This window comes from Natrix helvetica (genome assembly GCF_964273705.1).
Source record: "Natrix helvetica genome assembly, chromosome: 2".
Lineage (NCBI taxonomy): Eukaryota > Metazoa > Chordata > Lepidosauria > Squamata > Natricidae > Natrix > Natrix helvetica.
Window position 1 is genome coordinate 126,233,004 of NC_138552.1, and position 72,089 is coordinate 126,305,092.

At 39.6% G+C, this 72,089-nt stretch overlaps 1 protein-coding gene across 1 annotated transcript; it reads right to left on the reverse strand.

The window, feature by feature from the left end:
• Nucleotides 1-252: 252 nt before the first annotated feature.
• Nucleotides 253-43,934, reverse strand: TFAP2D (transcription factor AP-2 delta; the record flags this gene model as incomplete). The annotated part of the gene is made up of 8 exons (XM_081944886.1): nt 253-4,126; nt 11,665-11,778; nt 13,935-14,076; nt 21,319-21,437; nt 22,043-22,208; nt 39,089-39,149; nt 42,397-42,894; nt 43,896-43,934. 8 exons carry the CDS (start codon nt 43,932-43,934, stop codon nt 3,907-3,909), a joined length of 1,359 nt encoding a protein of 452 aa, XP_081801012.1. The 3' UTR covers nt 253-3,906.
• Between the last annotated feature and the right edge of the window lie 28,155 nt (nt 43,935-72,089).

Genomic DNA, 72,089 nt, shown 5'->3' on the forward strand with positions numbered 1-72,089 from the left:
AAAGTAATTGAATTCACATGTCTTGCTAAGTTATATTGAAATAAATCACATATCAGTTTAATAAATATGAACTGCATGGCCTTACATTGCTTGCATTCTCACAACTTGCTAAACCAACCAAAATGTGTGTCCCCCCCCCTCTTTGTTGTATCACTGTGGTTTTCAAACACTGATTTACAATGTTTGGCAAATTGTGCTTAGATGATTTCACAAACCCTGGTTTCATATGTTGTGTGAACACAGCCATTATATAAAAGGTAGCAATTTAACCTGGCAGGCAGATTGATTGATTGGTTGAACACAATTCTACCTGCATTTCTCTTACCCAGAAAGATGGTGGTAAAGGCAGCACTTCTGCCATTCACATGTTATTCCTGCTTAGAAATTATTTCCAAGTACATAAATCAGCATTGATTTTATTGCTGTGAAATGTTCACTTAAATGTGGTCATATTTTCTTAGGGTCATGTCTAATAGACAAGTCATATAAGAAACAGAAAAAGAACTATGCATTTCATTGCCAAATTATAAAGGATCCCATCAGATCCTTTATCTGGAGGAGAAATCACGAAGTCTTGCTTGTGTCCATGTGCTCACTCACATTTAAATACAAGTACAATGATTGCTATACAGAGTCCATCATACAAAAGGAAAGCCATGGGTTCAAATTACAATCATTTTAAATTGGAACTGAAATCAGACCTTTATCTGATGTAGGAAGACCATCTGCTCTTCTCAGCCTCTTGATCTGCAGTCCAGCCAGGAGAAAAATGATTTGGAAATCACCTCTCAGAGCATTGCTATTGGCCTGAAATCTCTTGCTGCCAATTTCTCTTGCCCATTTATAAGTGTTGGGGCATGATCTCTTTGAAGATCAGTTGATGGAGAACAATCCTCATCCCTTTCTGGTGGATTAGTGTCCAGAGCAAAGAGGGGTTTCCCCCTTTTCTTTTATTAAAATCACCAAGAGTAGAGAAGAATACAAGTAAAAAAAAACCAAAACAAAACAGGATGCCATCAGATTAGTGCTTCTACAAAATAATCATGCTTGTGAGGAAATCTTGAAAGCAGGGTATGATAAGGATGTCATATATACACAGAGGTTTGAGCGAGATCATTCACTAGATCCCTTTGTGTTTGATAGATCATCAGGTTATAGGTGAAACAATCATACTACACATCAGACAGCAACAAATATTTTTTTCTTTGATATGAAACCTCAGGCTATATTATATTCAGCTGCAGCTTACCTTCTAGTCTCAGGCAAGTGGTTTCCACACACTATTTGTTTTTTAGATATGCATTTTATAAACATGTATTAGGTGAAGGATGTATGGTTGCATGTCAGACAGAGAAAAGAGATCTTTGGATACTGAGCTTACTTATTAATCAACAACAGCAGAAAAAAAACCAAATTGGTCATTAAAGACCAAGTGAGATATTTAAATATGAACTGAACAAGGAAAGGACTGAAAAGCGGCAATAAAGTTTTTACCACAATTAGAAAAAAGGCCTTGATTGTTGCCATCTAAAATAGGCAATCTTTTAACAACAAATAGACTCCTGAATGTTGAATATACAATCTCAAGAGACCTACACTGTACCCATTCTGATTGAAAACCTCTTCTCATTCTTGAATGTAGAATAACATTTCTTAGTAAAAGCAGTTGTTGACAGATGTTATTATCATTGTTTGTTGGTTGCTGCCAGAAACTGACAAGTGACAGATCAGACTAGAGACTAGTGCCTCTTACCCATATCAGAGACATGAAATTCTGCCTAAGAAAGTTAAGCTTATTCATTTCATTTTTGAATCCAAAGGTATGAATAATACATTCATATGGCCTACCGGACATGACTGCAATACTTAAACAATCATATGCTTAGCCATATTTTAGTGGAATTACAATTATTGCCTAGTGTGTAGATTCTACTATAGCATCGACTTTGATGGAACTACATTTGTACCTTTTTAATTTTGATTGTGTGGTTGCTTTTTTTGGAGGGGGAGGACAAATGTCTCCTTTTGAAATGATATGTTCACTATATGGCAGCATATTGGTCCCATAATTGCTTTGTATAAGAGGGCAGTAATATGCTTAGGCAGATCAAAGTCTTTGAGTGAACTATGCCAGGATACTAGATGAGATTTCAATGCAGGTAGTCCTTGTTTAATTGCTGCCTTGTTCAGCAACCATTCATAGTTATGGCAGTGATGGAAAAGTAACTTTACAATCAATCCTTGCATTTGTGACCTTCACAAATCTATAAAGCAAAGGAAAACTGAAGTAAGAACTTAAGCACAGTAGCAGTTTCACATAGTGACTGCTTTGCTTAATTATTGAGTTGCTGATCCCAATTGTGTCTGCTAAATGAGGATTGCCTATACTGCTAATTTGTGACTCAGTCCTGACAAGTAAATCTAACCAATCTTAGCTGATCTCAAAAAGTTAATGGGATTAGGTTAGGTTAGGTAGGAAACCCCAGGCCTTTAGACTAGACTAAATTAGATAGTTATAAGCTGCCACAAACAGGAAGCTGGGCATTAATTTCCTGGTAAATATAATATTAAAAAACCTTGGAAAATGGCAATGGCAACTGAGTTTTATATTATTATCATATAAATTTCATGGGTGATTTGAATGGGCAGATTTTACTTTTGAAGTTTTACTTCCCTCCTGGATTAAAAAGACCTCTTCACTGCTTTTGTAAGCATATCACTCATATCACCATGATAGTATGAGAGGCAGGAACCCGTACATGAGTATCTCTTCTAAGGATGGTCACCTTAGTTTATTTTTAGTACATCCTTAGTTTGTCTATTGCAAGACAACATCTGCAGCAATGGGCACTCTTTAGGCAGACTGTGCTAGGAGAATCTTGCCTGTTCAACGATGCCCAGAGCCTACCTACTTACAACAACTCAACATATGCTGTTATTCTTTCAGGCATTCCTGGAGATATGTCCCAGAGAACTAGGAAGAATAACCTGGGCCTGTTGTCTACCGCCACTTGGAGAACATCTGGCGTTGAATCAGAGCTGTTACGAAAAAATATCAAAATAATACAATAATCCTCTCCACTCCCTTCTTTTGAACCAGAGGAATACGTGACTGTATATCATTTCTTGCTGAGATGAAAATGGGCTATAAGTGGAAACGCAAATTTAAAAAAAGACTCATTGAATGTACAATTTGACTTCTACTAAGCAAAGATAAAAAGGTGATAGATTAAAGTCCAGGCTCATTCATTCTAATCTGTGATGTCATCCTGAGGCTGATCCTTGAATGAGAAGGACTTGACCTTAGTGGACTTTGACATAGCTTTGATGAGGATTATTTATGAATTCCCAGGCCTCAAATCAGCAGTCCTGGCAATGCGATGGCTTACTCTTAAGAGTTCTGAGTTTTTCGTTTTTCAGTCAGGGGTCTTTCATATGATGTTAGAAGTGAAAAGAGGTGTTCTTGTGTGTTTCATCCATCAGATGGGTGGTGCAGTACAATTTTCCCCACTAGCACAAGTGAATCCCATGATCATGTATTTTAGTGATCCTGAATGGCATTCTTGAGTCTGGAAATGCCAAGAAAATGTGTATTGATGTAATGTTTGGAATGATTGAATGAATGTGTGTACACGCACATGCGTACACACACACACAGACACACACAGAGCAGTTTCAAGAGCAACACTTAAAAAATGGGTAGTCTCATTACATGGTTGTTGTCCGTAGAGTTGTTCGTGTTGATAGATTTTTACAACTCCCCCCACCTTCAGTTTGGTCCACAGGAGCGAGATCACCTTCAAGGAGATATACAGGCATATATAGATATAGTTAGATAGATATATGTTTTCTTAAAAAAAAATAACAGCAGCAAAATTCTCTGGAAATAGATTCTGTCTGATGCTGCTAGTCTGTCTTTTCTGTTTTTCCCTCTTTCACTGCTGCCTCTGACGTTTTCCTCAGTGGGACTTTCTCTGAGTTGCTGTGTCCTTGGCCGGATTCTGCTGCTCCACCATTTTTGTGTGCTGTGTGTTTTTCCAAGTAGTTCAGCATTTCACTTAGAACAGTTTGGAAAGTGCTTAGGGCAGCACAAATCGCAGGAGTTCCAAAGCCATGAGTAATCAAACTGTAAAGCAGGCAAAAAAGAGACAAATATTGAAGAGTTTACTATATGTCTATGTATGTGCGTGTTTCATATATACATATATGTGCATGTTACCAAAATATTTATTATATTTATTTATTTACTATTTATAAATATTTATTACTTTTGATAGAAAGAAGATTGCCACCACCATCCCCAACAAGCACATCTAGGTAGATACGATATCAAAGGTGCATTTTTCTAAATGGAGGTGCTGTGAACCCCCCTGGATGCACATCTGCATAAATGCATGCTCTCTAAGAAATTCAACCTAAATTGCATATGGTTACCAATTGGACTTGCCTCCTTGGGTGATAAAGGGTACGTTTCCATGAAATAAATAATCCCCACCCTCAAAGTGAATGTATTTCATTTATTTTAGACATAAAGGGTGCAAGGGGTAAGTATTTGTGAAATGTGTATTGGCCACAGCAGGGGCACAATCTTCAGGCAGGGGCTGTGAGTCCAAGAGAAGTCCCAGCTGTGCACCAACTCTGATTTGGGGGAGTATAATCTCAGTCAGAGTTAAAGATGGCAAAGCACTAGAGCCGAGGTGGCGCAGTGCTTAGAGTGCAGTACCGCAGGCTACTTCAGCTGACTGCTAGCTGCAGTTCAGCAACTCAAATCTCACTGGCTCAAGGTTGACTCAGTCTTCCATCCTTCCAAGGTGGGTAAACTGAGGACCCAGATTGTTGGGGGCAATATTCTTAGAGAGGGCTGTAAAAGCACTATGAAGTGGTATAAAAGTCTAAGTGCTAATGTTAGTGCTAGTACAGGGGGTAGAGATAGGGCTCCTACTACCCAGAGCCAGTCAATCTTCTCAGGGTGGGGTGTGGGGGCGTGGCAATCTTCTTTAAACCAAAGCTTCTTCTTCCCTGTTCACCTTCCAGGTACTGGGAAAGCATTTTCACATAGTCAAACACTGAGTTGTAATCATTTAGCCATCATCAGCATAGTGATGATACTTGATTCCAAGCAAATGGATAAAGGTATAAATGGTTTACAATTTTGTACCATATTTTCTGTTGCACCACCTTAGCCTTATGGAATAACTTCCTCTTAGAAGGGAAGTTTGCCCCTTCTCTTACAACATTCTAGAACTTAGTTAAGACTAAGATTAGTTGCTGCCATCAATTAATTAGTTACTTTGGTTTACAAGCTGTTTCAAATGTAGGCAGGGACCACATGGTGGTGGTGGTACAATTAAGAGCTTCTTCCAGACGGACTAATTCTGCTTAGAGAATGGAGTCCAGCAAATACATAGGCATCGCACCATATAGGCTTTCATATGTCAAAATGAGCTTGTTGGACTGCACCAGAAATTTAGTGTAAACAATGGGAAGCCCATAACATCATAGGCTCTTTGCAGGGAGCACCTGCTAACAAATGGGCTGCTTCATGCAGAATGCACTGCAGTAGTCCAGTCACGTAATGAAGTTTCTCCATTTAACCATAAAGTAATGTTTGTAAGCCACCCAGAATTACCTCTAGACAACATGGGCAGCAAATCAAACCAATCAATCAATCAATCAAATAAATAAATAAAAGAGGTCTTTTCTGAGATCTTTTTGCCCCAGGTATGACTATTGGCACAAACTGGCACCTGGCCATAGCCTCCACCTTTCTATCCAGTGGTAGGTCTGATTCCAAGAGAACCCGAAGTAATTGATCTAATCCCTCAGTGAATCTGAACCCCTTCAGGCAGGAGCTGATTGAGAATCTTGATGAACAAAGAGTAGCTCCACCTTACCTGGGCCCAATTTCAGCCAATTTTGTCTTATACAGAACAGTTACAGCCTCCAGGCAAAATTCCCATAACATCAACCATAAGGCCCAGAGTGGTGATGCTATTAGTGCTATTAGTACAGTGATAATATTGAACTGATGGATGACTTCCCTCATTGGTTTTATGTAAATGTTAAACAGTAGGATGAAAAGAGTAAATGTTTTGTCACTCTACAAGTGAGGCACACAATGCATCACAGTGATGCACAAAATAGTCATAATGGCCAGGTGAGATATCTGCCTATTTATTTCTCCTTGAGAAAGAGCTGACAACCCTATTGGCTGCATCCCAGCCTATGTGTCTGCATTGCCATCTACAGGGAATGGATTGAAGGTACCTCAAATGTTGCAGTTTCCCAAGAGTCTTTTCAATTGTGATGGAGTAGAAATATGTTAAATAATAAATCACATTCTGCTTAAATTTTGCAGGGAGAATATATGGAACATTTTTGTAGTATTCAATGGCTATTACCTTAAAGATTTGTGGCCACTTTTTTAGGAAATCAGCTGACAAAGCCAACAAAAAGCCTATGGTCTACAACCATACATGACTCTGCATTGCAGCCAGTCCTTTGTGGATGAATCTAGGAAAAACTTTCTAGACTGGAATTCTTAAGACTACTAGATCAGAGCTACAAACTGCCAGGTGGCCATTTGCACTTAGTAAGAATTTGTGTTTTCCACATCTCCAATGATGATCCATATTCATGTAACCAAAATCTGGGAGCCCTAGGCTTTCTCCATTCAGAATTGTTTTGGAAATTGCTGCCAGAATTTTTTGAAATTGTCTGTGTTGATGGGCCCTATTGGCTGATATACTATAAGATCCAGTAAGCCCAGATCACACTGGGCTAATATCAGAGGTGGTATTCAGCAGGTTCTAAGCAGTTCTGGAGAACCGGTAGCGGAAAGTTTGAGTAGTTTGGAGAACCGGTAAATACCACCTCTGACTGGCCCCGCTCCCATCTATTCTCTGCCTCCCTAGCCCCAGCTAATCTAGAGGAAATGGGAATTTTGCAGAAACCTTCTCCTGCCGTGCCCACCAGGCCATGCCCACCAAGCCATGCCACACCCACCAAGCCATGCCCACAGAACCGGTAGTAAAAAAAATTGAATCCCACCACTGGCCAATATCATTCCTTTGCTAGAAATAGCAAACTGATCATCACCTGATTTACTATAACATTTCAATTATTTGGCTATACTGAAAGGGTTCAATGAACCTGGCAAGTTCTCAGCATAGGTTAGAAGTCTACTCTTCCTCTTGGATAAAACTGAGATTAATTATAGAGAAGGTCCTGAACATCATGAACTCAGTTTGTTCACATTTGCCGAGAATTTTCAGAGATCTTAAAAGAGGAAGGGAGGGGTTGTCAGCTTTACTGCTAGTCTTTTCTAGTCATTATGCAGTTTTCTCAGAGCTTGATGGAAGGGATGCCTCAGTTATGTTTTAATGATATTCTTTCAATGCATGTCAAAGCAGCCAAAGTGCCCTCAAGACTTGGACTCTTCTTTGACAGCATCCACAAGGTACCTCACATCCTACCCGACCCTTCCACCCCCCACCCCTCAAGGCTGACACAATTTAGTCTTTCTGCAAAGGAAATACTTTCATTTTCCACCGAGAAGGGGGAGAGGAAGAGGAGAATGCCATCTGTCTATCTCCAGTTTCCAACAATGGCCAAGTCTGGGTATCGTTAGCAGCAGAAGTTGCTATCAAATATTTACAACATACTGTGGCTGGTGGATGATACTCAAAGAAAGTCACTTTTTTTTTTTGCTATGCCTTGCTCATGTGAAAAACATCTGGCCCCAGGGATGGAACATGTGATTTCAACAGAGTCTACCTGCACACCATAGAATATCTTAAAAGATAATTGTAGCGTTTTATCTCAGGCCTCAACTTCAGAGAAACGACCAGCTTTCCATGGAGTTGATAAAATGGTGACCTGCAGTAAACCACTCCATTCCCTACAGTAATCCACACCTTCAGATTTTTTAAAAAAATTACAAATGCCTTTTTAACCAGCCTGCTTATGCATGGCCATCATTGTTTCACTCATCACATAATAGTCCTCAGTTTAGTCCTTGTGATTAATTACAATTAAACCAACATAAAATTTATTATATCTAGTCGATAGATATAGCATAGACACAAAAAAAGGGCAACCTAAATGATCAAGCGGCTTGAACGGCTCGTCCTTGCTTAGACAAATGATGGGTAAAAAGAGAGATGATACAGGTACATGAAATCATGCACGAATTACCAGGGGCTAAAAGTAAGAAAAATAATGTAATATAGAAGGAATTAAGTTTTAATCCTACAAAGTTTAGGGGTTTCCTCTGAAATTAAAGGCAGGCAATTTCAATATTGAAAAAAGGAAGTCAGCATGTAAACAATATGCTTTAAAAATATGAAAACTGATTCCAATCCCTGGAAATGGCTATTAATTAGGATGATTTCAAAAGGGGGAACTATAAAATATAATGGAGGAATTTCAGAGAGCATACCTTTAATATAAGCTGCTAGGAAACCAAAGCAGAGAAGGGCTACCATCCCTTCATCAATGCTTATCAGCTCCTTGAAAACATTTAATGGGCCATGGTGTGATGCAGAATGACCAATAACTTGACCTAGTTGGGTTCTACTTTGGTTTTTAGGTTAGATAGTCTGGTGTTTATAGCAGGCAACATAGACCTTTGAGGAAACATTAGCTACTGTGAAAGCCTATGTGTTTAGAGAACAAAGGATAGGCATTTTTTTTTTCAGGCATTTACCCTGATGTTGGAAGTAAAGTCACAGTAAACTGTGTAACCCGGTCATGTGACTATTAATGGGAATCCTTTCCTCTTGACATTCTCTTTGGCAGAAGTCATACAAAATTCTTTAATTAATTGTTTATTTAGTGCTTTTGTGTCAGTCTTGATTTTTGCAACTACATGGACTAGCCTATGAAATTTCTCAGCAGCATTTTGGAACAAATTTACTAATGCCTCCCTCCTAGGCTGAGAGAGTGACTGGCCCAAGGTCACCCAGCAAACTTTGTGCTGAAGGTAGGAGTAGAACTCAAATGTCTTAACCATTAGACAAAACCAGCTCTGAAGACAAAAAGAGAGCTACTTTAACCCCAAATACTGTTCTGGGGGTTATATGGATGTTGACCTGACCCAATGCATAAACATTACACATTTTAATAGTGTCACTATTACAAACATGATATTAGAAGGATGAAGAAATTACTAGGAAGATTTGGCAATTGGAGTTCATAACTACCATATTTTTCAGAGTATAAGACACACCAGAGTATAAGATGCACCAAGGTTTTGAAGAGACCATTTTTTTAAAAAAGTAGGTAGTAGATAGAGGGATAGACAGGGAAAGAAAAAGAGAGAAATACAATAGATAAGTAGGGAGAGAGAGAGAAGTTAGGTAGGTAGGTAGATAAAGGGAAAAAGAGAGAGAGAGAAGGAGAAAGAGAGAGTGAGTGAGTGTAGGTAGGTAGAGGGATATAGAGAGAAAAATAGAGAGAGAAATACAGTAGGTCGGTAAGGAGAGAGAGAGAGTAGTTAGTTAGTTAGTTAGGTAGGTAGGTAGGTAGGTAGATAAAGGGATATATATAGAGAGAAATATAGAGACATAGAGAAATACAGTAGGTAGGTAGGAAGAGAGAGAGAGTGTGTGTGTAGGTAGGTAGAGGGATAGAGAGAAATAGTGATAGCGAAAAATACAGTAGATCGGTAGGGAGGGAGAGAGAGAGTAGTTAGATAGGTAGGTAGATAAAGGGATAGAGAGAGAGAGAGAAATACAGTAGGTAGGTAGGGAGAGTGAGTGAGTGTGTAGGTAGGTAGGTAGGTACATAGAGGGATAGAGAGAGAGAAATTTATATAGAGAGAGAAATACAGTAGGTAGGCAGGTGTTTCTGCTGGCACAGCACTTGATCAATGTAATTCTCATCAATCAGTTAAAGAGTTTTCCAAAAGAAAAAAAAAGTTTTTGCGCTGTGCAAACCTCCACAAAACGGCCCATTTTTCACAAAAACGGGCCCATTTCCCTCCCCCCAAAGGCATGAATAGCCTTGGGAGGGCTTGCAGAGTGCTCCGGGGGGGCGCAAAAATGAGCAAGAAACAGCCCATTTTTCACAAAAACGGGCCTGCTTTTTGTCAAACAAATTGCATGCATAGCCTTAGGGAGGCTTATAGAGTGCTGCTGGGGGCTTGGGGGCAAAAACGGCCTGTTATATGCTCATTTCTGCCCTCCCCAGCCCCCAGGAGCTCTCTGAAAGCTTCCATAAGGGTATGCATGGCCATTTTGGTGACAGGGGCGGGGCATCGGGAGGGAAAAAATGCTGTATTCGGAGTATAAGACGCACCCAAATTTTAGCCTCTTTTTTGAGGAAAAAACATGCAACTTATACTCCGAAAAAATACAGTATTCTTATAGTACCGCACGTGATCTTAGCCAAAAATCCTGTTGGCTGTTATTAGAATAAACACATGAAATTCAATTAAATCAAGAAAAAATATGGGTGTTGTAAGGGTAGTGCTTATATTTCTATTTGTTTTGAAGACAACATAGTACATAATAATTGGGGGAAAACTTACATGCTATTATAGGATAGGGAGACCATCTGTTAAAAATTGTACGAGTTCTAGAATTTATAAAATAATTGTTAGAAAAAATCAAGCCCATTTTTGCATTATAGAAATAAGATAATGTTTCACATGTATTTGTTCCAACCATGGTACCATTCCACCATATTTATATAACTGATACCTGGGGAAAAACTAAGCAATTTTCTTCACTTAGATAAAAATGGAACTGTATTTGAAATAGAATACTCTTTTAGAGGCAACAGTGAAAGCGTAAGTTAATATTCCTTCCCTTCATGCTTCCTTAGGATGTGACACCAACTCTACTTCCTTTGAGCAAGAAACATTTAGTTCTTTCAAGGATCACTAGAGGGCACCTGACCTCTTATTTATAGCAAAACTGCAGTCTGGGATTAAATGAATAATATGAACAATCTGTTCTGTTGCTGTAGCTTTCCTCAGTTGTGTGGTCTTCAGATGTGCCATAATCTCATGCATTTTTGGGTGCTTCATCTTTGAGTGTACCAGCTGGAGGAAAGCTTCTCTATGGAGTCCTAGCCTATGTGAGTTGAGTGGAAAGTTCCCTGGCTGTGGGCTTTGTGTTCTCTGACAAACGAAACCCTGTGTACTCAGCTAGACACTTTTTCATCAAAAATCCATGCAAATTATATAAAAATACATATTGATTACTCAGTTGAGATAAATGAAGAATCAATTTCTTTTGATTGACTGACAATACTAATTTAAGAGAAATATAACAGAATGACTTGACACATAAACACAATCTTATTATTAAGCCAAAAAAGTATCTTCCAGCAGTAACAGCAGATCACCAGAGGAGTTTAAAAAGCATTCAGTGTCCCAACCATTGTAAACCAAAAGATTTGCTATAAGATGTTGGAGAGGTCCCGAACAATATTAGCTTTCCCCTGGATCGCTAGTCTCTGGAGTATTCTGACATTTGCTCATCTTTGTCTTGGAAAAGGATATGTGCAAGAAGGGCCAAAACATCAGTTTTGGGCAAGACCTCCATATATAACACATTAAATACTTCTGCACAGAGGAAGTACTTAACACTTCAGAACTGGGTTTTTTTTTTTAAAAAAAATAAACTTATTCCATTCCATAGATTTTGGACGTCATACCTGAAATGTGTTAAATGTCTCTGAATATCCAGATCTAATATTGGAGTAGGTCTTGAGGAACCCAAAGGTGACCTGTCTTGGCTTAGGAGATCCTGGAATTCTTTACATATTTGCCTAGAATCAAAATAGATGCATACTCATTAAGGTTACTTACCATATTCATTGAATAAATGCTTTATTCATACCACACATGCTTCCCTCATCACAATTATATCAATATAATATATAATTAACACCACTTTACATACATTTCTACTAGAAGAATGGATTGCACTAGAGGCAAATGAATGCTGTTTGCATAGCAGAATAGCTGACTATCTTCCTTTGTCAGTGGTCAATAGACAAAAAAAACATTTAGGATGACCTAAATGTTAAGATTATGAAGAACAAATATGCATCCTTAAAATTTTTGGCAGATCCCTCTGAACCCTTCCAAAAGTGGCCACTAGGTTTGTCAGTTTTTTAATGTGCCAGAAGGCAGACATTATGAAAGAGGTGGGAAGGAATCATATCAATTGTGTAAATCTAAAGAAAAAAGTTAATTCATGTTATAGCATTGCTCATTCCTTATCATGGTTCCATTCACTTTTCAGTATGCATTCGTCTTCTCCTCTCCTCTCCAACCCCCCACTCCCTGCTTCTGAACCTGCTATGTGAAAGCCACATAGTGGGACTCTTGTCTTGAGAAACATCATTCATACATTATAAGTTACTGGGTAGGATGCACCAGAAAAGATTATCTAACTATCACCATGCACACCCACACCATCAAATGGAAATATTAATCAGTCAGAAGCCATGAAGACCTCTTGGCCCCCTTCTCCTGGACACATTTGGATGGCATCCTTGTTTTTTTCATTACTACCTTTTATCTATATATTAAAATTTCAAATTAAATAGACCTGGTACTATTTTAAAATGAAAGTAGAATGCACGTAAGTTGTATTATTTGAACTGTACAGCCTGGAAAGCTGTAATGAAAACCACTAGAGTGAGTGAGCTTCCTTCGAAGGTAGCAGATTAAGCAAAAGCTATGGATCTCTTGGCAGAAAAGTCTCCCTTTGAAAGGGTAGGCTGCCACATATGCAGATGCACCAATTGGCTTGCTTTTGTCTTAGTAAATGTTTTAAGATTCTGTTTGGTCACGGCAGCATAATTGTTTTTTATGGTTCCTTTGGGAAGCTACAGAGCCCTTTATAATAAGGCCAGCTTGCCTCTGGTATGTTTGTGCATTTTAGAACTTCTGATTGTAATGCCTGCGTGTGGCCTAATAAAAGGGGAGGCTTGTTTTCTGCCACTTTAAGTCAGTTTGGTGATTTTTTTGGATCGTGGCATGCTGATATAGCCAAAGGGGATTCTTTGAAGAGGGGTTACACATCAAGTAGGAAAGAGGTTTCCCTTTCAAAGGAAACAGGAAGCTTGCTACTTTTATGAAACCCTTTGATACTGTATGTATTCTTTTCAGTAACCTCCTTCTTCTCACCAGGTTTCAAGTCGTGGCCATAGAGAAATACAAAGACACACCTTAGTGGACATGGCTGTCCTTGGCTATAAGCACATGCTTAGAACTTGTGCAATATAATGTGGGCAGTCTGATTGATAAACACATTTGGATGGATTCTTAAGACCACTTAAATCTGGTTTATGTCATATACCTTGAATGGTTTGTGGATCAGATTATAATCCTACACTGAACCACAGAGTTCTAAAGAAGCCATTTTAAAGTCCTGCTGCAGTCAATGGAACTACCTGAGTTCCATTGTTTATATGCCAACAGCATGTCTTTATTCAATACAACCAATATACTTTGTCCATTGTGCTATAAAAATGATGAATTAGGGGATCAAATACACCTTACTATGTTCCATGAGTTAGTACAAATTTGAAAGAAAAAAATAATATGAAGCAGACCTGGGCATATTTGTTTGAGTAAGTTCTCACTGAACAATTTGATAATCTCTAGAATTGGCCTGAGAATTATCAGTAGAATTTACTTGTGAATCAGACTACATTCAAATCTATGAGTGATTTGATTGATTATTATATTACTACAGAAAGTATGTATGAATGCTTTTTCCCCAAGAATGTGTCTTCTTAAATCCATAACACCTGTGCACAGTTTATCAGTATTTCTTAAACTGTTTGACAAATGGTTAATTTACATAATAAAATAAGAATTCCATAGATAAAGAATAATTGATTTCTATGTTTCATTGCCGTAGTTAGCTTTTAGACTCACGTGTAAACAAGGTAGCATTTAAACAACTTACTTCGTTGCTAGGATCATTTTTTTCCTTGCTGTCTGTTCCTTCTGTTCCATGTGTTGCCTGGCAAGATGTTCTCCAACTGCCTTGGCTGGGAATTCAGTTTCACATGTATAGCCAAAGTCCCTGGCCAAGTGCAAAGCTTCTCCTGTGACCAGACAAAATACCAGTTAATTATACAAGCAGTGTTTTTTTTAAAAAAAGTGGGCTCTTTTAAAGTCTTGGTTAGTTAAAAAGACTCTTGTTTTTTTGCCAGAGATGAATCATTCAGGAATATCACTGCCCATGAGAAGACAACACCACCATATCCTTTTAAAATCCATAAACAGCAAGGAGGAAAACCAGCAGCAGTTTTTAACATTAGGAGATTTCACTTGAATAGAAAGAAATGGAATTAAATTCTCAGCTGAATTATTGCTGCCATTCCAGCTCTTCCAGTGCTATCGTTGGATGGAATGAAAGCTGCTAGCTAAAAGCTAAGAGCGAGATCTAATGGAAGTTGCCCAAAGAGGGGAGTGAACCTCCCTCAATCCCTCCCAAATAGAATATGATTTGTAATGCTTGTTTAGTACCCTCCAACTAGAGAATTAGAAACAATTACCTCCTCCCCAGGTCTCACCATATTTCTACAGGATTTTCCTACTACTTTCTATTACTTTTCAGCACTTACAAGCACTTTGTGAGTCTGTGTATTTTGTCACTGTTTTGTTTCCTTTGGATCTTTCATGTATTATTTATTTGAAGGGTCTCTACACTGCGCCATAGGCCAACAGGACTGAGATGCTGGATTGTTTGCTCAAGGTTGTGCCTGTGGCTTGACCAAAAATACATCCTCACCTCTGAAGCCAACCTTGAGCTACATGGTTTTGTTCATCCCATCACCCAGGTGTCAAGCATGTACTCTGTACCTTGATAGTCTTTCTTCAGAATTGAAATCCAATTTTGAAGGAGCCAATGCATGTTAGAGGCATACCATGTGAACAACTGGAGTGGGTGAAGCAACTATATACCAATACTAGCCTTGTCATCATTTCTTACTTATATAAATTGGATGGATTCAATTTTTCCTCAACTTTTCATCTGTGTGACTCAAATTCAGTTCATCTTACTCAAGATTTGTTTCAGTGTTTGTATTTGTTTGAATGCATAGTTAACCAAACAATTCAGTTTTCTTTGCATAATTATTTATTTGTTTAATTTATATAGCCACACATCTCAAAAAATTGAGCCTGGGCAGCAAACAATCATAAAATAATTAAAAACAGTTACAAAATTAAATATATATGGCAGCCAAGAAAAAAAATCATCATAGATGCCAATTCAGCCATAAAACAGGACTCTTAACACACTCGGGGCCTTAGGCCTGGACACAAAACCAGGTCTTCTTATAAAAGGCCAAGAGGATTGGGGCCATCCTCAACTCTGAATGGAGAATGTTCCAGAAGGCTATGGAAGAGAAGGCACATCACCTAGTCTCCACCATTGGACATTCCTTGGCTGATGGGACCCACAGCATGCCCAGCCTAATGTTAGCATTTTGCCTAATACACCCAATTCTTCTAAAATATTTTCTACCACTGTGTATGTGTTGATGCATTTGATTTCTATCTTACATATATTTTTAATTGGAAAAATTCATGGAAAAATTAAGAAATGTGTGCATTTTAAAGTCTAAAAAAGCTCAGGAACTTAATCATAAAAGTGAAAGTAGAAAACTCTGTATCTGAATGCAAGACAAACACATTTGATGTTATCTTAACATAGTCACAGATCACAGCCTTGTGATCCATTGACTTATAAATAACATGTGAAAGAACTTCTATCTTATCTTTTTATGTACACTAAGAGCATATGTACAAAAGACAAATTCCTTGTATGTCCAATCACACTTGACCAATAAATAATTCTATTCTATTCTATTCTATTCTATTCTATTCTATTCTATTCTATTCTATTCTATTCTATTCTATTCTATTCTATTCTAACTTTATTCAAGAAAAAAACTGTTGATAGAACATTTAAACAACATTCACTATTTTTAATGCTTGCTGGCTTGGGCTTATTTGATAAAATGGTGGTAATTTTGAGGAAGTGCCAGTTCACAATCACCCCCTTCTCATCTATTGTTATAGGTCTGTGAGTAAATACGAGCTTTGTATGTATGCATAAGTACATGGGTGAACATAGTGGGCTTATTTCCTTGTTTGCTATCTTAATCAGGGACACCTCTGATGTATCATGAAACTCAATCTTACTTGAGAAAAGGATGATTCAGCCCAAAGTACTAGAAGAATAAATGTTAGCTATAGTGCCTGGAAAGAAGGTTTATAATAAATAGTTACAAGAATGAGAAAAACAATGAGGAACAGAATTCTCTTCCGATGTATTGCTATCCTATCCACATGCTTGATCCAGTGAAGCAGCCACATAAAGAAAGATTGATAGATAAACAGGCACAAAACCTAGTCTTTAAAGCACAAATAGGAGGTAGATATTAGACCTCTCCAAGAAAAAAGACCCTTCTTTGATAAGTTGCAGGAGGGCAGTGGTTGAAAATGGAGATGAGCGAGTAGCATATCCTGATTTGCGGAGAAAAATTGGGTTCTTCTTATAGAGTTAGAGGAGACCCCCAAGGAAGGACAAAACGAGACACACATGAAAAAAAATCCTTTTGCCCCCCTTTCTATTTTCTAGAATTGCTATGGACATTGCTGGTCCCTTGCCAAAGTCAGCCAAAAGAAATCAGCCTAGCCTTGTAATTTCTGATTATGCGATGAGATGCCCTGGGGCAATTCCCTTCTGCAGTTACCACAAAAGTCATTGCCAATGAGTTGCTTAAACTGTTCAGTAGAGTGGGTGTACCTAATGAGATTTTCACAGATCAAGCCCCAAACTTCCTATCTGCTTTGCTAAAGCATTTATATATAGCACTGGGGATATCTGGCAGGAGAACCCACAGACAGATGGATTGAATGAATGATTAAATCAGACTCTGAAAATCATGTAAAAGAAACCTGCCCAGGACGATTCAAACACTGGAACGTCTGCCTTCCTTATATAGAGAAGAGTCACAGGCCTTCCACAGGAAGCAGCCCTTTTAAGTCATGCTGTGTGGAAAATAACCAAGAAAAGTCATAGATGAGGTGAAGGACAGTTGGACTAATAAAGTTCCTAATAAAGTTCTCAGTCAAGGAGAAAAAACTGCAGAAACTAGGTGACAAGGCAAAGAACACCCAAAACTACTTCCAAATATGTAAAATGCAGGTATGATATAAAAGCCAGAAACAAATCACTAGAAGGGGGCAGAGAGAGTGTGGATTATGTTGCCTGCCAACTGCAAAATAGACTTGAGGTTGAAGAAACCACAGCCTGTCATGTTAACCAGTAGATTGAAAGAAAACAGCCAAGTCTACAATTGGATTATTCAGCAAAGCAGTTGTAAAACTGCTTGTCACATATACTCATACTGAATGCATTGAGACATGGGTAGAATTCAGCTTATCTTCACAACAAAAAGCAGATCTAAGAAGTCTTCAGTGATATTTTTACAAATAAGCCAGGCACTACTACATTAGTAGAGCACAGAAACAGAGATCATATTAAATATCATATTACAGAGATGCTTGAAGAAAGAAGAAAAAAATAATCTGTTCTTGACCAGTAAAATGGTCTTCACATGTAGAGTTAGTTCCTAAGACAAAAAAGAAGTTAAATTTTGTATAAACCTAAGACTACTTAAGCAAACAACTATTTGATAATTAGCCTGGCCTAAGAATATATAATCTAATAAATACATGTGGAAAAATACTTATTTACTTTGGATTTAACTAAGGGCTATTGACAAATTTCTTTCAAGAAAACTCTACCAGAAAGCTCTGTTGCCTTTTGAAAGAAAGCACCTTTGGGACAAGCATGACCTGGATGACTGGGAATCTCCATAGACTTTCCCAAAGTGAAAGCTTCTTCTGTACAGGCAGTCCTCATTTAGGACTCACAACTGGGAGCCACAACTCAGTCATGAAGCAAATTGGTTACGATGTGAATCCATGACTTTACATATGAACTTGAGTTTTCCTTTCCTTTACAGATCAGCAAAGCTTATAAATGTGAGGATTCTTTGCAAAGGTATATATTTGGCTGGTAGGGTGCTGCAGGAGATTGTCCTGGTTGAAAAAGGGGCATGTATGCATTAAGGGGCTGCCCCCCTCCGCACCCCATTTTTGCTAGCAGAAGCACCGTGGGCTGGTCCTTTGGTATTTCCAGGTTGGCCCCACGGACCAGATCTAAGCACCCTATTGGCCGCATCCAGCCATGGGCCTTAAGTTTGACACCCCTGAGATAGTTGGTGTGAATGAATGTGGGGTTTGCTTCTTCTTGATATAAATAGCTTGCCCTATCAGTTTTGGTGAGGTTCAGTGGTGGGTTGCAGGCGGTACGCCCCAGTACAGGCATACCGGAGCCTGCCTGGAGCACCTGGTACCATTCCGGTATGGTGCTCCAGAGGGCCATCCGGCTGCCCGAGCTCCTTACCTGTCCTTTAAGCCTTTGGCACGTATGGCGCCTGTGCAACGCTCCGCCGAGCAGCTGGAGCATTGCGGAGGCTTGCAGAGGCGTCACAGGCAGGTACAATGCGGGCGTGCACTGTGTGTGTGCGCGTGCGCACTGCGCGCATCCATGTGGGCAATGCCGGGCATGTTCCAACCGTACCGGTTGGAACAGGATCTGGAACCCACCAATGGTGTGGGTGTTGTTTTCTCTTTGACAGTTCCTTGATTAGGGTATTATTTTCTGCTTGTAATGTCATCAATCACCCAGTTGCATCCACCATTTTGATGCTGGATATCCCTGCTGCAATGCAAAACCTGTCTATGTGTAACCAGGAGGCAGCTCAATAAAGTTCACTAAACTCCCAAGTGTAAACAGGCATTTCAAGATTTAAAAGAGAGCTTTGTGTAGGCATCCTGTGTTAAGAGGGAACTTTTCCTTTTTTCCTGTGCATTGATGCTTCTGATGTGAGGGTGAGAGCAGTGTTAATGCAATAATTTTTAAATGAGGTATATCGAACCTTTTATCTTTCAAAAAGTTCTTACCAAGGGAAAAGAGGTATGTGGGATCAAAAATTCACAGCAATCACAGTTCACAAACTTCAACTTTGGTTAGAAAGAATGAAATACTTTTAACAGAGGAGTGGCAAACTGGTATTTGACACTGTAATCCTACAAATTTGTTCTGTTGCATTGTTTAGGAAAACAGCACCACTTTGCTCATTTCCTACCTAGATAGGGAGCAGAGTGACCTAGAGATTGCTATCTATGACAGAACTACAAATGAGCCATTGTGAAGGCCTCAGAAAAATAAATCTTCCCCAGGAGGAAGTAATATGATGTGCCTCTAGCCGTTATGGTTATTTGCTGGCTCATCATACTTGTTTGTAGCTACCAGGGGTGGGTTATAGCCGGCGTTGCTGACAGTTTGCTTGTGTGCGTGATTTGCGCGTGTGCTTGATGTGTATGCACATTCCAATAGAAATTGTTCTGCGCACACGCAATACTCCAAAACAACGACTGCAGCGATCAGGGAACCAGTTTGGAGGCGTGGCCAGCCTGGGTTGCTGCCAGTTCTGTGACCCAGGCCATCATACCCCTATCGGTTCAGCCGAACCTGGCCAAACCAGTTGGAGCCCACCACTAGTAGCTACCATATCACTTTGTGCCGGAATGGAAGTAGTGGCTTTACTTTTACTTTTTACTTTTATTAGCGCATATAGACCGCCCCCTCTCCCGAAAGGGACTCGGGGCGGTGTACAGTCCATACAAGAAATACATCATATAAATAATTAAATAGTTGAACAGTTAAAATTGTTAAATAGGTAGATAGATATGGAGGAGGTTAAAAAGAAGGTTAAAAAGAACTGTACAGCTGAGTAAAGTATATAAATATAGTTTTAAAAACCCCTAAAAATATCCCATAAATTAAATTTAAAAGCAATTCCCCTAAAATACCAGTTAAAAAATATGTCTGCCAGGAGGTAACAGTTATGATTGTGCCATTCATCTGGCTGGCAACCCAGATGAACTATTGATTTATAGTTAAAGTTATAAAAACAATGTGCAGGAGGTTTGTTACAACAAGGAAAATCTGAAGAAGTTTGCTGAAGATAGTTGATGTGGAGAAAAATGCTAGAGTTCTACAGAGTATGATAATGGCAATAAAGGATCTATTCTGTGCAGATGGATAAAGATAAAGGATAAAAGTCAAACTATTTTATCACCCCAAGAAAAACCAGATAATAACCTGACAAATGATCTTGCTTTGCAGTATAAAATGCAAATGGCATCTCTGTATTATCAAGACTTGAGAGAAAGGAGGAATTCACAATGGAACCCCAGTATAATTAGTTAAGTTTATCAAGTGAGGCTAAGAGAAAAAGACTGTTGTTGCTTACAAATATTCTGGAGAGTTGTGCACTGGATTTTTTTTTAAATCAAGTCCTAAAGGCCCACATTAACCATAATCTGATTTGTAGAGAAGGCTAAAATATTAAAACACTTCCTAAACCATGGATTTATTTTATATTCTCCTGTCCTCTATGAGGAAAATATAAACATTGATGTAGAAACACAAGACTCCCTTCTCTACTCTCTATCCATCCTCCTGCAAAATTAAAGTTACAAAAGTGCTATACATTATTTCTAGCTTACAAACACTTTATTTCTTATCATTTAACCCAAATGAGACTGTGCTGAGGGACTGGGGGAAAAAAGCATGCTATTTTAGTGAAACAAAAACTAGCCAGATTGCTAGGACATCATCCTTGAATTTCTATTTCTCAATTGCTCTTATAAGAACAGAACGTTGGTGCCTAAACAGTCTCTCTCGTACATAGGTTAACTGATAATCCCACTAATAAAAGTGGATAATATTCTTTAAACTGCTAAAACATCATCTCTGTGTTAATTTTGTCTGTGTTCTAAGACCTATTTTGGAGGCTGATCGTTGGTTTATTCCTACATATTGCTTGATACTGTAAATGTAGCCAAGGGTCAACAAAAACATCCATGTGCCACACCAACTATTTTGTCAATTAACTTTTGTACTTGAGTGCATCCTGCTAGGATTTACAATAAACATTAGCATGACTCTATTAATTTTTTTAAAAAATCTCTTTCTACCCCCCTCCCCTGCTCCATTCTCTCTCCAATTATTTCTCCACCTGACATAAAATGTACATAAAACCATTGGAATGTTCACGAATCATGCTACTTATACTAAATTCCTGATTTTACAGTCTTTGTCTAATGACTTTTAAGAATCCGAGGACTCAGAAATGTAAGTGTAGCCTAGGAACAGAAGCCAAAAAGTCTAACATCGCAGTTAGAACAAATCTTACCTTCCACCAAGGATGTCAAGAGGGTGACATTGGCTGCTTTTCTCCTTCCAGCAGGCAGATTGAGGCCCAGTCTGTCCAATTTCTCTCTTAAACACCGCCCTCCATTTTTGGATTTTGCTCTATTAGGAAAGAAATGTGGAGGAAGGTGAAGACAATCTTCTCTTTAGCTTTGCTGGCATTTGTTTTCAATTACTTGTTATTTACAAATATCCTCAATCTCTGCCTAAGAGGTAGATATTCTTAGTTTCCAACTTAATAACCTTTCTTCTACAATAATAATTAAAATGAAACAATAAGCAAGGATATGGATCAGTGGTGGGTTGCAGGCGGTACGCCCCGGTATGGGTGTACCGGAGCCTGCCCGGAGCACCGGGTACCGTTCCGGTACGATGCTCTGGAGGCCTCCCCCGCCCGAGCTCCTTACCTGTCCTTTAAAGCCTTCGACGCTTCCACGCACACACATGGCGCATACAGTGCTTGTGTGACACTCCGCCAAGCAGCTGGAGCATTGCGGAAGATTGCGGAGGCGTCACTGGAAGGTACGACACATGCGCACACCACGTGTGTGTGTGTGTGCACACCGCGTGCATTCATGTGGAGGACGCCAGGCCCTGTTGCAACTGTACCGGTTGCAAAGGGACCCGGAACCCACCATTGATATGGATGCTCTTCTTCCCTCTTCTATTTTTATTTGCCCTTGTGCACTTTGCTTTTAGTTCCTTACCTTCTCAAAATTCCTCCCAAAAGAGAGGCATTGAGACATTCTGGTGGAGACAATCGCCTTTTCACTTCTGCAATGGTCACTTTGTATTTGGAAGTGGAGCTGAGTAAAGACAAGCGACCGGGAACTGAGCAAAAGAGATCCGTGGGATTAACAACACACGTACCACCTGAAATGTAGATTAAAGTACATTGTAAGAGGCTCAGATCGAGAGCTTGTCAGATGAAATGGTACCAATGACACTGAAATCTTTGCCAGTTTTATCACTTTCGAAAGCACATCTCAATAGACAGAACAATTGAGACATTTTAAAAGTACACAAGTAATTCATAAATAGAGATATAATTTAGATTTGTGGTGGAGATCTTTATTTCTTTTATAGGGAGCCCCTGCAAACGAAAACCACACATGTGGGCTTCCATTTAAAACAACTGCTGGTATCAGAAGAAGGGAAAAATGCTTGGTGGGAAGACATGCCTAGCGTACTGCAATAGCCACAATAAATTGCAATTAAGCCCACATAATGTCATATGCACAATGATGCCATAATCCAAATTATAATTATAACTCCATTATAATTCTTGTATCCTAGTGTTTGTTGGAAGCCCCTGAATTGTAGGATGCTGTCACCCCACTGCTTTTTGCTTCCCCTCTTACTTCCTGTTTGGATCTAAATTTCCATATGCCTATTTGTGGCACCCAAATCCATGGCCCTTTAGATTAAAAACAGACAATCAGTAACCCAATCTGTATATCCATCCCAGTTCTGCCTTAGCCAGCTGCGTGACCTTGGGACCTCTCTCTTTCAGCCCTAGGAAGAAGGCCAAGGCAAACCACTTCTAAATATCTTGTCCAGGAAGTTGCCAGGAGTTAAAACTGAATTAAAGGTCCATCTTTATTTATGCCATCTATATCTATCATGCTTTTGCACTCAGGAATAAGCCTCCTTTTAAAAATTCAATTAGGTTGTTGGCATTCTGACATTTTTTATAAACTGAGTTATTTCAGGAAACCTCTGAGATATGAAGTGACTCCACTTTTTACTTGTTTGGATGTGTGTGGTGTTGGTCAGATAAATTTTATCTTTTTAAGCTTATTTTGATGTGTTATATATGGCTATCTCATTGCTGCTAAGAGTCTTTTTTATTGTGATGGGTATAAATCTAATAAATAAAGAAATACAATTTGTTATCATTAACTTCAGATATTTGCCCCAACGTAGCTGTAAATAATAACAGTTACATACTAAAATTCCAATATGGTGAGAAAGATCACCATATGATGGCTTTTTCCATTTCATCACTGATTTAAAAGAAGAAAAGCAATTGCATTATTGTTTATTTGTTCATTTCATTTCACATTAAAAAGGTGACAAAACAAATTAAAAACTAAAAATACTATGAAGGATAGTTTTTTTTAAAAAAATGTATTAAAATGAGCACCAGTGAAACCAAAACCACATTTGCTACCATAGTTTTTAATGAATCATGAAAGCTGAATCAAAGATTAGTTCAACATCATATCAATAAAATCAATAACTTATGTATTTCTTCACAGAAAGAGTTCCACATTTGGGACATCACGACAAAAAGGGCCTTGTTATATGTCACTCACTTTATATATTTTCTTTGTTTTCTTTTATGTCCTTTAAAAAATTTAAATATATATTTTAACTCCTTTAACCTAATGTTTTAATTGCAGCCTGATCTGAGATTTATGTTAACAGGAAGCGATATTGAACTGCTTCATATAAATTCATAATGCTATTCCCTTTTGGAATAAGCACTATTTTGCAAATCAGGGAAAAAGTGTTACAAGTAATAAGATAAAGAAGTTAAAGGCAAAAGAGAAGAGAAAACGAAATTTACCTAAATCCAATCTACATGAATATCACTCATTACACCTCTTCATATATAACCATAACTCTGCATAGCTTTCTATTCCCGGAAGTCATATGTACATTCAACCAATCAATTCATACAGTGTCTTTTCTTTTCTTAATTCTTGTCTCTCTTTTTTTAATCCCTTCAACATCCACTCTTGGATGTTCCTCCACTTCCTTCCTTGTCCCTTCCTGCAGCGGCACAAATAAAAAATAGCATTGAATACTCAGCACACAAGGCACAATGTTTGTTGCTGTGCTTCCAGGGGCAATTCTAAGTGCAATTCGTCTCCTTTAAGGCCAATCTTGGGTTGGAACTGGTTATTTGAGGGACAGTCTTTCCCCTGTTGTTCCTTCTTGTCCAATCCAATCCGTCAGAATGGGCATTCCTTGGGTGCCATTAACTAGGGAACTTTGGCTGGCAAGACCCAAAAGTGAGCCTTGCCTGCCCCAGAACCTGCCTTATTGAAATCTGCTCTCTGGAGATTGGGATCAAAATCCTACAGGCCTTTTAGGAGGCCCTAAAGATCTGGCTTTGTGACCGAATCCGAAACCCTGAGTATGTGCAAGTTTTTCATTGTATTCATAATTATGGAATATGATGTTTTCTTAGCTGCTATTTATTTTCATTCATTATTGTTATAATTGTTTTTATACTTGATTTATATTTAACCCACCACCATTTGTTGAGAGGGGCAGCTATAGAAATTGAACAAGTAAATCCAAACTTCTTTCATTATTTATTTGTGACACAATCCTCATTTATTTTCACTATATGGTCAAATCACTAGAGCATTTTTATTTACTGTATTTTTCGGAGTATAAGATGCCTCCCCCCCCCCAAAGTGGGTAGAAATGTCTGTGCATCTTATACAGCTAATACTGCAAACGGGGAGAGGGTGTTTGGTGCGGTGCCAATCAGCTGTTCTAGAACAGGCTATGGTGGCAATGGATGGTGGTGAATGGGCGGTGGTGAACAGGCAGCAGCGAATTGGCCAGATGAATACCGGATAGATGCTGGGAGGCAGAGGCAGAGTTTCTTTCTTGTTTTCCTTTCCAAAAGCTAGGTGCGACTTATAGTCCAAAGTGTCTTATAGTTCGAAAAATACAGTATTTATTTATTTTATCTGGACCACAATCATTCACACACATTCATTCTCAACCTATCTCTTCTTTTTGTATCATTCATACTTAAGCAACTCATTCTCACTGCACTCAATTTACATTTATTTATGTTTTGACTGCCCTGTCTAGTTCTCCAGATTATATACTAAAGTGAGAAGAAGCACAATTATTCACTTCTTCAAATTTCTTCATTCTTCCAATAAACATTTTGTCAAGAAGTATGACTTTAGTTATTTTATCTATTTTTTTCCAGTTTTTTCTATACCTTTCAAATGCTCACTTTTTATCTCTGTCAACACAATTATATTGGGTATCAATATATTACTTTCTAGATCTATATGTCTTATTGTATCATACTGCCTATCTAACATTTGCTGCAAAGGGAATCATCTCCAAACAAAGTGACATGTACCTTCACATCTCAAAACAACACACCTCTAATATCACCACACCATTCCTTATACTTTATTCATGAATAGATTCAACAAACAAAGAGGTATAGTACTTTCTTAGCACTCTCCCTGCTTCATAAGGTTCCACTTATTCTTACAAATCCTATATTTCCATTACATGCTGTTCTTTTTACATATGGCAACCAACCTTCAACTCCATATTCAAATGGAATATTTTATAATTCAAACTATTGAATTTTGTTGTGAGAAAATGCTCACTTTAAAAAAAAGAACCAAAATGTTTAGAGAAACATGGCATAAAAACTATAATAATTATTGAGCTCCTGGCCCAAAGAATGCAAAACAGCCCCCAACCAATTAATGTAAATGTTAGGATTAGGGTTATTCACTATTCCACAGGAATAAAGAAAACAATGTAAATTATTCTATGACCTTTGTAGCTAGATTTATGGTCTGACCCAATGCCTTTAAAAAAGGATCCAAGCCCATCTGCTTTTAGATATTAGCACCTTCTAACATGTACAATGTCCTTTATTATACCCATATAATGTCTTTTTATATAAGGAGAAAAGGCAAAAATCCAGTTTCTCTTATCAGTTTCCTTCCCCACCAGAGTCATCTGCCAGTTTCATTGCATCTATTCTGTTAATATATGCCTCAGAAATGTAAGGAAAGGGTAAGATATTATTTATTTCCCACACTTTATGTAAAAAAAACCTAAACTGAACTTTCTCTCATTTACACGTTTTCAGTACAGGTAGTTCTTGACTTATGACCAATTGCTTAGACCCCCCAAAAGCCACTTATGACCCACTTTTGAAGTTATGACAGTCGTACTGTCAGAGTCACATGATTGCATTTTGGATACTTGGCCTCTGGTTCATCCTTACAGCCATTTGCAGCATCCCACGGTCATGTGACCATGATTTTTTTGCTTTTGTTTTCTGACATTTACTTCTGGTTTCTGGCAAAAACATTGGATAAAATGGATTTGGTTGATGACTGTCATAAATGTCATAAAATTGCATCTGTTGACTTACTTAATGACCCCAACAACATAAGACCATAATTCAGAGCCCAATTACATTCACAAGTTGAGAACTACATGTAATTTAGTGAAGAACAAAAATCTGCTCTGCAGACTCAGCTCTGCTGTGCTCGCACACTCTCATCCTCTGTTAAGCAGAATTCTGCTCAACAGTTTTCAGGCATACTTCAGAACCAGCAGCCTTAGAAATAACTGGCAGTGAAGATATTGCTGTGGTGGACGGCTTTTGCCTTTTAGGATCAACTATCAATTATTCGATAGTTGATAAGGACGCAGTGGCTAAGATGCTGAGCTTGTCGATCAGAAAGGTCGGCAGTTCAGCGGTTCGAATCCTTAGCGCTGCATAACAGATTGAGCTCCCTTTACTTGTCCCAGCTTCTGCCAACCTAGCAGAGAAAAATAGGGACCACTTTGGTGGGAAGGCAACAGCGCTCCATGCTCCTTCAGCGTTTAATCATGCTGGCCACATGACCACAGAGACGTCTTCGGACAGCACTGGCTCTTCAGCTTTGAAATGGAGATGAGCACCGCCCCCTAGAGTCAGGAACAACTAGCACATATGTGCAACTGGAACTTTTACCTTTACCTTATCAATTATTTTTATTATTGTATACTGCGAGTTTTTGCTGATTTATTGACATATTTTAACTTTTGGAAGATAGCAATTCTCTAATTGCTCTCAGATCTACCAGAAGATGCAAGGACTGGAACCAAAAAACATTTTCATACAAAGCAGGCATTCAATTGTTGCACTACAACAAGCCAGTATCGTAGGAGTGTGGAATTGGTGGTCTCCAGAGGTTGCTAAACCACAAATCCCAACCCTCCTCATGGTTTTGGCCATGCTCGGTGAGGCTATTTTAACACTTCTTTTTTATATGAGTTGCCACTGAAAAATTGCATGGACATTATTTGAGATCAAACAATGGCCATACCTAGGAGGATTCCCCTGGCCTCACCTAACTTACTTTATCACAACAATGGTGTTACAATCTCTAACAGATATAATAGTTGTAACAGATATAACACACATAATGAGTGGGAAGGACCTTCCCAACCAGAAATAGTCTGTTTTTAGGGGAAAGGATTCTGTTCTCTATTATACTTGCCCATGACAAAGAGATGGGACTTCATTGTTCAGGAATGTCTTTTCCAAAGGACAAATTTTGAAAAATGTCAGGTATTCCACCTGAAAATCCCTGAATTGGCCTTCCCCAACCTAATTTTCCCTATCATTTCCACTTAAATGATTGTCTATACCTATGTAGTTTCTACTTACTTCTACCTTGTTTTACTCTAGACTCACTTCATGGTGACTGTAAATGTTCCAGGAATTTCTATAATGAGAAGCAGCATAAGAAAACTTCTTATATACTTTCAAGAGATATTATAAATAAACAATCACACGGAATGATCAAAAAGATATTTCCTAGAACGGAACACATCTTGCATTATATGATAAATAAAAAGAATTTATTTTGGATTTATTTGGATTTCTGAAATCTAATTTTCTTAATAAATGTAAGAATTTACAAAGGGATACAAATGTTAGTTCCAGATTAAGTTATTAATGTACATCCCAGTAAAACCAACAAGTTAGTAAAACATAGCGTTCCAATGACTTTAAAACAGTGTAAATGCAACAAATATATCTCACTGATGTGTGTTTGATTCACTTGCAATAGAAATTGGCATTTCAGAGAGAACCAGGCTCACTTGACAGTGATACAGGTGGCCTGTAAATTTAATAACTAAACAAAATAAAACAACATTTAAGCATTAAATTGTGCCTACTTACTAGAGTTCATTCATTCAAAAAGTAATGAACTTAGTTGAAGGCACAATATAGTTGACAGTACAGTTTGTTTATATACTTGCATGCAGGTAGAATATTACCTGCAGTATGGTTCTTTCTATTGCAATGTCAAACTAAGTCAGATTTTACAGACAAGGTAGAAATGAATCAATGAAATATTAACATTTGTTTTCTATAGTCCATCCTTATTTCTACAAACAATGGGTGCTGAATACCTAATAGTACCATTTATTAACAACTTTTTGTTCCAACCTTTTTCATTGAAAGCTTCATCATATGGTAAAACACAACCAATTGCGCAAAGTTTTAAAACACAACTGACTCATAAAGTGGTATCATTTGAAATGGTACAAGTAGTGAAGATTAAAAAGAAAATAAAGGATTGAAATAGCAAAGGTTGTACTAGGTACGCTTCCAGAATTTAGTGAGCTTATGGATCATCTTTTGGACTGTCCTCTCACATGACTTATTCTGCACTTCTTTCTTTCTCTCTCTCTCACACACACATCCCCCAGCCCCCAGCTGTAGGAGCCAAACTTCTTTTGAAAGCCCCCTCAGATTCTAAAGGCAGTTCCCTTATGCAATGTCCACTACTGCTATTATTTGACCAGCTCAAGGCCAAATCTGCCTTGGGCATGAAGAACTAGCTGTGCATTTCCTTGGATCTCAGCCACCAAGAATAAAGACACATCTTGAAATAGAGGGGAATCTTCTCCATTTAGGCAATTCACCAGTTGTTGGTAAACTGGAATCTGAAGTTCTAAGCAGCCTTTTTGGTTGCTGGTACCATGCAGCTGTTACTCAGCAATCAGGGGGGAAATGCCTCTGGAAGGTAAAACTGGCAGTTCTTGAGCACACCCACCATAATGGCCTTCAAAATATTGCTGTTTCCCTCCGTATAGGGTGGTAATTGTCCCAGTTCTCAGTTTCTCTTTTTTCATTTTCCTTAACCAGACATTTTGGCATGCGTTCCATGTCAAGATATAGAAGATGTTGGATTGACCTGTTTTGCAGTTATGAGCAGACATGCTTCCAAATGCAGTTCTAGCCCTGCAAAATTGGCACTGTACCATTTCCCTGTCTTTTCCCAGCCTTCCCCACCCCACCCCTTAACAGCAAAAGCACAACTGCCCCAGGTGGACATGTCATATTTTTTGTCCTATTTTTCTGTATGACTAAGCAGAGCGAGCAAATTCTACAGTGTTTGAAATACTACAACAATGCCCAATCTATTTGCAACAACTGACAATGGATGGAAAATACTAACTTACATCATAAGCTTACTAGCTCCAGCTATCTGCCAAACAACTCCAATTCGTCTCTAGCATTTTCTTTAGCCTTATTCAGTTCCAAATCTTAAAGTAGCAGTTGCTATAATGGATACCTAGCTGAATAGTTTTCAGTCTAATAGGGATTTAATATGTCACCCAAATAAAATATGATTTTTAAAATATTTTATATATTCAAAACTAGGAAAACCAATTATTTGTTTGTTCTTTCTTTCCTGAAAACTTTGATTTTTTCCCCTGTTTATAACAATTTATTAATTTATGATATTACAGACAAAAAACCCTTTGATGATCCTAATGGTACTTTTGCACCTGATAAGCGCATTTTGCTTATCTGACTCATGGCTTGAACTCCAGCCGTATTTTTTTTCTGCCACATTTTTCCCTTTGCCATTTTTTTATTAGAAATTTTGAACATAACACAATATACAAAATAAATCAGAACAAAGACAGAAAATAAGGAATAGACATGCAAGGAAGAAACTGGGGGGGGGGGGGCACATTGGAGTAATTCTCGCCATAAACTTGCCCAATAGAGCGGCTCACCCTTCCACAAGACAGAATTAATCCCTGCTGGATACTGCTTGGTACCAGTGATGGAAAGGCAGTATCCAACCCCAGATCCAGTCCTCTGTAATCAAAAGTTACCTTCTGCTCTACATTCAGTTGGTAGATATGTAAAGAGGTGAAGTAAAGAAAAAGATAGCTTCTTCATGCAAACAAAATCAGACACTACTTTTGTTAGTGCACTAGTTTAAAAGAAGGAGTCAGTTTGACACAGTGGTTAAGACACCAGGCTAGAAACCAGGAGTCCATGAATTCTAATCCCACCTAAGGTGCAAAACCAACTGGGTGACCTTGGATCAGATCCTCTCTTTCATCCCTAAGAAGGCAGCAGTGGCAAACCATTTCTAAGAAAATTGCATGGATTTGTCCAGGCAGTTGCAAGGATCAACACTGATTCTGAGACACACATTCACATTAGCTTAAATGATAAATAGAAGTTAAATCACATACTCTCACCTAGTGATTACAGTCATTTAATTTACTTTAATTAAAAGATTTGTAAGGCCACCCATTTAAGAGCAAAATCCTTGGCAACCATACAAATCTACTAAATGTAATTAAGGAATTCTTGAAATAAATTGCTATAATTAAAGTTACTCTAAAGGAAAGTATATTTAGGAGGACAGTACATTTTAAGAAATTAGAGAAATATTTTTCTATATTCTATAATATTCTATAATAAATCAATTGGGTGAATTATAATGTGATATTAAGGCTACAAATGTATTTTTACTTGTTTGGCAACAGTTCTCAATCAGTTCTTTTAAGAGTTTTTTTTTAGTTTATGTTTTTGGTGCATAGCATTACAAACAATAAAAAAGATGAATGAGGAAAAGGTTGTGCCAGAAATCTCTAAAAGTGATATCGTTGCTTTCTACATTCACCATCACGTGTGCCAGACTTTCTTTTCTGCCAACAAGGATGCCCAGAATCAGATAAACACACATTATCATAGTTGGGGCAGTAGCAGCAGCGGCATTACTTTCAAATCCATGCAAATTTCTGCCCCTTGAAATGTTCTCTACCATCAGCAAATTTTCTTCTTGGAGGCTGCCATGAAATGGAAACATGCCATTCAATGCCAGATTACCTTGATCAGGTACAAAGATGCATCCTGCACTGCTCAAAAAGATGCTTCCGAAACTTTTATCCCAGTTATCAGGATTTGCAGGGGGGAAATGTGTTTGCTCTCACTTTGTTACCTCCCTTTGGTCAAGGGGACAAAGAGATAGCAGAAGGAAAAAGGGCATTGTGGTTATAACAAAACAGTTGTAATAACAAAACAGTTCAATAAAGATTGAGATCATTTTTGTGCGTGTGTGAGAGGGGGGTGGAGAGAGGGAAAGAGGGTGGGTTGCTGGATGAACTCTAACTCCCATCAGTCTCAACCAACTCTGGCAATATTGTGGGATATTGGAAACTCAACATTCAACAATGTCAAATTCAACAATGTCTGGAAGGTCACAAATCCTCATCTCTATTCTAAATAAAAAGCATTGACCTCTTGATTTTCCTTTATAAGGGAGAACTTATAAAAAGCTGACTCCTTCTGACTTGTTCTTTGCCTGTGATATCCCCATTTCTTTTTTTTTAAAGTAAAGATCACCTTAAATGGACTTAGCCTGTGGGGTGTAATATCATATATCCCTTCCAGCTATATACTGGCAAACAGGAATGAGTTACTATCTGGAACAGCCTTGATATGATCTTTTTGCGATGGCACTGGAGGTTCTTTTTATGCTGTGACCTGCTGGTACACATCATACATAGTTGAATGCCATGAATATTATTTCTTGCAGTGCTTCATCAATATGCACACGTGCAATGAAAATACATACCAAGATAAAGATATATGAGAACTGAAGGACTGGAAACCTGTTAAAATTGTGGAACACTCTTTTGAATTCTCAAATACAAGCAGTACTCCATCTAATTCCAAACTTTTACATCTGAAGAAAAAAAAATCAGATGAGAATTTTGGAAGCATGCCTCTTCAGTACCTTATGTAAATCTGGGTTTGATGTGCAAATTTATATGTGCAGGTATTCACTGCTACCTAATATGACCTGATCTGTACAGAGGGTCATCCATCTCAGTTGCACTTTGGATCAGAATAACAATGCATACACTTAAACATTAATGTTGCATATTTCTGTCTCAAAATAAATCCTACCTGCTTCAAATTAGGTTGAATGTGTTATCAATTACTTCATAACTTGCCTCTTCATAAAGTTTGTAACCCCTCTGTCAGCCTCTGCTTTGCTGCTTGCTTTCAGCTGCCATTGAAATGGGGAGGGGGGGAGATAATATGGTATTTGGGAGGGGAAGCTTCAGCACAGGAGTGAATGAAGAAGGGAGTGATTTTCTCACCATCTACTGCGCATGCTGCAGATAGTGGAATTGCTGCCAAGGCCAACCGTCAGGCATACCAGCCTGATGATGCCCTGACACCCTCCATGTTAAATGCAGTTAAATGCATTAATTAAATTCTATTGACTTTGAAGACTTTATTGGGCAATATTTAGAGAAGGTTCAGTCCTATGGAAATCAATCGCTTAGAATTACTTTGGAGGTGGAAGTAGAGAGAACGGTGAACTCCCTAAGTATATTCCCCCTGCCCTTTATGTGTTTTATTTCACTGAATTTAACATAAATTTAACTGGACATTTCCTTTGAATTGCTCCCAGACAAGAGAATATACTGTAGATAGCAAGCATCCAACTTACTTTCCATTTTTTTCTCTCTAGCTATACACACATACTATATATGTACCTATAAACACACAAAATCACACACACTATATAGTATGCTTCCTCGCCAACCAGCTCACAGCAAATGTGAATGAAGTGGTTCCTGTCTGTACAGAAAGTCATTTATCAAAGCACTTTGGCTATAATTCTGATAGACGTTTGTGTTCGCTTCAGGTTGCAATCCTCCAACGGTGGGCTTGCATGCATAAGGCGATTCAGAGGCGAGAGCTCTGTGCCCTTGGGCTCGAAAGGGAAAGGCCTCTCTCCAAATGCTGTTTGCCAAGGGATCCAACGATAAATAGTAGCCACAGCCGCCACTACTCAGAAGGCCCATGTGACCCACCAACCCAGCCTGATCTGCCAGCCCAGCCGCCCCAGAAACCACAGCAAGCGGCGTCGCGGCCGGCCACCCGCTCCCTTCGCAAGGGTTTTCCTCGTCCTTCCCCCGACCAGCCGGTCAGTTCCCCGCACGCTTCTCTTTTTCTGCCCCCCCCCCGCCACGCCTGCCTTGTTGTGAGTTCGTTTGAAATCTGCTCGACTGGAGCTATTAATTAACCTAGCGCATTAGGCTTTTTCATGGGACGCAGATTAATAGCTTCTTGAAAAAGAGGCAGCCGTGTTAAGGACAATACAGTACGGCCAAATTATACGTATTATGGGATTATCAAGATGCGGGCAGCCAAGAGCTGAAAAGAGGGGAAAGGAATTGGGATGACAGGCACAAAGGCTACAGTTTAAGCGGGGCCCTAGCGGGGCCGAGGGTCGGAAGGTTCTTTTCTCCTGGCCTCGCGCCGAGCTCCAGTCGTAACTAAACCTTCCAGGCAGCGCAGGAAAAGGTGGGCGGCGATCCTCCTTGAGCCCTGGATTCTACGGCGAGAGGGGAGAAGGCTCCAGACCCTGCCACTAAAGGTGGCGGAGGCTTTCTCAGTGGAAGTCCGGCCATGCATCGGAGCTGTTTCCCGTGTGGCTTTTAGATTAACTACTGAGCGTAGGGCTAAATTGGGAGGCGAGGGAACGGAAAGAAGGGTCGCGACGGGGCAATAAGAGAAAGCGCGCAAGAGAGAGAAAGAGGGAGAGGGGGAGAGAGAGAGAGAGAGAGAGGGGAGAGAGCATTATTTACAAAACGTTCAGTAAAGCGGGCAATAAAAGGCGGGCTCGCACAGCTTGTGTGTAGTATCTTGAGAGTAAAAGGGCTCCGAAATCTGGGGGAAGAAACAAAAACACAAAGCAATAGAGGCGGTAGGCGGCGCATGGGTGCGAATTGACCCCGTCAGTCTTACTCGCGAGGAACTAGGCATAGACTACCGAGCAAACAGGCCTAGGATCACTTAGAACCTCAGCTCTGCCATCAGCTGTTCTCTCTCTTTCCGGCCCTGGTTTGGAGGAAAAACTGCGCCCAAATTTATTTGAAGTTTCGGTGAAACCCCACGAATTGCTATCCCTTCCTGCCCCACTTGCGTCCTTTTCTTAAATTAATCCTCTCTTCTACACGCCAGGGTTTCGAGGGGGCGGCGGGGAGAAGAGGCTGAGTTTTTCCCAATGCGGCAGATGCGATGCACCGTCGCGCTATATCCTATCAGAATGAACGCATAAGCAAAAAAAAAAAAAAAAAAAAAAAGGTTGATAAAATGCTTGGTCTGAGATATTGCCCCCTGGAGCTGTAGTCCACCCCATGCTGAAAAACTCCCTTAATTCCCTTTCCTCTCCCCCTCTTCCACCCTCTCCCCGCCACCCCGAATAACCATTAGGCTTAGTTTTCATAATTAAGTGCCTCAAATTAAAATTGCAGATCAAAGGTATACAATCAAAACCGAATAGACTGCGCCTTAAGTAAACACATCAAAGGCCGGAAAGGGGGCTGTCCAAAGAGGCGCTTTATTGGGTAGACTGCTTTGGGGTGACTGATGCGCAGCCCTTTTCTACGGCTTTTTTTAAAAAAGATATTTTTAATCAAATAAGATCTGACAATGTTCCTAGCTCTGCATTAATACCTCAGCTTTTTCATGTCAGTCACCTCTAAGCGATTTGACAAACTCAAGATCTCTTAAAACGGGAAGAGTTCAGATCATATTAATTTCTCCAAAATGTTTTGATTCAAAGTAGTTTGTATTTCGCGTTGCCAAGGGCAATCGGGGAAAGAGACAGTGTGGATAGCCCGGGTCCCCTTTTTCTTTTTATGGCCCAGAGGCGATAGCAGTATTTAAGCTGCTGAAATTAGCCTGGGGCAGGGAAAGATAGACGATCACAAAGTGAAACAAGAGGCAGGTTTTTTTCCCCTTTCTTTTTTGGGGAGGGAGAGGGGGAGGGAGATTGCCATTTCATACAACGATATAGGAGGGCTAAGTATCACCATTGGCCTGTCTTCCCCTCCCCTCCTCTTTCTTTCTCTCTCTCTCTCTCCTTTCTTTCTTTCTTTCTTTCTTTCTTTCTTTCTTTCTTTCTTTCTTTTTTTGTTTCTTTCTTTCGACTATTTGTTTGGTTCATTTGGTTGCCCATTCCTAGACTGGCTCCACAGGAGAAGTAAAACAGAACCGAAGAAAAGGTTAAGGAAAACAGACAGATAGACACACACACGCGCGCGCGCGCGCACACACACACACGCACGCGCACACACACACTCTTCAGGCCTAGATTTATAATTAGAGGGTTTTAAAAAAAATAAGAGAAGAGGAAGAGAAGAGAAAGGGGGGAATGTATATGCACATGCATATATGTGTGTGTATATCACAGTGTAGGGTGTGTATGTATGTATGTGTATGTATATACACACACACACACACCTCTTACACTGTGATTAAAAAGTTCAGGCATCTTCTGTAAATAAGAAATTCGTATCTTTGCAAGTGATTCCTTTTGAAACAACCGATCTGAATATTCAACTTTTAAAGCAAAGCTGTGCCAGTCTGTATGTACAACATTAATATGATCTCTGCAGAATGTGGGTCCTCAGAAAGATTACCATATCAAAGCTTGATGCCTGAGGCTAGAGAAGCTATCGATAGGCCCGCAGCAGGTAAAGTAAAGATTATTGGTTGCGATGGTGCAAGGAGCGGAGCTCCAGGCGAAATCCTGCACGTCATTAACTGGAAGTGATAGCAGTGGGAGCTGGGCCACCTAATCAGTGGCTACTGTTGGCGCTGGCTGGTAATTAGCTTGCCAACACTGAAGCCCTGCCGTCCCAATCGCCCCTCCCCCACTGCAATCTTCAAAAAGAAAACGTCCTCCTGTCCCGACTCTCATGAAAGCAACAAACTGGCCAAGCCAAAAAAAAAAAAAAAAAAAAGACCCAGGAATTACGGGGCCGGGCCCAGCCAAGTCAGAAAAAGAGACAGGCAGGAGGCATCTTCTTGGGTGGGATGGAGGTCCTGGGGCCCCGTAAAACGGGTTTCCAAGAGCACAGTAAAATCCTATGTGCAGCAGCCCAGAGCCAAGATAAATCCGGGGTGAAATCGTCTCCACTCTATCTATCATATCCCACCAATTTTTTTTCGCATGAGTAGCTTATGCTTCACTCTTTGTCAGTTCCCCCATCTGTTTAATAATTATTCATTTCTAAAGCCAAGTCTTTGTATCCTTCTTTACTCTCTCCCCACCACCACTCAAATTGGGAATTCAAATTACTTGTTTTTCTTAAACCAAACAAGATTTTTCTCTCCCTCTCTTTTCCTCCAGTTGGTTTCTAAGTGAAAGCATTGTCTTCTTTCTTTTCTTTCTACCATGTGCGTTGTAAAACCTACAGCACCTTCCTTCTTTCAAATAATCCTAACCTGCCTTTGAGAGTTTTAACAAAGAGTTCAAAATATAAGGTGGCCGCCTAGCTATATGTTTTAACGTATTAGTGGCCAGAGTGGAGACAATCTGGATGATTCCATACTGAAAATTTCATGATCAGTCTAAATGTTATGATTATTTCTATCATGTTTTTAAAAAGATGTACAGTATTTATTATGCATTTTAGGCACACTTTTAAAACAGACAGCTCTGTCTTCCTTAGGAAGGCAGATGGGTGGCTCATGGAGCCAGAACATGTTTTTTTTAAGATTAGTCAAGAAACAGCTTTCCATTTTCAGACAGGATTTTTTCATTATCATTTTTTACATCATTGAATAACTCAGTTACATTTTAAAAGGAAGAGGGAGTAGAGAGGAAATGAAAGAGGGACTCTGGTTTTTCTTTCCTGCAATCAGTAGCTCCAGTAATTACCAGGAAAGAGTTTAAAGAAGTTGCATCGGTACTATCTGAAGGACTCAACGGGAACATCTTCAAATGGGAGATTGGAGTGCAGTCAAGCGCTGCAAGCGCAGTACCTCAGTTGAAGGCAACACAACTTCCTTCTCTTTTGGCAGAACTGATCTAGCCCAAAAGACAAAAGCATTCGTTTATCTCTGATATATTGAGTTCTTAGAAACTCAAAATCTCTCCCTCCTGTGGTGGGAAATAGCTATTTCACTGAGAACGAAGAAGTCGATTTTAATTATTTCAAGTGGCTTATGCCAGACAAATGATCATTTCATTCATATCTAAACTGCAACTAATCCTTGGAAAAAAGTATTTTATTCTTAAGCCACTCCCTTTCCTATTGATTTCCAATGTTCATGTAGTTTAACAGCAGGATGCCACAAATAAAATTATTTGTGGATCTCCAAACACAAAAACAAAATCTTTGGACGCAGAGGATCAAAAGTCTGATGGGTCAAAAGTCAGAAAAGAAGGAAGGAATTTACAATTGAGATTGTGTTTTAGAATGGATAGTTTCATCGGCCTATAGTTAGGGAAATATAACATGCAAGCCGTAACATACTTAGAAATAAGCCTTGTAGATTCCCACTGTTCCAAGGACTAAAACAGAGAGATCTGAGAGACCCATAAAACCTCGACTTTGAAGACGTAGTTACCAAAGCCGTCAACCGAATTGTCTTCGACAGAGAATGTCTTGTCAAGGCGCTGTCCATTTCAGCACCTAAAAGCTATCACGATTGTCTTTCCCCAATTAATGCGATTTTGGAACACTCGAAGTTTGACGGTTTTAAAGGAGATTTCATTGCCAGCCTCAGCTTGTGCTTCTTTTAGAATAACATAGTTCATATTATTTTTATGAACAATCATGATTTCATAGATCTAAACCTAGACATTAAATGAATATTCCCCTTGTTCATTTTGGCCCACTCTTCTTAGAAGTTAAAATTCAATCCACTAATTTTTTCCACAATGACATTAAACTGAATGCATACTATATATAGTACAAAAGCAAATCTGGAATTCGCTTATTTGTATGCACGAGCCAAATGGAGGACATGATAAAGCAACATATGTTTTTTTGTTCATTTACTTTCAGTTTAGTCTACCCATTAATATATTTCACAGCATGATAAGATTGAATAAGGTTCTGCCCTGATATTTTCCTCACCTTCATTCCAATTCTGACAAAGTAATTCTGTACCTATTCAAATAATGGTGACATAAGAGCACAAACTGGCACTTCCTATTCAATCAAATATATCTCCATACACTTAAATCATTATGATAGGAATATAGAATTTGGACTGCAAAAACTCCCCAACTTATTACCGTTGCTGCACTTTTCCTGCACCTGCCGGTGTTTTCATTTGCAAATACTGCCTTCAATTTTAAATAGAATTGATTGAATTGCTAACAGTCATCACGTTTCTTCCTCTGGCTTTCTCTGTTTTCTGGTGCAAATTGTTCCAGCCAGAAGCATGACTGGAAGGCTACAAGACACTTACCAAACAGTGAAATGGAGCCAGCAAGCAAGAAAAGGTTCACACAACATCACTATTAAGTAACAAAGAGACCATGTCTTTCGTTCTTGAACTTTCCACTTCAATATGGCCATGTCTGAATTCAAAAGCCCTCCAAGCAGCAGAGACCACTTAAACCTGCTTCTTCCCTCAGTAGGATTTCTGGGATTTCTTACAAGATTCCATCGATGGGGATCAGAGGGGGAGAGAGTGTTACATGAATATAAAAGACAGTCAAGATCCCCAAATGTTTTTTTAAAACTAAACTTTGGGCACATGGCTTGTCCCACAAAACTTGCCCCAAATTTCAGGTGACAGGCAAACAACTTGATTTTTTTTAGTGGGAGGGGAAGAGAAGATATATGCCTACATATTTTAATATATATTAAAAAGTGCTTACCTCTCCTTATCACCCCACCTTGTCCATTCAATACTAGCCCACACTGGGCCTCCACCGAACCCTTGAATAAAGAAGAGAAAAAAACCAGATTCAAAAATCCACACAGGTAAAATGCATAGTAGCTGCAAGGCTGAAATGGTTGGGATTTTAGTAGAGACTGCAATCGTTGCAATGGATATAATAACTCTCCTTTGGAATTGTGAGATGGGAAAAGCACAGCTTGTGCCCAAAACAAATAAACCCTGTATTTTTCTTCTTCTTCTGTTCTCAAATATGACAGTTCTTTGACGGACTGATTGATTGGCAGGCAGACAAAGAGGAAGTGAGTAGCATGGACACAGACAGAACTTGCCAAAGGGATATTTGGCACATGGGAAAAAAAAGAAACAATAAAAATGAAAGTGACTCTCTGCCTATTTGTGCATATAAAATATGCACGGCCTCTGGAAATGTAACAGCTCTGTGTCACAAAATTGCCACCAGTGAATCAAATTAGAGAAAGACAATGGACAGATCTAAGGATGGAGTTAAGTTGGAGGGATGTACCCATATAAAAATGGATGCTTCTAACTAAACAATATAGTTCTAGTCTAAGCTGAACAGGAAAATGACCAAGATAGGTTAGGTACTGCCCATAGAAGTACATAAAGTGAGTATCAGTCCCTGTCTTAAGATGCAAGGGAGAACTCTGATTTGTTTTAAAGAAACAACCTTTCCTTATGTGTGTGTATGGTGTGTTCTTATATGCTCTGTCCAACTACATCTCCCAATTCTTTTTCAGTACTGCAAATTTCAACAAACACACACACTTCCCTCCACAAACAAATAAGGTTTTAAATATGGAGTAAGCCTTTAAAGGTGTTTCACCTACACAGCCGTCTGTGATGAATTAGTTCATGTGGAGAAAAAGTTGGTACATAATAACCGTAATACCCCTCCCCAGAAAAACCCTTTCACAAAAGCAATCTTTATGGTCCTTCTTCAACCCCCACCCCCCCTTTCACCATCTTGATGCTGGCCTAAACCCCCTCCTTTTCCAAGGCCTCTTTTGAGTTTAAATGTTCTGCCTTAAAGTGATTATGAAATCAATATGGACAAAACTGGGCGACTGAGCATAAATTAAAGCAATGATGGGAAAAGGTGTGACAGTTTCTTTTGTTCCCCATGGAAAATCTTTTTAGGGGACTGAAAGATGTCCACTGTGGTTCCAAGTATCCTTGCATCTGTTAGGCTGACTTAAACAGCCTTCCAAACTATTGGACTTTCACTTAACATTCTGAGCAGGGGAAAGTATATTTACATTTGTTGCATTAGAAATGAGACATATGTTGATGAGAAAAGTGGAAAAGAAGGGGGAGGAGGAGATGAAAAAAGAAAAGAAAGAGACTGAAAGACTTGAGAGTAACACTCTTCTAGAGCGGTCCTTTCACTTTGGGTCATAAATCTGATTATTTGCTCCTGTAAAACCTGGAAATGAAATGAACAAAGCACCAATAAGCTTATAAACTACATAAATAAATTACAGGAGTCCAGTCTCTCTTTGCAAATTCCTGATTTGCGACTAAGGAAGTAGCCATGATGGCATGATCCAAACAAACCAGCATTTCTGTATCCTGATTAGAAAGTTGGCCAGGCTGCAAGTATAATTGAAGAACGTTTTGTTGAGCTGAGCTTTTTAACAATCTTGCATAGGTCAAATATCCGATGAGCACGCACGCACGTCCTCGCACACATAGTATACCTATTTAAAGGATCTTATTTTCTCCTTTCTTACCTAGAAACAATTTTTAAAAACTTTTTTTTAAAAAATGGAAATGATTCTTCCAAATGGCTCTGCTGTCTCCAGGCTGGAGAGGGAAAAGGGAGGGTCAAAGGGGGAAAACGTTGTTTGGTCGGATGACATTGCACAAGTGACCAGTTGAATGGCACTAAGTCGAAAATTGGATAAACTATGGTGCTTTCTCGCACAGGATTTACGCATTGTGGGTTTCCTTGCAAACGACGCTAATCCCTTCTTTTGAAAAAAGATACAAGGCTTTGTGCTTGGGCATAGAAAAAAAATGTACAGCTAAAAAATCAGCAGCAGACGTGGTTATAAAAAAGGGGAGTAAATAGGTCTTAGTGGAGCTAAACAGTGAATGGCAGATTTGGGAGAAGGAGGAACATAAGGGAAGCTCTTGTTGAAAACGGAACGGGGGTGGGTGGGAAGGGGGCACAGACGCGTAGAAAATTATTGAGTGAGTTTCAGCGCGGAAAGTCAGGTTTTAAGGAGTTTATGGCCCTTGAGGATTTTATTCTTGTGGAGATTCCGCTGTGTATGAGCGTGGGAGGCTCTCATTTAGTTACATTTAGTTAACCCGTCGGTTTTCACTTTCGGCTTAAAAATTCTATTCTCTTTTTCACTGAAAATAGAAAACCACTTTTAAACATTTTAGAAGGAATAATTTAATATAAAAGTGTTATAATCTATATAGTTTGAGGGAGGAAATAGTGACAAAAAACTTGTTTTTTTAAACTATGGCGGGGTCAAGCGCGGTAACCAGAATCCACTTTATCAGATGTAGCCGGGAAAATTCTCTCTCTCTCTCTCTCTCTCTCTCTCTCTCTCTCTCTCTCTCTCTCTCTCTCTCTCTCTCTCTCTCTCTCTCTCTCTCTCCCTCCCTCCCTCCCTCCCTCCCTCCCTCCCCCCCCCTCTCTCACCATTTTACGACGGAAACATGTGTTTGTGTAAGCAAAAATAGTCGAGTGCTTCGAGATAGGCAGAGCTGAGAGATAAACCGAAATGTAGGGAGGTCTTTATTGTTTACATTTCTAAAGCACCCATAGAAATAAATTAATAAGAGAGTAAGTAATAAGAGAGTAACTCTCTTATTTATAAATAAATAAGAGAGTAAGCAAAAGAAATTGGCTGGATTCGTGATGGATGGAAGTTCAGATATAGTCACACCCAGTACTACTTTCAGAGCTACTTCACCTACTAACACCTCTGGTCTTATTCTGTAATCTTTCGGGATTTAGTAGGAAATCTACCCTTCTGGGTTTAACGTTCCAAGGAGGAGGGCGGATTTCCCTTTTTCCCCTTCTGGGAAAGGCTGACATTCGGTCGCGACGTGTCCTGCCTGACTCTTACACCGGGTTCTCTGTAGGAGCGAGGGCTGCGGACGAGGGACAGCTAGTTTGGCTGGGCAGGGCAGGGCAGGGCAGGGCTGGGCTAGAACGTCCAGGACAGGAAAATGCGAGGCGTCGGGGAAAGTTAGTGGAGAAGAATCGGGGCGATTCCGCGCGCCCAGGAAGCGCATGCCGTTTACCTGCAAATCGTCCGCTCCCGAGGCCGCCAGCCCAAGGCTTGGTCCCGGCAGAAGCCTTTGATCTGGATGCATCCCATATTGGGTGCCATGGCCCATAAGAGAGAGGTCGTGCCGGCGGTAAGCGTCTAAACACCCAAGTTCGCGCCTCTGCTCGTCCAAGCAGGAGGATTTGAGCGCCCGGGCGTTGTGCAAATTGATGAAGTCGGCGGGTTCTCCATGGTGGATCTGCTGGTAGTATTGCTGCGAGTGGTGGAGCGAATTCAAGGAGTAGGCGTCGGGGTTAACCGCCGGGTGGCTGTGTTGGAACTCGTAGTGGAAGGACTGGTGGTGTAGGGGAGCGTATTGGTGGTTGGCAGAGAAATAAGGGGTGGCGAACTCAGTGCCGGTGCCGGAATAGGTGAGCGGCGACGAGGAAGAGTAGGCGACGGTGGAGTTGGCCACAGACTCCAAGCATCCCAGCTGCATCAAACGGTAACTGTTTGATCCATCGTGACGTATCTGTAAAGGCAGAATGGTGGAAAAAGGTAACCCAGGGATGGCAGGCCGGGCATGGGGAAAAAGCGGGGCGGCCCGAAGTATCCAGTCCTGTCTAGCGCTCTCCCCGCCCCCAGCCCGGTTTTCTTAGCCTTGGCCCTCGCCTACACCTTGGGCTGATGCCGGGCAGGTCTGAGCTACTCTTTGCTTTGGTTTCTTTTCTTTTTTTAAATGAGAGAGACAAAATCAAAGTGTGAGTATGGGGTTTTTTGGGGTGGAGGGAGTGAGGGAGTAAAACCTGCGCCTGAAAGCGAGAATCAACACCGACTGGCCAAAAAGTAACTCTTTCCCCGTGTTCGCCGTAGTTGCTTTGGCGAAATCGCCCAACACAAAAGCCGCTCCGCTCCCCGTTGGTGTCAGGCGCAAACCGGCGGTTTTTCGGATCCTGACTCCTTGGCAAAGGCGCAGGCCCCCTTACTTTGGAGCGCAGGTTCCACTGCTCCGTATCGAGGCTGTCGATACGCCTTTACACCTTTCTGGTTTAAAAAAGATATCCGTCCCAACCCGTAACAAGCCCCTACCCAAACTTCCCCTTCCGACAATCTGAAGGGGAGCTGTGGGTTGCTGGGCTCCCAAGTTCCCAGCTGTCTCTCTGGCTACTTTTTCCAGCGTTGCCAACATTTCAGAGCACATTCTCGCGCCGCTCAGTCTGTTTTGGTCCGGGCAACCGTTTGAATGCGACAGCGGTTTGCCCCTTGCCTGTTCCCGGCGACAGATGTCATAACGAATTTTCGCCCTTTACTTCCCCGAGTTCTTTCTGAAGCCGGATTATAATTAAATGTAACGGTCCAATGTGGATTAACATACATACACAAAAAGGAAAGCGTGCGCGAGAGAAAGAGAAGAAAACCCAGCCGTACACACGCGCGCACATAGAGGCTCGTTCGAACATACACATGCATAAGCATACACGCACACACACACTCACACGCGCGCACACACACGCGCCCACACACACAAAATACCTCCGCATCGTGGACGAGTCCTGGAAAGGTAGTTGACATTTTGCGTTCTTCGAACGAGGCGTAAAATTAAATCCCCTCTCCAAATTTAAAAGGAAAGAACCAAAGCCACCAACAAACCAAGAATAATTTCTTTTTAAAAAAAAAAATTAGAAAAACTGCAGTCGTCTCCCGTTTCCCCCAAATGTGGAAAAAAAATAGAGAGACACATATATATTCTGTCTAAATGCAAAAGTGTTCCCCAATCTGCTTGTCGAGATCGCCAGCCCTTTTTCCGCCATACAAGCCTTTTAAAAACCTGTAGGAACAATTTCCCCCTCTGCACAAAAGCGGCTCCCCGGATCAGATTTTGTACTTGCTGGGTATTTCTTTGGCTGATGTCGTAGGTCCCTTGGTAATATAGAAGTTTTGAAAATTAAGCATCAGCACTGAGAACTGGGAGGACAATAGATAGAGCAGCTTCATCCCAGGAGACAAGGAATAAATATTGTATCTTCGCCTAATAAGGAACTGGAGGTTCTTTCAACGTTTTTATACATTTTCCCCTTCGCTGTTTCAGAACGCTTTTTTCTCACCCGTACTTAGGCAAATGTGGGATCCCCGCATTCAGCACTTCCACGCCGACCTTTTAAAATTCATATTATTGGGAAGATCTAATCTATTACATCAAACAATATATATGAATTTAAGCTAAACTACCCTTTTCAATTGGTAAGTTGCTTCTTTTAGCGCACTGCATTTGCTTTGTGTTTGGGTGCCCCCCCCACACACACTTTTGACCAGGGCGGAAATTTGTTTTGTATGTAATTGAATTTTTCTCCCCCACCCCAAATTAAGGAAAACCAATTAGCCTAGTTGTTTTTTTTTAAAGACTAGAATCGAAATTGGGCCCCAACCACAGCCTAATTCTTTAATGTGGGACATCCTACATGAAATCACATTTTGGGTTTTTTTAAAGAAAGCATTTCAAAGGAAGAACTTATCTGAAACCTGGGTGCTGTTGCGGTACGTTTTATTTATGTACTGCACACTCACACACGCTGACATATAGTGGAAAGAACATCTGTAAGAGAATGATGGTCATTTTCCATTGGACAAATATACCGGCAGTGCCACAGACTTTATATTGTTTGGTGGAACCCTAATCAAAGCTGCTGCCCCCCCCCAATCCCCCTATTGATTCAGTACAATCGGCCAAGTTCCTTTCGGGAGGTGGCCCGGCAGAAACACCCCAGCTCCGCTGCCTGCGCCGAGGCGCCTGCCAGCCTGGTCTTGCGCTGAGCGCTGTCGCCGCGCCTGGGTGAAGGCAGGGCGCGTGGGCACCTGGCATCTCCCTTCTGTTCCCGGCGAGCTGATACTGCCAGCAGTGGCGATAAGGAGCGGGTGGTACTGGTTTTTAATTGCCATTTAATTTGCTTGGCTTTTAAGTATTTAAACCGCGAAGGGTTTTTCGGAAGAAGCCGCGGGCGAAGAGACAGGTGGGCTCTGTTTGAAGGTCCGAGGTAGGGGAGGGTTTCTTGCTATCTGTTTGCGCCGGCTAACAGGAGCTGTCAGTCAAGCCGCTTTTCTTTCTACAAATGGACCCGGGCACACGACCGGAATGGCAATGCGTTGTCGGGAAACGGGCAAGGCAGGTTTCCAGACGGGCCCTTCCCAGGGCTCAGTAGCAAACCCCTTTAGCTTCGCCAGGCTTCTCCGAAGGAAGATCCCGGCGACAGGAGTTCTCGCTTAAGTCATTCATGAGAAAGAAAATGGGACAATGAGACCGCCTCACATTTTGATCTTGAAAAGCTATTTATTAATTGGACTCCGGCGATCGTTTCTCAGCCTTCGGGCGCCGTTCGAGTTTCGCCTAATAAAGATGAGCGAAGAAATCGGGGCATCGACCAGGCTGCCCTGCAATTACTTTAGGACGCTTCTAGTTGTGCGTTCTGCGAGCAGGACCACCTTCTGCACATTTTTCCAGCGGACAATCCCTCTGCTCGCTTGTTTGCTCCCGAGTAAAGGTCCTTGGCTCCCTCCCTCCCCGTCCCAAACTGCAGCCCTCCTCCCGACCTGGCGCCAACTCGTTTCGAATTACCTCCTCTTTTAAACTTCTGGTGGCCCACCCAGACCTGGACAGCCACCTGCCTCTTAGGATAATGGCAATGATTCAACAGTCCAATTCGGAAACCTGAAGGGGCCCCAACTCCAACCGCAGCCTCCTATGATTCCTCTTCTTCCTCAGCCCCGTCCCTGCACAGTCTGGATTTTTAAGCGTTTTCTCCGAGTAGGAATTCATGGAAACTCCGAACTTTGCATACAGTTTTGTAAACCCTTCCTTGGCTAAATAGAGCTGCTGCCTTATATGGATTTATCATCCCAGACGCCTCGCTGCCCACCCCCCCCCCCATGGAAATGTGAAAATAACGCTTAGGATCAGGCGGTCATACTCCGACTTCCTTCGCAACTGGACTGGAAAAGAAATCCTGCCAGATCAACCCAAAAATGTCCTTGAGGACAAAGGTTTGGGAGTAGGACCAGATGAAACCCGCAAGAGTTCTAAATCTGCTGTCCCAAAGTCTTCAGCGCCCTGCAGTTCTAAGAAGAATCTGCAGTTGAGCTTTCTCTCAATTTGATTCCCATAATAATTGTTGCTGTCACAGAAAGTTTTCCTTCGTCCCCCCAGAAAAGCGAGGGTGGGGGAGCTGGGAGAAGAAAGGGCCAACTGGAAAGGAAGTAAGAAAGTGCTACATTTTAATCTTCCTTGTCAGGCTGGTTAGCAGTTTTCACTTCCCTGCAGCCAAAACAAGGCAGAAGAGGTGCGCAGACCTTGCCAATCTCCTCTTCAGCTTCCTTGGCAAAAGAGAGATTCCTCCAGAGGAGAATGTAACTCCTCTGGTCCAGCAGAGCAACAGCAACAGGGGCCTCTTTCCATAATCGGGGAAATCAGGGGTTGAAACAAATAATCTGGGCTCTTGAGGAGGATAGGAAGATTCTGTTATGCCAACTACATTCACTATGCTTTGAATGTGCTTGGTGGTACCCTTTCAAAGGAAACCATCCAAAATTACCCATACACTCCCCCCTCCCCCATGCAAAAATTGTCCACAACCAAGTGTAATTAATAAAAATTGTAAAATGGCTTCTCACTTGCTACCCCAAAGCCATCTTTCTAAAGAAATGAATCACAGTTTTCACTTAGCTAATTGATTCCCTTCTGTGCTATCCTGGCTACAAGAGCAGTTCTGTAAAGCTGGAACATGGTAATAAATGAACGGCCTACTTTACAGCAACCTCTCCCAAAGGTTTCACAGCTTTCATTTGGGCAGCCTCTGAGAAAGGATTTTGAAGGAATGAGGAGAGAAGCAGCATGGTCTGGAATGAGTCTTGTGCTACAGTGGCAAGGTGTTTGGTTGTTGGTGAGAAAAAGGAAATCTGTGTGCTTTTTCTTATCAGAACAACATGTGAGAACCAGTCTGATGTAGTGGTGGAGGTGCTGGCTGAAAAATTAATAGACTGTGAGTTCAAGCCCCATGTTAGCCATGGAAGCTCGCTGGGTGACTTTGAGCCAGTCACTTTTTCAGTCCCAATCCACCTCACAGGGTTGTTGTTGTGGGGAAAAGGGGAAGAGGAAGGCATATTAGGCATGTTCATTGCCTTCAATTATTTATAAAGTGATAAAGATAGGATAAAATAAATAAATAAACATCAACATGCAATCAAAGGAAGATCTAAGCAGTCGTTCTAAGTGGGGAAATATTACTGTTGCTTCCTTTCTGATTATTATGTTTCTTTATTATATTTATAACCCACTGACTCCTTTAGAAGATTAGCAACATAAATCAAAAACGTTCATAAAAGTTCAAAAATTACAATACCCCAAACTACATTACACAATCCATAAATAATAGCAGTCTCAAAACAATACATTGAATTGCTTCAAATGTAAATGCATTAGATGAACATTCTTAAAAATGATTTCTGTGCTTTTGCCAGTTTCCAGTGTTTACTTCACGTTTCCAGCCAAAAAATGGCCATTGGATAAAATGGATTCATTTAATGACTGCAGCATTTCCTTAATGATCATAGAGTTTGTTTAATGACTGCTGTGTTCATTTAATGACTGCTACAGAAAACCAGGCATAGTCACATGCTGACCAACCTAACAATTGCCAAACCTATTGTAATTCAGATGGAATAGAGAAGTAGATGTAAGAGTAATCTATGAACAGATGGCACACAACTCTATATCCACACTAACAACTTCCAGTAGTTCCACAGAGTCATTGAAAAGCATGGGGGACAGGATGGAACCTTGCGGTTCTGTGGCTCAAGGACTGTGGAGCAGCGATCTTCTCCACCAGAAAGCCTGTTCTCATGGAAGAAGCTGAACCATTACAAAATCACACCCCCATCCCCCAATTCCACAAGACAGTTCAGGAGAACATTATACTCAATGGTATCAAAGCTGTCCAAAGATCAAGAAGCACAGGCCAGAAAACACTGCCACTTTCATACTCTCTGAACAAAAATGTCCACTTGATCAATGCTGCTCCACACCATACCTTGACCAGAAATCAAGATATTGAAGTATCATTCCAGACATTTCATCCAGAATTACCTGGAGCAGTGCAGCCACCATCCGCTTGACCAAGAATAATAAAACTGAAACCACTTTTTAATTGTCAAGAGGGGAGGGATTGAAGGATGCCCTTCAACAGAGAACATAGCACCCTCCCTTGATTGGAGGAGGCATTAAAAATCAAACACGAGGTCTCCCTCAAGGGGGCCCTCCTGACCAATACCTAGGAAAAGAAAGGTAGGTCTAAAGGTGCTGACCTAAGCACATCCAAGCACCCTGCCCAAGAGAAAAGAACTCCAATAAAAGAAGGCAAACAAGTGCACTGGATTCCTCCGATTATATATTTTTAATGGCGACATCCATCTGCTGGCAAATACGAATGCTTTGATCAACAATTAAAAGAAAAAAGTAAAACCAGCCATTTAAAAACAGGAATTATAAACTTATGTAAAGATCTTTGGAAGGTCTTATGTAGCGATATAGAAGACATAAAATGTGATCTGTATATGGCAGCAAATTATGTTTAAATTCAGCTACCTGTATTTTCCAGATACCACCAACTGGTTTTACTAGGCATGCCAAAGTTTTGAACACCAAACTGAAAATTAAAGGAGACCAAGGGTATGGTTGATTCATTTCATAATGCATTTTGATTTACAGTGATATATTCTTGTTAGGAAATTCTCAATAGAGGGATTGGAGGAGTTATTATTATCTGAGATAAGAAATTTAAATTTCATCATCCTTTGATCCCAAAAGTTAATTGCCACCACATGACAGTTTTTTTCCTGTTTTCTGTGATGCTGGAACTGCTGATTCATGTTTAGCAGCAAAGGTATTATAAAGCTGAAAAGTCTTATATTATACGAGTTTTGATGATGCCCTTTCATAAAACAAGATTATGCCAGGTGTATTACTTAGGTAATATATTCTGCAATTTTCTTATCAAGGCTGTTGATAATCTACTAAACAATCTATTTCAAAATTACAAGTTTATGAATTTCATAATACGAAACTGGCAGGGTTTCATTTTGTAAAGACACCTGAAGTATCTTGAGCACTAGAGGGGATATACTCTCTCCTTGAATTTTCTGCACTATTCTATACTTATTCCATCTAGCCCTAAGGCCCTTCTGGATTTCACCATTTCAATAATGTTGTCACATATGAGCACTCTCTTTAAGCAAATGTCTTCAATGAAATATGTGTCCCATTAAATGTATTTGGAGAGCAAATTTGATGTAGTGGTTAAGGCATCAAGCTAAAAATTAAGAGACCATGAGTTCTAGTCCCACCTTAGACACAAAGTCAGCTGGGTGTCCTTGGGCCAGTCACTTTCTCTCAGCCCTAGGAAGGAAGCAATAGCAAGCCACTTTGGAAAATCATTGCCAAGAAAACTGCAGGATCCTTTCCAGGTAGTTAGAGAATAGGGCACAATTGAATGGAAGATAAAATATATATTTGTAGTTATAATAAAAAAAAGTGGGGTTTGTTTAGTAGAGAAACAAAATAACATTAATTGTAACTCTAGAAAAATAACTTTATATGTTGCAATTGGATCATTCTTCCTGCCAAGCTGACTGTTCCCCTCCCTTTTTCCAAGAAAGCAAAGGAGATTTTCCTCTCCTAATTCTTACTTACAATAATATCTTATTTAGGAGTAATAGTTGTAACTTATGATATATCTATGAAATAACATTTGTTCTTCTTTGGATGGGTGTGTGAAAAAAAATCAGTATTTTTCTTTTGGTTCACCTATTGCCATCACTGCCCTACGCCAAGTATTTCACAGACTGTTCACAAAGGGATGTCACATCATATGCTGTATGATGAACAAATGGAATAATGTATGAATTACAGTACTTCACTGAAAGACATGCATGACTTATGATGCACAGTAAAATTAAAATTCTTTTGAGAATGTGATGTGTAGAACGTGATGCTGAGATTGATGGTCATTCACATCTGGAATGTTCTTTATAGGTTTTACAATGAAATTGCTCTATGCAGATCTTGCTTCAATTAAATAAAATGCACAGAACCCATGAGTTCACCCTATGGGGGAAAATAACACACATCACCAATGGAGGCAGTATTTATTTATTTATTTGTGGCTTACTTACTCTAGTATTAACTGGAGAATTTTTTTTTAAATATTGCACAATAGCGCACAATAAAGCCAAGATAAGACCATAAAAAGAGCAAAACAATGCAGCATACAAAATCAAACTAGAACCATCATAGAAATGAAAACATTCACTATTAGGTGAGCCTTTTGCACTGGACTGTGCGTAGCGTACAGAGAAGGTCCATGCAATATAGGAAAAAAGAAAGTAGTTGAGAGGAATGGAACTGCAATGAGTCAAAGAAGATACATTTTAAGCTTCTAAAACACTGAATATATCAGTGAAAAAACAAACAGTTAACCTCTGGGGTTAACTGTTGAGTAACAGATGGAGTAATCTCTCAATGTGTTAATCTGCTGGTTATGGTTCTTTTCCTGGAATTTCTAGAGTGTTCCTCAGCAAAGTTGTTCTTAGGAATATTGAGCGATCCAGAATGTATGGCCCAATGTTGGCTATGGTTAGCATCTTCTCTACCTTGCAGGTTTGACATAAGCATAGTTCATCGATAGCAATTAAAGTACAATTCTATTCCTGAATATGAATCAACATTAAAGCAATAGCAGATTGGATTGACAGAAATAGTTTTCAGGTATAATAATGTTAGAAAAGAAAGAAAAATCTTCCTGTATGCACTTGCTCAATCTTCCCCATGCTAATTCCTTCTCAGTGTGTTAGGACTCTTATCATGTTTTCACAGCAGCTACATAGATGCTGCTGGGGGGAAACTGCATTTGTTCACCTTTCAATCTACATTAATTGTTAGTTTAACTTGCTTGTTTATGTCACTGCTTTGCTCAACTTGTATTATTTAAGATCCCTCCTTTGGCCAATTGGAACTACCAACAAATTCCATCACTTTTAATGGTCCTGAACTGAACTGTGTTCTTCCATAATAAATATCAGTGTGCATATCTTCATGGTTCATCTTCCATGTGATTCTTTGCATCTTTTGCCGAGGTTGTCCAGGGACTCCTTTCCTTCAGCATAAGATTTTTTTAAAAAAAAATCCAAATCTTTCCTAATATTTTAAATTGCCAGTTTTAAGAAACCATAATACAATACAATACAATACAATACAATACAATACAATACAATACAATACAATAACAGAGTTGGAAGGGACCTTGGAGGTCTTCTAGTCCAACTCCCTGCCTAGGCAGGAAACCCTATACCGTTTCAGACAAATGGCTATCCAACATCTTCTAGAGACTTCTAGTGTTGGGGCATTCACAACTTCTGGAGGCAACTTCTGTTCCACTGATTGATTGTTCTAACTGTCAGGAAATTTCTCCTCAGTTCTAAGTTGCTTCTCTTCTTGATTAGTTTCCACCCATTGCTTCTACACTCAGGTGCCTTGGAAAAAAATTTGACTCCCTCTTCTTTGTGGCAACCCCTGAGATATTGGAACACTGCTATCATGTCTCCCCTAGTCCTTCTTTCTATTAAACTAGATGTACAACTACTGGTAATCTATTCATAGAATCTAAATCATACTCCTTTGAATTCATAATATAGCCTTTTCTATGACAGTGCTAAATGCAGGTTAGTCCAAAACTTGCATAAGACTTGGAATAGCAACGCCATTATGCCAAGCCATGAGCAATTGTAGAAAAGGAAGTGTCCCTCAAGATTATCAAGTCATAAAAGAGTTTGACATTGACCAGTTTGGATAACAGATTGATCTTATCCAGTAGCTGAGGCTTCGAATAGTGAAGAATGGCAAAGGATCTGCTCAATATAAGTTTGTGAAGGTCCATATACATCAAATGTGGAAGCCTTTTTCAGAATTATCATATAGGCATGCTCTAAGAAATGCAGTAATGGATGACTGTTTCATTCATTATACCAAGTCATAGGCAATTATAGAAGAAAAAGTGTCACTCAAGATTATCAACTAAAAAAAGAATTTGACATTATCCATACTTACCTAGAAAGAAAGAGCAGAGGAAACTGATCTGTGAATGCTGGTGTGCTGATTCATTGTCCTAAAATTCTGAAAGACCGTTGTCTAGAAAGGCCTTCAATTCTTTTGGGAGAACCTGCTCTTATCTTGACTTTTTTTAATATTCACTAAGAAAGAAAGAATGTCCCAATTACTCAAAAATGAAAAACTGACTTAGGGTCGTAACAAAAGATTCCACACAGACTCTTCCAAGTTCTCAATTAGAACTTAGTCATACTTCTCATAATAAATTTCTGTGTAAAAAAATATCAGACCAGATGACAAGCTGTTGTCCCATTTAAAAAAAAAAAAAACTAGACTTATGTCATTTTCCAGATGCATTTTAAGGATCTGATTTTTACATTTCTTTGTGGTAGCTGAGAAAGAAAATATCTGTAAACTCTGATTAACATCAGATTCTTTAGATTATTGAGAATTATGCCTACCAATAATAACAAACCTTATACCTAATTAAATTCATAGCACTATGGTATGCCTGTACACCATCAAAATTATGGCATCACTTTAAAATAATTCATTTGAAGATAAGGCTCAGCATTGGCACTCACAAATGTTGGCAACTGTAGGTGAAAGTGGTAGGAGTCAAAGGGACCTCAGTGAATAATGAGATCCACCTAAATATAAATCTACTAGCTGAGATCCAGTTGAGTACACAGGTGAAAAATGCTATGCTATGATTTCCATAATTTGTCTGAGATTAACAGTCACCCATAAATATGGAACATTTTGATATTGCCATATAAACCAATATAAATAATTATTTTTCCACAATCACCTGTAAATTAGATTTTGGAGAAGGGGTCATCTTACATTACCTGATAAGAATAGAGAAGCTATTTAAAACAAAGGATTGGGCTGTAAGTGCAAAGATGATGAAAAGCTTAGATGCCTTTGAAGATTAGCTTGAAGATTAGCCCTTGCTTGGGAAGGGTTGCTTTCTTGGTGAATTTTAACCCTTTTTGTAATCCCTAAAGACAGGACTCATCTCTCTTGTCTTTTCCTTTTCCATCTAACTACCTTTTCCTCTCTCCTCATTTCCATCCAGTTTTGCTCTCCCCTTTCTCTTTATTTTCTTTCTTTATGCAGCTGCTCCTTCCTTCCCTCCGGATTCCCATCCTCCTCCCACTTTCTTCTTGCTTTTGCTGTTTCTCTTGGAAGAAAGGAATACAATGTCTTGGTGCATTTCTATATGTAAGAGTAATCTGGATTTCTGAAAGAGATTGATTGGCATATGCAGATGGGGATCAATTAATTTTATCAATTAGCTGTCTTATTTTAAAGTCAAATTTTCCTCCCTCCCTCCCTTCTTTCCCATCTCCTTCCCTATCTTCCTTCTCTTTGGACTGTGGCTTCTAACAAGTACAGTATATACAGTAGATAGGTCCAACAGACACATGATCACACAAGTGTGATGTAAATTGGCCAAGCTAAGTTGATAAAGTTGATAGGCATTGTATAAAATGTGTGTTTGTATTTATAATGTTTCCTAACCAATCTTTTATTTGGAGGATCACCTTAAATTCAGGGTTGTCTTCCTTTCAGATAAATAGTTGCAGTTTGCATATGACTCATTTGCAATATTTCATACAAGGATGTATTTTGCCAGATTTTTGTAGCTTTGCTCTAGATCTAGGATTTGTCAGTAAATGCTCACTACATGAAGGGCAATGCTATTAATATTTTTAAGCTATTATTCTCCCAAGGGTATGAGCAGCTTGAATAAATCTATGATTAAGGTGGTGTTTTTGTCAAAATTTGAATACATATTTATTCATGGTTTGAAACATGAAGCTTTTATTGACTCAAGAATCCAAGATATATTGCACATATTTTCCTTGACTTTTTGCTATTAAAATGCATATGCTGCATTCCCCAGACTGAAACCAGCTACTTCAGAGATAGTGCAATCCATCAGGGGATATGTATTTATGTTTTTAAAACATATTTTAATTTCCCCATTGATCATAACTCATGAATAAAATCAAGATATTCCCTGAGAATTACCACTTGAAATTAAGAATTAAATATGATATGAAAAAAACCCACTTCAGCAGCCCAGCAATAAAATGGGTAATGAAATTTCATTTTTAATCAGCAAGTGATCATTACTGAATGTGAGTTTTTGTTTTAACAGGAAGAAAGGAAGGATTTCAAAAATAATTTTTCTTTGGTGATAACTAATATCTCATTGTGTGTGCTGACAATACAAATTATGGAGTCAGTTTGGTTATGTCAGTAGATAAACCCTAACCCAATTGTCTTGTTGACAATTGGTGGATTCTCATGAATGAAGGATGAACTATCAAAACCTTAAAACTTTGAAAATCTCAGTTTTGAAGTCTTGGCCAGTCTTGGCCAAAGCTCTTATTAAATAGAATTCTTTCCATTGATTTGAGATGGGGTCAAGATGAGGTCCCAAACATGTCTTTGAGATTCTGTGCTAGGAAGCACAGAAGAAATAGAAAATAAATATCTGAGAATTGACTTTTAAGGAGATCAGGCACATCATTTGGAAGTAATTTTACATGACAGTTAAACTTGGACATGACATCTGGTGAGAACAGGCTACATTGTATACCCAAACAGAAATATTTGATCTCTAATTCCTTTGCTATAGGTAGATTTAATAGGGTATCTCTTGAGATGGCAACTGAGAATGCAGATGCATCCTTCCACATTAGAAAAGTTGTTTGCCTTGAATATAGTATAATATTTTCATAGGAGAGAACATTACATTAATGATAGACATGGAATTTCACAGAGAAATATATGACAATAAGAAATGTAAATGTCAAAAGATAATACATTCCTCTTTTCTCCTTTCGTGTAATTAAAAAAGAAGGCAAATGGAAAAGGGGTATCTATTTTTCATATATTACAATCCTGAGCTATAAACTAGAGACAGCTATAGTTCCTACCCAAATAATCAGCGTTAAAGTTTTTACCAGCCTCCTATATAGTTTTTTTTTTTGTAAAACTGGAAAAGAAAATATTTTAGAGTAGTTTTTGGACATTCCAATTCATTTACCACTTGAAGTGACCACCAAGGGGAAAAAAGAATCAGTTTGGGTAAATATTTTGGAAGATTTTATAATTTTAAGGATGTGTGGATTGACTCCATTTTAGTCTTAACTGTTGACTTGATTTGGATTGATTTAGAAATAGAGTCAATTTGAAGCAGTAATTTGATTTTCCAAATAGATTTTAACAAGGATCTTTTGCTTATGCACAAAACCGTTCTGAATCATTATATTGATCTGAGGGTATTCAATTTGATTCACTGATCTGATTTGGAAAGTCAATTTGATTCTAAGGTTCAATAGAATTACTTTCAGATCATATCTTAAGAACAAAAGCAACATGCAATCTTAATAATTTCCATATCTAAGACAGATTTGGAACTCTGTAGCTTTGTCACTAAAATAATAACTCCAGCTTTTTAATAAAGCTTAGAAATTTAGATAAACGTGTGCAGTCCTAGAATTATCATAAGCATGGACTATCTATTCAGATGACTATGTTTTATTTACATGGTGTGTCCAACGTGCATGGGAATGTTGTCTTACAGCTCAGAATTAGAGTGAAGGAATATTTTTTTTAAAATAGCTTATACCAATTGATGAAAATTAAAGAAAGCTCCATGATCATTTTCAAGATGGTTTCAAATCATATTTCAACCAATACAAATGCTTTCTTATGCAAATTGTCCATAGTTTCCCACTTTGAAAGGAAAACAACAACATAGCACTTGAAACCCAGGTGTTATTTTTGTCTACATTCATTCCATGGAAATGTTGTGATACTTTCCTTAGGAGTGAGTCATTGTCAATTATTCAGAGCAAGTATAAAGTTGCTCACAGGTTTATGTACTTGCAAATATAACATTTCGTTTACTTAATGAACTAGGAGATAAGTGATGAAACCACATGCTTCTGTTATGTGTGTGTGTGAGAGAGAGGTGGGGAGAGAGGGAGAGAGGGAGGGTTTGTATTCATCTTGTATCTGGTAAAAATCAAATTCATACAATTTAAAATTGTCCATATTTTCCTTTATTTATGTATTTAATTCATAAAACAATTGCTCTAGGGAACTATCAAATACACACCCACACACTAAAATTAAGACAAAACTGCTAGCTGAATCATTTATCAACAGAAATCTTGAGAAAAGGAAGGGAAGAGGGAAAAGAGGGAAAAGAGAGAAGGAGAAAAGGAACTCCCAGGAGAATAAACTGTTATTATGATTTGGATTTCTATCCCACCTTTCCAATCAATAAGTTTGATAAATTGTGCCTGACAAACCTTTGATAACTAGTGTGTATCTTTTGGAACAGACTTCATGAGACAATTTACCTTGCAGAAATTAGCAGCCAAACTGCCATATGGCACTTTCCCCCAATTGCAACTTTCAAGCACTTTTCAAGAGAAGCCCCAGACAGAGCTTACTGCAACAGTCAAGCTGTAGATAATTTAATTTGACAACCAGCTTCCTCCAACCCCTTTACTTTCTCCTGCTTTGTTGATTAGAGATGGTTAGGGAAAAGCAACTTTACTTCTAATTCGCTAGTGCAAAACAAAAGGTCAGTGGGCAAAACCCTCCGGGTGTTTTCCCCCCACCCCCACTCTGCTCATTCTGGAACATCTGGAGACACTATCAAGGAACTTCATTTCTGGAAGAACACTTCAAAAAGTGTGGAAAGTATTTCCCCTTTTATTGTCTCAAAAAACCCTCAACCTGGTTGAGGATTATGGAGAAGCAAATTGGTTGGTAGGTAGATAGATGGAAGTCCGCTTGGCATATTTGCCTTTAAATCTTGTGGTTGGAAGACGCCTTTGTCACCTCCCTCCCACAAGACCACTTCCCCATTGGGCTTCTGCAGGAGCAATTCCTTTATTGAACCTGCTAGCCCTGCAGCACATGGCCTCTTGTTTGTCAGCCCCACTTCAGCAGGGAGCTGTCCATTCAGAACCAGACAACCACGTGGTGCTTGCCCGCGAAAAAACAAAAGCAGTGAAATATTAATTAAGAGAGCTAAAGAAAGAGAGGAGCAATCTGTTCAATTCTATGCCCGGAGGCAAGCTTTAACGGAAACCACATATGCTTTCCCTCTCCCCCACCCACCCACCCCCAAGAAATCTTCATTTGGGCATTAAACTACTTAAAAGGATTAGTCATTAAATACTGGCACATTTAGTTTAATTTGTTCGAAACTCTGTGTCACAGAGTTTGATCAGAAAGCTAAGGGTTTTAATCTCATTTGCCATATTTACCTAGATGTTTTATTTCTTCTGCTGCTTGTTACAAGGATCATATTAATATATCCCATGTATCCAGAGGGAAGAGGCTTTTTTTTTAAAAAAATGAGCCGGATGCTCACCGATGGCATAGAAGTATCAAAGGGCTTTTTCAAGTAAAACAAAAGATGTTAGTGGGAATCCTCTGTTCCCTACAGCAGACTGGCTCTGACTGATTATTTTAGGGATCGGTAAAGTTGCCTAGGGGGGAAGGAGAGCTCAGTGGCTATAACAGTTTTGGAATGCTAGGAGATGTGACTGTTGCTCCACCATCTAACCACATCAGAGTTAGTAACTCCTCTTTGCCTCCCCTTCCCAAATTTCATATAAAGGATATTCAGTTGTTTAATGCACCGGATTTTAGCAAGATACTGAACATTAATGCAATCTCCTCTACATTCACATCTTAAACTGATTTACCTGGTTTATCTTGTATTTGCAATAATCGTGTCTAATTATAATCAGGATGCCAAGATGCAGGATGCCGAATGCTACTTAAGACTATTTTCTAAAATATAATCCATTCACTGATCATTGGTAGCAAGGGATAACCATGATGTAGTGGTAAAGCCTTTTATACTAGTTTTAGTTTTCCTGTATGTACAGGCAGAGCTTGGGAAATGCTGGCTGGGGGAACTCTATGCATCTTCAAATGACCAAGGTTGCTGCTATAGACTTCTGAAGCAACAGTAGAAGGAGTATCAGATGGGTAGAACATCCGGGAGAAGATTTGCGATCACAAGCATTCTACTTTGCCACCATCTCACCTTCAAGAGAATCAGAGCCAGGTGTGGAAAAATAGCATTGGCAAGCAGCTCAGAGGAATATCACCTAACTATATATCTAATTGTATTATTGTGGATCAGAAAAAAAAGACAGCACTGTATAAGGAGGCATTAATATTCCCCTAATGCAGAGGTGTCAAACTTGTGGCCCGCAGACTGAATGCATCACACTTTGGCCACGCCCACCACTGTTTTAGTGAAGGGGGAAAAGTCATGATATGTCACATGATGACAACGTGACAATGCGAGTTTGACACACCTGCCCTAATGCCATTTCATTCCTTTCTATCTACATTCATTGTGGGACAAATTAAAACAGAAATGAACAGTATTCAGAGAGATCCAAATGTTTCTTTTCCTCAGATCAGTGTACAATGCTGCCTAACAGAATGCATTATCCTGCATGTTTTGAGTCTCATTTTTCATTCATGTAGGTTAGTACTAAGCCCCTGCAAAAAAATGATACTTTAGAATAAACTACCACTGAAAGGGACTTCTCTGAAAACTGTCAAACTTAAAACTGCTGGATGAGATAGTTCATGATGACTCCAGTAGTTGTAAAGAGGGACAGAATAAAGGGAGCGTGAGAATACCATGGTTAGATGAAATGGTAAGACCATCTCGCATGTCAAGCTCTTTTCCCTGCCTTTCAACTTTTTTAGATGCTTTATGTCAGGGATGTCAAATTCAATTTCATTGAGGGCCGTATCAGGGTTGTGTTTGACCTTGGGGGGATGGGGTGGGCAGGGCCAGGGTGGGTGTGACCAGCTTGACATCACTCTTGTTGGGGGACACCTGTGGTGGTCCAAGTGCTCTGCCAGTGAAAACGGACTCCCAAGCTCCATTTTTGGCTGTGATGGCCTCCTGCAACCCGCTGCCAGTGAAAATGGATCTTGCGAGGGCCATGTGCAGGCCCCCGGGCTCCATTTTCACTTATAGAGGGTTTCAGGAGGCAATCACAGCCAAAAATGGAGCCTGGGGGCCATGCACGGCTACCCCAAGCTCTGTTTTCACTGGCAGGGGGCTGCAGGAGGCCATTATAGCTGAAAACAGGGCCTGGGAGGGCTGCATGTGGCCTCCTGAACTCCATTTTTGCTGACAGAGTCACCACAGGCCAGTCCTTCGCTGTTTCCAGGGCAGCCCTGCGGGCCATATCTAAGCACCTGCGGGTCGATGCGGGCCACGGGTCTTGAGTTTGACATCCCTGCCTTATGTCATTGGAGCATTAAATAAGTGACAATTTGCTGGCATTTAAAGATATTTCAAAGTCTGCTGCCTCAGGCATGTCCATTCACCCACTACAATGGTTGGGACAGCCTTGGGGCTTTGCCCCTTTTACAAGGCTCATTTGTCTGTTGCCCAGTTATCCTGCCACAACTACTGGTTGTGGGTAGTAGAGTTTGATGGAGGTGGAAAGTCCCAGATTTACAGTGACGTGCGGTGAGGTTTACGGCTGATGAGGCTGGTGACGTCATCAGGAAGGCGGGGAATGGGACCACGTGTGCTGGAGCCTGAGGCTGCCTCAGCCTCAAGCACACGTGACCCCATTACCCCGCCTTCCTGAGCGCGCTTTGCCGGCTCGCGTTCTGCGATCCCCAACAGCAGCTGCTTTTCTGTGCGCCTGGCATTTAAAACATCCGGCTATCTATCTAAATGCCAGACGCACAGAAAAGGATCACGGAGCGCTTCGTCAGCGAAGCACTCCGCGATCCCCAACAGCAGCTGCTTTTCTGTGCGCCTGGCGTTTAAAACATCCAGCTATCTATCTAAACGCCAGACGCACAGAAAAGCACTGAAAAGCACTTTGCCTCCAAGCCACTTCGTCTTGATGACGTCGCTGCTGGGCGTGGCCAGACGGAGGTAACCAGAGTGGCGCCGAGGGGTCCGGGCGGACGAAAGAGCGAGCGAGCGAGCGATGGAGGATCAGGCAGCTTGATCCATGGTCGCTCGTCCGCCGGACTGCCTAGGCGCCACTCTCGCTACCTCCGTCCATCTGCGCATGGCAGCTGCGGCGACGTCAACAAGCCCTTGCCACTTCTGGACGTCTATTGCAGTCGCAAGGAGCGCGCAAAGTACAGTGGAGGCAGGAAGGTTATTGGCGCTTCCTAGAACCCTCCTGCCTCTGCTGGTTGCCCAGCTGGCACCGCCCCGCGTGCGCTCCTCCTCCTCCCTCCTCTTCCTCATATATATATGAAACTCCTTTGTGGATATTATTATTATATATTATTATTTCATGATGAGAGGTGAGGCTCTGCCTCCCCTGCCTCCAATGACCGCTCGTCCCTGAATTCAGGTCTTCCTTTATAAACCTTGGCTTCTAGATTTAATGTGCTAGATCTGTTTCCAAATATCTAGGAGAGAGATGGAGGGAGAGAGGTGTTCAACTTTGACTATGCAGGAATAAACTCTGCGCCTGCCCTGAAGCTTTTTCAATCCTACTACTGTGCTTTTCTTTCCCTCTTAAAACCCCAAAATGCTTCTCATATTCAGTGTTCCCCATGGAAAGACTTGTGGACTAGATAAGAGAATTACATTAGGGCAGAAACCCAGGGCACATCATATCAAAATGAAAGTGTGAGGCCAAAGATGGGTTTCCTACTTTCCTTGTAAGATTAGGATGTTCTGCATGTTAAGATTTGCCTTGAAATGTATAAGTTAACAAAATTAAGAACGAAGAATGGATACAGTTTTGAAAAGCATGTTTTAATTTCTGTGCCATGGTTTAGAAACCTATCATTTTATTATTTTCAATTACTTCCAGTATTCTGCAAAAGAATAGTCTGTTACTTTCTAATAGCAACACATGGAAATTTCATATCGTGATATATAGAAAGCTGATTTGCAAAAGATCAGAAAAAAAGCTGATTTGCAAAATCATCTAGACCAAATCCATTATGAATGATATTGTTCCATTTGTTTGGGGGAACATTCCTCCAAGTGAATTTTCAAGTGCAGCTTCAGTACTTACAAGACAATTTGGTCAACACAGCTATGGTATGTTTCATCAGCTAAAAGATGGACATGCTTAAGTAAAAAAAGAAAGAAAAATCTGAGTTCTTGAAACATATCCTGAACTTTGATTCTCCAACTTAATGTCTTCCAGATATGTTGAGACAAAGTTGTCAGCTAGTGTGCTCAGAAATTTTAAGAACTGTTATTCCCACCTTCTGGAAGATACTAAGTTAACTTTAACTTAACTTTAACTTTATTGGATTTCTAGACCGCCCCTCTCTCAAAAGAGACTCGTTAGAGAAGTTAGAGAAGGCTGTGTGATGTACCCTGAGTGCTCTATTTCAATGTAGATACTAAAAAGAATTAAATGTCTTAATGTTGTTCAGTTCCAGTTTGATGGAAATCACTGTTCACAGAGTCTGGTTATTGACTCCAACATGCTTCGATGTCCCATCAAGAAAAGGAACACAAAAGAAGTAACCAAATATGAGCTCATCCAAAGTGTCTAAAATGCCAATAGAACAATTTCCCACAATCTCTTTTAACCTGTTTAATGCTTGGCTATTACATGTCTAATTTATTCCTAAGACTGTTCTCTGTAAATAAAACGAAGCAGAAAAAATATTAAGGACAAATCATCTGCATCTTTTGAACAGCAAGAACCTGTTGAACGACATTTAAAGGGAAATAAAGCTGATTTTGTACAAGCAGCAGAATAACCGTATCTCCCAGCTAAAATAGAATTTCAGTTCATCCTCAGAACCTGACTGAAGTTAAATTATCATCCCATAATTTACATGTCATTTACAGGGACATACATTGTGCCTTTAGCACTGTAAATATGATATGAACAGCTTTTGATCTTTTGCAGCATCTGCAGGAACACATCATTGTTTCATAAGAGGGCTGGGGGGAAAAACTAGAGTTCTAGGAAGGAAAGGAAAAATGCAGGAAGAGCAGTAATGTTGTCAAAATAAATGTGTCAGCCAAATGATAATATAAAGCTTCATTTATATGGTTAAATGGGTTATATAGATCAAGAAAATTCTTTAGTAAGAGAAGCAAGGGTATTGTTGAGCAACTAGTGTGATTGAACATATAACATTGTAAACATAGTGTTCCAACAACACTAAAAAACTCTTTTCAGGAAAATGGAAACAAGGAAGAAAATACAGCCACAGAAGTTTAAGCTCCCTATTTTTAAACCTGCAAATGATTCTAATGACTTTGATATGAACATGCCACACATTAATCTCAATGAAATTGAGATTCTTCTCTGATTTATTTCAGATTCAGAAGTTGGTTAATTGGTACCAGAGGAAAGAGGTTTTTTCCTCCTCCTCCTTTTCTTCTCCTCCTCCTCCTCCTCCTCCTCCTCCTCCTCCTCCTCCTCCTCCTCCTCCTCCTCCTCCTCCTCCTCCTCCTCCTCCTCCTTCTTCTTAAGGATGGAGTTTTGCAGGGATACCCCCAGTATTGGAAATCCTATTGGTTGTGTACTATCTTTAAGGCCAAGTGTTTAAGGTCAAGTTTAAGTGGTTGTCTGAATTCTTAAAAGCAACTACTGTAAGTCCTATTCATCTGTCATGATAAATTGATTCATAAAAAAAGAAATTGTTCCTACGCCTGGATATGTGAAATTCAGATGCTATATGAAGGGGAGTGGGGAGAAACCTCATCTGATTGATGGGACCTGGATTTCACATCGTCTTAGTTTTCAGTCTGCTCGGATATGTTATCAGCATCAATTCGCATTGTCTGTCAAATGGTCAGCAAATGTGAGATGAAGATCAGCTTGGTCTTCCTTGCCAAGCCATCAAATCAGCTGCTTTCTAGGAGGTTTGTGGTCTTAGCAAGCAAATTGTCATTGAGTAGTGCACTGTTTCTAATCATGGCAATCTGAAGCTTTTGGAAAGCTTGTGTGCAAGGCAGGGAGCAACAAGCACTGTTCCCAACAGTCAATATTCCATTCATGAGCATGTTCCAGATGGCTCTTTTGGCCAACAGGAGGTTGTTGTATGGCTGAAGCAAGGATGAATGGGCAGGAATGAATTAAGATATAATTGAAATTTGTTAGAAAAGTAAATGACCATTGCAGTATTTCTGCTTTCTGTAGGCTGCTTCTTTGTGACAACTTTAAAAGCACTCACTGCCATAATTTAATAAGCTCAGTAGAATATGCTTACTTCTCAGTTTGCATTAGATTGTAACCCAACTATATTACAATTATTTCCAGTTCTTTAAGTTTCAATCAAAATAACATAAACATGCATTTTGATGGGGGACAGTGAGATGAGCACAGAAAAGCTATTGGTCCTTACTAGATTCTTGGGCATTATTGGGCAATAATGAATAATTATTTTCCAGTTATTACTCTTTATAACTTAACCCCTGAGATTTAGAGGAGGGTTGACGGTATTTTTATGTGTATATACTATACATGTTCAGTAAAATTACTAAGGTTCCCTGAAGATTTGGGTTTATTTTTTATTTTATCATTTATCATTTAATAAATGTCTCCCTTATTATCAAGAAATTGTTTGGGCTAATTAAATTTGGAATTATTAAATACCTATGATGGGAAGTGAATAATTTTACAATTATTTTGTTAAACAAGTGCAGATAATGACTATAAGGGGTACATCACCCTTGTACAGAACAATCTTAAGTGGAGTTGAGAAAAGGAACAAGAGACGTCTTCATGTTCAAAGTCCTGCCTTCAGTTCCTTAACGTTGAAAAGAAAAAATATTTATACCAATTTCAGGCTGTCCACAATAATGGGCCTAATCTTGACACTTCCTGGGGTTTGGAGTCAGTATTTCCAAGGAGAACTCTTAGGTGTTCCTAGAATAACACGTTTACAGTGTACAATTAGCAATCCAACCATTAATAAGGAATCAAACAAAAAAAATATTTGCATTATCAGAGATTAGGATTAGTATTTTAACTCCTAAAATCTGCTCTCGGGGATAGATAAACCTCTTTTAATATCTTGAAAATTAGTGCTCTGGATTCTGAACAAAAAGTTCAGTCTAAAATAAATAGCATTGCCCAGTATGATAAGGATACTAAATCAAAAATGAACTATTATAGCATATTTTTCTTAACTTGGATGTTCGGAGTTTAATTAAAATAATTGCCTGGTTGAAATAAAATGTTATGATTTGTGACTCATCAGAGTTTCATCATACTGATCATCAAAATTCTTAAGAAATATAGAATTTTGGCTTCTTATTTCAGTAAACAAATATTCAATTCCAGGTGGGAACTTCTATTTTAATCAATTACTTATGTATTTTTTTAAATTATATTTCATCTGTTTATAATATACTTCTGGAAATGTCTGATGAATCTTTTAAGTCAGACTTCCTTATGCTTTAATTTTGTGTTTTAGGGATAGTTAGTTGTAAATACTCATTCAATACCATCTCTATCTTGTCAAATAAAATTTGTACTACATCTGTCATTTCTTCAATATCCTCTTAGTTGAATATCTCACAGTTGAACATCTATGTCTAACTCTATCCATAGAAGCAGATATTGTCGATATTGTGGCTACTATTTTCTGATTCCACTTTTCAAAAGTTTCCTTTAATATTTTTATTGTTATAATGGTTTGCACTATCTTGCGGGTCTCTGTATCTATGTAAAATCTTTAGTCCCTTTAGTGTCCAGTTATTGAAATAATGAAATTGCTTTTATTTCTTATGTCAAAGTGGAATCTATTTCCCACACAAAGTTTTTTGTTCTTTATAATTATCCAAAATCAGGGGGGGGCGCAGTTGACTCACGTGGTAAGACGCTGGAACTATGCACCCCTAAGGTCAGCAGCTTGATTCCCGTGAATGAATAAACAGCGTAGGGACAAGAAAGGAGCCTCCCCTGATTGCCTATCGGCATTCAGGCATCCCGTGGGTAAAGAGAAACAGTCCGAAAAAATTCCTTTCACAGAGGCAGCCAGCCACCTTGGTGATCCCTGGCTAACACGTGGCATATGCTTAAAAAAATGTTCCAAAATCATCTTGTAAAAGTTTCAATTTTCCAATTTTATCTGGGCCCTTAGTTCATTTACAACATTCCAAGATCAAAATCTGTAGGTTTTTTTGCTGTTTATTTCAGATTTTTAAATTTTTTAAACTTAAAATTTAAAGTTTCATTCAGGACTGAAAGCATACTCACTTGGCATTTTAAAACTTGTCATTACAAAGGTCTCTAGTAGCTTACAAGTAGTTAATGAACAATTTATGAAAATGATTAGAAAGTGGGGCTTGCAAATTTAATTTAGATGTCTGCTGTGGTTGTGAACAAGATGGCTAATCTCATCATTTCCCTGTGCTAAAATGTACAGAAAACCACTGTTCTGCAGTCTTCTCATGAGAAGCAACCATCCGGAGCACATGTAGTGATCTCTTGTCTTCTCCTAATCCAGAGTAGTTCCAAGAAACTGGTTTACACACCTGTTGAGGAATATGTGCTTTGTCAGTTTATTTCCACGTCTTATACCATAGTGTCAGTGGTACAATGATACAAAATAGCACTCTGGACATAACCTTACCCTCACAAGATATTTCGTGCATATGTGCAGACACATTGCTTGACTTTGATAGAATTAAAAGTATCTTCATACAGGTAGAGCTCAGTTTAGGATCACTCATTTAGCAACTGGTGCTGTATGAGTTGTTACAATGACTCCTCAAAGTTCTGGCTGTCCCAGCACTTTCATAGTCATGTGATTATACCCTAAATCTGACAACAGCCTTATTTATTTATTTACATTAATTTATAATATAGCTCCCAAATTAAATATGTAACTCTGGGTGATAAACAATCCTTACAAAAACCATCCATCCCTCCTTCCAGTGGTGTGCTTCAACTGGTCTAACAACTGGTTCACTGAGCGCATGTGCCAAATGGGCACATCATGTGCATGCAGTGGGTTTGAACAAAGCTAATCAACTTACCTTCTACTGTAGCCCCAGTGAGTAAAACAACTAAGGCATGGCACTCCGCTCTGCCGCGCCTATCAGCTGGGCTAAAAATAAAGGAAATATATGTCAGTATACTGCAGGGGCAGGTGGGTGGGCCCACCTGAAGGTCAGAGTGAACCGGTTTGCTCTCAGCTGATCTTCAGAGCTACCAGTTTACCCGAACTGGTCTGGACCGGTAGACTCCCACCCCTGCCTCCTTCCCTCCCTCTATCCATCCTACCACAAACTAAAACAATCCTATGCAAAAGAGGAAACCCGAGGCAGTGCATAGCAATTTCACAAAAACAGATATATGTATATTAGATTCCACTAACGTCCTTAATACCTGGTGGGAAAGCCAGATTTCAACAGCCTTCCAGGAGATCAAGGCAGTAGGTGGCCTCTTTGGAAGAATCTTAACAGAGTCAAGACTCTTCAGTTTGTGAAACCAAAATCCCCACTTATTTCCTATTGCCTATCTGGAATCACAGGACTTCATTGCACTAATGCCCCGTTCCCCTTTGGTCAAACAGGAAACAGTGGGTGTGCTCCCCTAAGCAGTGCTTAGGCAGTATGTTCTATGGCTGCTAGGCCTTTTAATTAAGTGCTGTAATTGTATGTGGAATGACCTGGGGAGACACGAGGAATAGCCATGGCCCGAGGAACGGTTGGACAAGAGGAAGCTTAACGAATGTGGGTGAGGCAAATGTCTCAGAAGGAACCTTCCTAGTTTCTTGTGCTATATAGATGAAAGGGGAGAAACATACATCAGACTTGCAAGATTCTGTTAAAGTAACCTTAAAATAAAGTAGAATTAGTCCATCTGGTCATGCGTCTTGTCTGGACAACCTGGCTAGCCTGACATATGCCCCGTGGCTGCTGTATACTCCTGTCTCATTTTCTAAGAGGAATGATTCAGTGAACCTTGGATATTCTCAGTGTTGTCTTGGATTTGAGTAAGCACAACAAGGGAGGGAGCATAATTTGACCCCTAATTGATCCACTACAGTTTAGGGTTGAAATGGAGCCTCTCTTGCTCCAGTACTAGTTGAATGCATTTTTTATGCAACACATGCGATCATTAAATGACTCAGGTTCATTCTGTAAACCCAGACATGCTATAAGAATCCTACCCTTCATAGATATAGGGCGTGGGATACAGCTTGAATCATAGTTCTTCTGAGTTCTCACATTCTTGTATTTTAACTCCTGTCTCTTCCCAACTGATTTCTACAATAGATGCAGATGGTTCCACCTTACTCTCATTGACACACTTAGGGGAACAAGAGAACCAGATGTTAATGACTTGTGTGCAAGGAAGGCCCTCAAAGGAGTAAAGACACCAAATCCAGAAACTGGAAATTTCTAATTTGAGGTTAGATTGAGTTAAGTAATGAACTCTTTCTCAACTCGACTGAGAACATCAGTCAAGGACATATGCTAAACCATTTCTGGCACTGAGACAAAGAACCCCACTAAATTGCATCAAGGAAAAGTTGGGATCAAAATGTGCATAAACAACCAGATGAACACAAAACAACAGAATGCTCATTTTGTACAAAATTGTCTTCTGTCAGATTCCAACATAATGTTCTTTCATTCAGTGAGTTGCACTTGGAGAGCCCTGCAAAGTGTCAGGTAATGTAATTAATTTAGTGTTTGTTAGGAGTTCTAAGACTTTCAACTAGAGAAAAATGGTACAACAGCACTTTAAAAAAATTAAAAAGAGAAAACAGTCAAATAATAAATCTCATCAGACAGTACCTCTGTCTGAAGCTGCCATGATTTCAGCAGTGATTAAAGGCTACAAATGGTAAGAAACTGGAGTGATAAACTTCCTTTGTAGCAGGATACTACTAATTTGTGATACACAAGACTTTGGATTTCATTAGCAGTAAAGCCCTTATTGTGTGTGGTGTGTGTGTGTGTGTGTGTGTGAGCGGGTGGGTGGGTGGAAGAGAGCAAGAGAGGGAGGAAAACTGAATGATTATGACAGTCTATTCACACATTCTTTAAATAATGAAAGTGGCCTTTACAAAGGATCTTTCGTTTTCTCTCATTTGGCATCCACTACTTTTCTTCTTTCAGTATCTGGAACTAATAAGTAAACCCCAAACATAGTTACTCCTCAGCATTCTTCCCTTGCCTTTCCCGACTGGCATCCCATCCACCAGAATTTTCTTCCATTCCCATTAATTGGTCCTTAGAGAGTCTCCCACTCCTACCTTTGCTGTGACAGTCAGTGAACATTTCTTCACCATCCTGAGTCAGAGGCCCTGTGATAGCTCACAAGTCATAGATTGAACTGGAGCTGTTCTACTCCCTTCCATAATGTTTAATGCATAAGGCTTTTAAAATGGCACCATTAAGGGGATCGCACATACTTTATTTTGAAAGGATAATGGATTCCTTCGGTTATCGTGTGACTGTGTTTATTAAAAAATATGAAATAGGTTTTTGTATGTCTTACACACACACACACACACACACACACACACACTCAAACCTAATGGGAAATCCTAACAGGCAGTTGTCTGTCATATAACTTTTTGGTTTCTGAAACCTGAAAGGTGAGAAAGCTCTAAAGAAGGACTTCTCTCCACCTCTATCTCCCAAGGTAATGTATTGACTTGAAAGGAATGCTACTCCCCCTCCAATAATTTACCTTTAAAATAGGAGAATCATTTTAGATTCTCTGAGAATGTGAAAATGGAGAGAGATAAGGCTCCCCCCCCCCCGACTCCTGTCTAATCATCCTTTTGGCAAGCAGTATTGTCTAAAATTCAAGGTCATCTTCCTTCCAGGTAAATACATTTTTATTAGATGCTTGCAGTTTGGGGCATTAAATTAATTCTTAAAGGTAAAGGTTCCCCTCACACATATGCGCTAGCTGTTCCTGACTCTAGGGGGCGGTGCTCATCTCCGTTTGAATGCAGAAGAGCCTGTGCTGTCCAAACACGTCTCCGTGGTCATGTGGCCGGCATGACTAAACACCGAAGGTGCATGTAATGCTGTTACCTTCCCATCACAGGTGGCTCCTATTCTTTCTACTTGCATTTTTATATGCTTTCGAACTGCTAGGTTGGCAGAAGCTGGGACAAGTAACGGGAGTTCACTCCATTACGGGGTGCTAGGGATTCGAACCACTGAACTGCTGACGTTTCTGATCGACAAAATCAGCATCTTAGCCATTGAGCCACCTTAATTCTTAGGGTAATATTATTTTCAACTTTATTGGAAGTCACTACATTTTTATAGTTCAACTTTTTTAAATTTATTGAAGTTTTATTTAAAGAAAATCTGTTTTTACAATTAAATAATTATAGGTATTGCCATTTTACATCCTTTTATTATCAATTCCATTTTTTCGATTAGTCACTCTAACAAGAATTATGATTTGTGGAGGTGTCAGGTAAATTTCATATCCTTGAGTTATAAAAACTTTCTTAACTGTGGAACAGCAACGTATTATTTTTTAAGGATTTGAATTTTGGTTGTTTGCTATGGTAAATTGATGGTGCTGAAATCCATTTTTTCTTTCAACTAAATCCCCAAATTTGTGTTTGCTTTGATATTCATCAACAGTTCAGACCAGGGGTGGGTTCTGTCTGCTGCTACTGCCGGTTCACTCAGGGATGTGCTGCATGCATGCATGCACTTGATACGCGCTACGTGTGCATGCACAGTACTGGGAAAAATGTTTCTGCACATGCCCAGATTCCAGTGGCCTATGGTGCCACTGAGAGAACCAGTTCAGGGGCATGGCAGATTGAGTTACTACCTACTCGGCCGAACTAGGCCGAACTGGTAGGAACCCACCTCTGGTTCAGACCTGGATACAGGTAACCAGTGGTGGGATTCAGCCAGTTTGCACCACTTCAGGAGAACTGGTTGTTAACTCTCTGAGCAGTTTGGCGAACCGGTTGTTTGAAGAAATCATTAGGACAGAGAACCGGTTGTTAAATTGTTTGAATCCCATCACTGCAGGTTAACCAAATAACCTGAACTAAGTCAATACCGGATCTATAAACACAGAAAAACAGAAGTATGAATAATATGTCTAAATTCTCATTAGAGATCCAATTTGATGCAGTAGTTAAGCTACTGGGTTACAAACCAGGAGAACATGAGTTCCAGTCCTGTCTTAGGTACAAAGCCAGCTGAGCAACTTTGGGCCAGTCTCTCTCTCTCTCTCTCAGCCCTGAAAAGCCCACAAGGGCAAGCCACTTCTGTAAGCCTTGTCAAGAAAACTGCAGGGACTTGTAGCTATAGGTCAAGGCTGACTTGAAGGCCAAAATTTATACATTCTTATTGCTGTCCCAAAATCTTAATTAAGCAACAAGCAACAAATAATTGATTAATAACATATACTGTATATTATACATACCTGTATAATCCATTAATAATAAATAATAGAAAGCAAAGATAATCAAAATAAACTGCAATTGTTGTAGTTTATTTGTTGATATAACCACCAAGATCATATAAAAAGAAAAGTACTTGTTTAATAATGCCTGTCAAATCAAAGTAGGGTGATAAACATGTAGGCTTCTTTCAGCAGGTGATCAGGGAAGAAATAGAGGAAGATCAACCTGAAAATTTTTGTATTGTATGATATGAGTAGCCACCCCAAGATTTAATATCATGCAATCATCTTGCCCATATCCCACTCAATATTTTTGGAATTGTTTACAGCGTATCTAAGATTCAGTGTATTGTATGAACTTGGAATGGCTTCCATTTATGGTTAAGCTATGATTTTTCATTTCACTTTCTGATCAATCAAAAGAAATTCTCAGGGTATTGTGTGAACCATGTTTGCTTCCATCTCCCCCGCCTTCTCCTTCTCCTTTTTCTTCTTCCCTTTTAAAAAATCCATTATAGCATATGCGGGAATAGATATTGCATGAGACTTACTAAATCAATTCTTATTAAATGTATTAATTCAGAGGTGGGATTCTACTGGTTCAGACTGGTTTGGGTGAACCGGTACCCCCGACGATCAGCTGAGAGTGAACTAGTTCACTTTGACCTTCAGGTGGGCCCACCTTTCCACTCGCCCCTGGGCTATACTCATCTATATTTCCTTGTTTTTTAGCCCAACTGATAGGTGTGGCAGAGTGGATTGCCATGCCTCAGATGTTTTCCAGTGAACTGGTCATCAGGCATGTCAACTGGTGCGCACTCAGCAAACTGGTTGCTAAACCGGTAGGATCACATCCCTGTATTAATTGTAATACAGGAGTGTGATCGAGATAATATTTTAATAATATTTTATTCTACTAGCTGCATTCTTCAATACCTGACAGTGGCTTAACACTGAAAGTGGCTTACAGAGAGTTAAAGCAATAAAACTAAGCTTTAGGAAACAACCATGGTAGAGAGGAATGAATTAGATATATTACAACCATTAGTAATGCTTAATACGATCACACCTAGTTTAGGAAAATAAAGAAGATAATCCTTAATCCTAAAATTAAGATTTGTAGGAAAAGCCAGGTTATGAGTTCTTTCCTGAAGATCATGAGAGTAGGACCAAGTGGAGCTC